The sequence below is a fragment of the Dryas octopetala genome, chromosome 3 (genome assembly GCF_963921425.1).
Source record: "Dryas octopetala chromosome 3, drDryOcto1.1, whole genome shotgun sequence".
Classification (NCBI taxonomy): domain Eukaryota; kingdom Viridiplantae; phylum Streptophyta; class Magnoliopsida; order Rosales; family Rosaceae; genus Dryas; species Dryas octopetala.
In genome coordinates this window covers 23,212,062-23,283,951 of record NC_141368.1, presented here as the reverse complement: position 1 = coordinate 23,283,951, position 71,890 = coordinate 23,212,062, and the positions used below count along the sequence as shown (strand labels likewise).

At 36.1% G+C, this 71,890-nt stretch overlaps 5 protein-coding genes and 1 long non-coding RNA gene across 11 annotated transcripts; 2 read left to right on the top strand and 4 right to left on the bottom strand.

Annotated features, from left to right (window-relative positions):
- Positions 1–14,696: 14,696 nt before the first annotated feature.
- On the top strand, positions 14,697–16,968 carry LOC147291876 (RING-box protein 1a). The gene is made up of 6 exons (XM_086236744.1): positions 14,697–14,836; positions 15,466–15,605; positions 15,718–15,768; positions 15,860–15,919; positions 16,441–16,512; positions 16,644–16,968. The coding sequence occupies exons 2-6, from the start codon at positions 15,473–15,475 to the stop codon at positions 16,679–16,681; spliced, it is 354 nt and encodes a 117-aa protein (XP_086092870.1). The 5' UTR covers positions 14,697–14,836; positions 15,466–15,472; the 3' UTR covers positions 16,682–16,968.
- A 3,338-nt stretch (positions 16,969–20,306) lies between these two features.
- LOC147291875 (uncharacterized) lies at positions 20,307–20,831 on the top strand. Its single transcript, XM_086236051.1, has one exon. It carries the CDS (start codon positions 20,307–20,309, stop codon positions 20,829–20,831), a length of 525 nt encoding a protein of 174 aa, XP_086092177.1.
- A 4,418-nt stretch (positions 20,832–25,249) lies between these two features.
- On the bottom strand, positions 25,250–26,495 carry LOC147291874 (uncharacterized). Its single transcript, XM_086236050.1, has 2 exons — positions 26,485–26,495; positions 25,250–26,096 (listed from the first exon to the last, which is right to left on the bottom strand). Exons 1-2 carry the CDS (start codon positions 26,493–26,495, stop codon positions 25,250–25,252), a joined length of 858 nt encoding a protein of 285 aa, XP_086092176.1.
- An 856-nt stretch (positions 26,496–27,351) lies between these two features.
- On the bottom strand, positions 27,352–33,106 carry LOC147291873 (uncharacterized). Of its 2 annotated transcripts, XR_015121354.1 has the most exons (6): positions 32,586–33,106; positions 31,173–31,240; positions 30,981–31,046; positions 30,838–30,890; positions 28,122–28,579; positions 27,352–28,042 (listed from the first exon to the last, which is right to left on the bottom strand). It is a non-coding gene; the product is annotated as an uncharacterized LOC147291873 (long non-coding RNA). The 2 variants fall into 2 exon arrangements; XR_015121355.1 differs by lacking the exons at positions 30,981–31,046; positions 31,173–31,240.
- Positions 33,107–37,569: 4,463 nt separating this feature from the next.
- On the bottom strand, positions 37,570–43,112 carry LOC147291872 (uncharacterized). 4 transcript variants are annotated; one of them, XM_086237574.1, is made up of 6 exons: positions 41,998–43,112; positions 40,600–40,867; positions 40,423–40,497; positions 40,234–40,282; positions 38,482–38,846; positions 37,570–38,248 (listed from the first exon to the last, which is right to left on the bottom strand). In XM_086237574.1, the coding sequence occupies exon 1, from the start codon at positions 43,099–43,101 to the stop codon at positions 41,998–42,000; it is 1,104 nt and encodes a 367-aa protein (XP_086093700.1). In that variant the 5' UTR covers positions 43,102–43,112; the 3' UTR covers positions 37,570–38,248; positions 38,482–38,846; positions 40,234–40,282; positions 40,423–40,497; positions 40,600–40,867. The 4 variants fall into 4 exon arrangements, with proteins under 4 accessions (XP_086093700.1, XP_086093702.1, XP_086093701.1 ...); XM_086237576.1 differs by having other exon boundaries at positions 38,482–38,864; positions 40,600–43,112; XM_086237575.1 differs by having other exon boundaries at positions 40,423–40,467; positions 40,600–43,112.
- An 8,774-nt stretch (positions 43,113–51,886) lies between these two features.
- Positions 51,887–54,764, bottom strand: LOC147291871 (RING-box protein 1a). 2 transcript variants are annotated; one of them, XM_086235672.1, is made up of 7 exons: positions 54,698–54,764; positions 54,570–54,591; positions 53,599–53,738; positions 53,436–53,486; positions 53,285–53,344; positions 52,352–52,423; positions 51,887–52,224 (listed from the first exon to the last, which is right to left on the bottom strand). In XM_086235672.1, exons 3-7 carry the CDS (start codon positions 53,729–53,731, stop codon positions 52,187–52,189), a joined length of 354 nt encoding a protein of 117 aa, XP_086091798.1. In that variant the 5' UTR covers positions 53,732–53,738; positions 54,570–54,591; positions 54,698–54,764; the 3' UTR covers positions 51,887–52,186. The 2 variants fall into 2 exon arrangements, with proteins under 2 accessions (XP_086091798.1, XP_086091797.1); XM_086235671.1 differs by having other exon boundaries at positions 54,570–54,714.
- Between the last annotated feature and the right edge of the window lie 17,126 nt (positions 54,765–71,890).

The window sequence follows — 71,890 nt, the reverse complement described above, 5'->3', positions numbered from 1 at the left end:
TAAACAAACCACTGAGTAAAAACAATTAAATAAATCTTTCTGGGTCCCACTGCCTCGTCTTCTCCCCACTGCTTCCTCAGCCTGCTTATCCTGCAAAACACAAATCCTACACCACATCCAAGCATCAAGAAAATCAAAATATCTTAATTGCACATCAAATCTCATCAATAATAATAATTATACTCTGACAAATCAATTGCATAATTTCGACCATTAACCTCAATCATTCACATCCTAATTGATATCCTCAATGCATAGACACCATCATTTCCGTCCTCACGATTCAAGCCTAGATTTTACTAAGTCCTAGCAAACAAATGCAATACAAGCAACCCAACAACCATCTATCTAATTTCACACACTTCGTTTCTTGGAAATCCTCCAGCTTTATAACTACTTTCAAAAATCTCCTTTCAAAAACCATTTTTAAATCCCCTCAGCCGTAAGTCAAACTCTGAACTGAATTTATCCTTGGAAGCTAATATCTCGAAACACTTATTTTTAAAACTCACATCCTTCTCGTACCTGTACTGTAGACAATGTCCTGGCCACAATCCCGCACTCGGGCAGGCTCAAATCCTAGCCACAATCTCGTACGGATGACCCTTCCGCACGAGCAGGCTCGTATCCTGGCCACAATCTCGTACGGAGGGGTCACTCCATACGAGCAGGCTCATATCCTAGCCACAATCTCATACGGAGGGGTCTCTCCGTACGAGCAGGCTCGTATCCTAGCCACAATCTCATACGGAGGGGTCTCTCCGTACGAGCAGGCTCGTATCCTAGCCACAATCTCATACGGAGGGGTCTCTCCGTACGAGCAGGCTCATATCCTAGCCACAATCTCATACGGAGGGGTCTCTCCGTACGAGCAGGCTCGTCCAATCCGTACTCGCATTTCCAACTCACAATTTTCCCAAAATTTCTCTGAACGCTGCCGAATCCTTCCGAATTTGATCCCCGCTTATAAACCATCACTTGTCTGTCACTCGAAACATACTGACTTTTTCTCAATAATTAGTTTGATCATTTGTATAATATAACTGCCTAATCATCAATCATTAACCTCGACTATAAATAATCCTTCTCTAATTTGGTGACTCTCCTCTAAGCAACGCTATAATTCCCAATTAATTCCTTCGCCTCAAATCCTCGTCAATTCATTCTCCTAATTCAAATCCTACACCTAATCTTCTCTAACGTAAAACAGAAAATCTTTAAAACAGACAATGAAACCACGGTATTCAACAATATAAGCAGATAAGTTTCACTTAAAATTTAACTACGTAAAAGTCCGGAATACCCTTCACGGTGCTATTGCTCGGATACCAAATCCGGCAGCATAACGGCATCGTGAATGAGATTTCCCGAGCCCATGTACCTGTTAAGACCAGACAACCAACTTATAAATATCCAGGGTTCACAATTTGGTTCACAATTTGGCCATTCAACGACCGAACTGGACGGTAACCACCACACACGGTGGCTGCCCAGCCTCAAATTACACACAATACTCACCAACACGTAGACAGACCCTAGGGTTGGCCTCTAAGAGTCCTGGGGAGGCTGATTAACAAGAAAAACCACCTAACTCGCCGCCACAAGTGGCGGAGCCGTCGGTGGCAGCGGCGGCACAACCTAGAAATACCCAAATTCAGCTTCAAATAATCCTAATTGCATAATAAAACCTTCAATTGCACAAAAACAATTCAAATTCAAGTCCAATTTCAAGAAATTCGAAATATAATAAACACCCTAAAATCAAATTTTCAATTTCTCAAAATTGGGAAAACACACCTTAGGGGAAAGATAGCCCGTACCTCGAAGATCATTTTTGACAACTGGACCGACGGCCAAATCTCGCCGAAAATGGCCGAAATCGGCGGCGGAAGCCGCCGGCCTTCTCAGCCTCGACCTGCCGTCGTGGAGCGTCGGGTGGACGATCGGAGCACACCACCGTGCTCGGCTCGACGAGAGGAAGTTTCCAGGGCCGGAGCTGGGCTGCGAAGACGCCGGAAACGGCGAGTCAACGCCGGAGCTCTAAACGGGCGAAAACTGGGTTCTCGGTTTCTGCGCGATTTCTGGGTGATCCGAGACTAGGAGAAGAGAGAGGGAGTGACGACGAGCAACCTGGGCCAAACACCCAGCCTAGCCGCCGCCGGACGCGCCGCCACGCGCCGGTGACAGGCGCAGCAAGGGTGAGAGGCGAGAGAGAACAGAGACGCGAGAGAGAACAGAGACGCGAGGGAGAGAGCCCCCAAAACCGGGGAGAGAGGAGAGAGAATAAAAAAGGGAGAGAGAGAAGATTCTAGAGAGAGAGAGAAAGTTCTAAAAAAAATCTGATTTTTAAACCCAATTTGTCCATTTTACGAAATTGCCCCTTGATTCAAACGCCCATATCTTTCCAACTGTAACTCCGATTGACGCGTGCCGCGTGTCTACGAACTCGTGAACTCGAGATCTATCTAACGGACCCAAAGTCAAAAATCAAAAGCCCATTTATTTTAAAAGTCAACTTTGGGTCGGGTCGTTACAATTATGTTGTGTGATTTCTAAGTCACTGGGGGGAAGATCTAACAGTATTGAGTGCAGTTGTGACATTTTCAGTATACAATTTTTCAGTGTATTAGTCTAGGGATAGTAGCACTTTAAGAAGGTTTAATGTATGGTTTTCGGTTAATGGACAATTTTTTGATTATGTGATAGTGTTCTAAAATTTTTGTTCACATAAGAAATTTAAACTTTTTTCCCGGTAACTCACTTAAGTAATTTTTTGCTGCATGGAGAAACATTCATGATCAGTTTCTTAGTTTTGCATATTTTAGGTGAATTCAAAATACTTTATCTACTATTTTGAGTATGCAATAAAGGACATTTAGTAGCATATTATGTTTCTTGTCCGAAAGTGTAACATAATCATGCATGTAGTCTCTTTGAACATAGAAATTGTGTTCATTAAATTTCTACTTTATAAGTGGCTTTTATGAGACCCCTTTTTGATTAGTGGGAGCTAAAATATTTGTAAACTTAAGGGTTAATGCTCACTTATATGTAGATGCTTCACTTTTAGATGCTTCAGTTCAGTGGGAGCTTTAGAAATAGTGGGAGCTTCAGTTTTGTCAGTACTATTGATTTTCTGCATTTCAGTTGTTAAGGCAGACAATAAGTGCCATACATTCAATTTCGGTTATTTGAATTTTTTCAGTTATATTAAAATTGAACTAGACTTATCATGATTTCAGTTTGTCAGCTCAATTCTAATATATATGGTTTTTCAGTTTAAATTTTAAAGTATATATATACATACATTGTGGTATTCACATGTGTACCTATATAGATTGTGACATTGTCATTAAGATAATGCAAACAGTAATTAAGGCATAATGTCTGTGCATGTGTATAGAGATCTTGCTAATAAGATTTTGTGATCTTGCATTTGGAGAAGGCAAAATCATTAAGAAGGACCGAGTTTACAAGTTTAATACTGTATAAGACACAGCTACTTTGTAAACCAATTTTCATTTTCATGCCTTGTAAATGACTTATGTGGGATATGGTATTGGCATCAATGACTATGAGTGGATTAATCAGTTTAATGACTTAATTGCTTCTCATAATCTGGTGTTCAATATAATATCTTGACAAAGTTGAGCTAAGTCTTGTTAAATAATAAAAGCAGCGCAAATTCAGATTACTTGCAGTATTGTGTAAATGTGATAATTAAGAACAATGATTGTCCAAGTGGAGAATGTAAGAATTAAATGGACTAATACATTGTTATACTCGGAGTCAATATTACACTAATACTTAAGATACAAGTGATAGGTTTATTAATAAGACATAAATCAGCAAGTCCATCTTAAATAGATTACTTATCTGAGTTGGACTAGGAAGACTTAGTTACCTAAAAGCCTTATGCATGTTATAAACAAGGCAATGATCCAGTAAAGTCTATATAGAGTCCTATTAGGATTGGATTCTGGAGTCCTTGATGGGAGGAATTAAGAATCTATGAGTACTCTATATAAGCACAGGTCCCTGGTCACACAGCTAATATTTTTTTTAGAATCAATAAGCTCTGCCCCATTGTGAGAGAGGTTAATTCATTGCTGTGATGGCTAGAAGACTTGAGCATCTTGACTTGAGGTATTTAATTTAGTAGCAGTATGTCTTCATCAGGTTAGTAGTTAAATTATATATTACGGTTATATGCTTATGAGTAGAATCATATTGATGTCGAGTTATACTTGTATCTGTTGATCTGTGTATGCTACATAATTTATGTTTCAGTTCTTACAATACGGGGCCAGAAAAAAGAGAGGTGGAAGTCAAACTGAAGGAGGTAGATGACTTGGAGGAAAGGAAAGGCTTAAATTTTGAACAAAGAAGAGAAATGGCTGCCCTTAGAAATAAGTATGGTGAATTGATTTTCAGATGGGAGACTCGGTGGAGACAAAGGGCAAAATTGCAGTAGGCAAAGGAGGGAGACAACAATAGTAAGTTTTTTCACGCATTGGCTAATGGGAGAAGAAATTGAAAAATTAGAAGTGGGTGAGAGAGTGGTAGTGGAAGATATTAAGCTCATTGAGGAGGAAATCATTAGTTTTTTTGAAAAATTGTACACTAGGTCGAAAGATAGTATCTGGAGAATTAATGCTTTTGTTTCAAAGACGTTGGGATGTTGTGAAGGTAGAGTTGTTAAAGGTGTTTGAAGACTTCTACATAAATGGAGTAGTCAATGCAGTGACAAAATAAGACTTATATTTGTCTTATTCCAAAAAGGGCAGAGTCATTGAGAATTGGAGACTACAGACCTATTAACTTAGTATCCAGCCTTTATAAGTTAATAGCAAAGGTTTTGGCTACTAGGCTACGAGAAATTCTAGGAGACACAATTTCAAATGCTTAAAGCGCTTTTGTGAAAGATAGACAGATTCTTGATGTTGTCCTAGTCGTAAATGAGGTAGTGGAGGAGGTGAGAAAGAGGAAAATTGAAGGTTTGGTTTTTAAAATTGACTTTGAAAAGGTATATGATCATGTGGATTGGGATTTTCTGGATTTTGTTAGGGAAAAAAAGGGTTTAGGTTCAAGATGGAGAAGGTGGATTGGGTGTTGTTTAAGTTCCGCAAATTTCTCAATAATCATAAACGGAAGACCGAGGAGAAAATTTAAAACTTCTAAAGGCCTAAGAAAAGGCAATCCTATGTTTCCATTTCTGTTCACAATGGTGGTAGATGTGCTTAGCCAGTTGATTGAAAAAGCAAGGGATAGACAGCTGATTGATGGGTTGAAAGTGGGCCAAGAAGGAGTAGAACTGTAGAAGTGTTGCATCTTTAATTTGCCGATGATACAATCTTTTCCTTACTGGAAGTGAACGAAAGTGGCAGAATTAATTAGGTATTTTGGTTTTTTTTTTTTTTTGTGCAGTTACAGGGTTAAAAATTAATAAATCAAAACGTGCTTTGGCCAACATAAATTCAGAAGTAGGTAAGGTGGAAGGGTTAGCGGATGCTTGGGGTTGTGAGGTGGGTGTTTGGCCTATGAAGTACTTGGGTCTTCCTTTGGGGGCTAATCCGAGAGCAGCTAGTTTCTGGAATCCGGTGGTCGAAGATTAAGAAAATATTGGAAAGTTGGAAGAAGGCGTTTTTATCAAGTGGAGGAAGACTAACTTTGATACAAGCAGTTTTGAGAAGCATTCCAACTTATTATTTATCATTGTTCAGAAATCCAATAGGGGTTGTTAGAAGGTTGGAATACCTTATGAGAGATTTCTTTTGGGGAGGTTTTCAGGAAGGGAGAACAATGTATTTGGAAAGTTGGGAGTTAGTTTCGCAACCAAAGGAAAAATGGGGGTTAGGCTTAGGTAATCTGGTGGCAAAAAATAGAGCTTTACTTGACAAGTGATTATGGCGTTTTCCTTTGGAAATAGAATCTTTGTGGCATGTCGTGATCAGGAGTAAATACGGTTTTCATGAAAACGGTAGAGATGTAAAAGAAGATGTGAGGGGATCAAGTCAAAGCCCATGGAGAGATATTAGTCAAGGGTTGAGCAGTTTTTTAGGATGTTGCAAGTTATCGGTAGGAAATGGGGTGACCATTAGGTTTTGGGAGGATTGCTGGGCGGGTGATGCAGAATGGATGGCGGAGAAGTTTATACAACAGCTTGATTGTTGTAAACCCAAAAAATTTGGCAAATGATTTCTATTAGTCGGAGGGTTTGGCTCTGAAAATGGCACTAATGCATATTGTTTCGAAGGGAATCGCGAGATGAGTCAAACTCATCATTATGCCATGATGTATGGGCTTTGTCAGCCTTCTGAGGTCGTTTAGGGCCTCAAAACTGCATTTTAAACTTTCAGATATTTTATTTATTTTCGTTTATATTTTATTTGGGTTTGTACTTACCCGTGGGGCTTAATTATAAAGTTGCTTGCGCCCTAGAGTTTCTTTAAACGTACTTAAGCACTTTTACAATTGCTGGCCGGATTATTCTATTATTATTTTATCAAATTAATTATTGAGGTTTTCTCACAATTTTCTGGTGGATTCCAGAGTTCCTGTTCTTTTAGGTTTACGCTTGTAAACCTTGGCTGATTATACAGCATCAGCGGGGCAGGAGACCTTTAAATTTCTTTATCCTAGGCTGTATAATTTGTCAAATAAGCATGGGGTTACAATAGCAAGGATGATGGAGGGTGTGAGTTCTTCATTAAATTGGAACTTGGGTGTTGATGCAAATTTCCGTAAGAGAGATGCAACAACTTAGAGATAGTGACCTGGCTGATCTGAAGTCTTGCTGGATGATGATGTGAGATCTTCCTGTATGAGAAACAAGGTTAAAGGAGATGGACCGGTGTGGTACCAGCCAAACACGCTCCGATGATGAAGTCAGTGATGGTTTATTTGATGGAAGATGAAGAAGAGCAAATGATGAACTTGGGAGAATAGGAAGAACAAGGCAAATGTTCTGGGCTTATTCCCAGCAAGTTGGGTATGCTCTTGGGTGAGTGAAGGCTTTTTGTAAGTGTTTGTCTGGTGAGGGGTTGATAGCTAGATCTCTCATTTTGCACATATAAATTGGTATATATAGGCAAAAGAGATTGTGATGAGTAAGTTACCTGCATGTGGTTGGCTGGTTGAGAAAGGTCCACGCGTTTGGTCGTGAACAGTGGCATGCACAGCTACCCACCCCCTTTGCATTTAATGCTGCATTGAATGCAAGTATGGAAGATCCAGGTGAACTGCCCCAGTAGTCATGAATGTAGGCTGGGTTGTCTCTTTTGTCAGAAGACCTTTGTCAGGTGCATTTAAGTGTGGCGGTTCATCCCAACGTGATCTTCCTTGGAATGGCGGCGGAGAGCCGAGCCGAGCCGAACACATGTTCTTATGTGTATACATGAAGCCCATGTGTAATCGGATCGGACACGGGACTCCTGACTGAACCGATCCAGTAGATAGGGGTCCTTCAGAGTCATAACTGGCTGACGCTAAAACTCGAAATGAGGTTCCTTCCGTGCCGAGCCGAGCCGAACCGGGATGACCGTGGAAAGATGAACACTCAATCCCATGGAAGATCATCGGTTCGGGTCGGACCGGGCATGGAGGACTCGGCATAAAGATCCGGTCTGAGCTGGCAGAGGAAGTGCCGAACTGTGATGACGCGGAGGTCAAAATCTGACCACTGAGAAGTCAAACACTGAAGTTGGGTCTGACCAGCCACGTGTCCAGCCATGATTGGCTGTTGGATCGGTGTGGGTTTATCCACAAACATTGGGTTTTAGAAGAAACTTAAATGATGGAGAAGCCAACGAGTTTATTTCATCACTCTCATTATTAGAAAGAGTTCATATTTCAATCACTAGATCTGATTCAAAGGTCTGGAGTTTGGATTCTAATAGCATGTTCTCCACAATGTCGTTTTTTGGTTATTTATGTGGAGTTGGAAATGGCATCCCTTTTCTTTTTGCTGGTTTTGGAAAGTAAAGGTTCCTACAAAAGTTAAAGTTTTGGCTTGGTTAGTGGCTCATGCAAAGGTAAATACTTGTGGATAATCTTCAGAGGATAAGCCCAAAGGTGTGCCTTTCGCCGAATTGGTGTGTATTCTGCAAGAAAAAGGGTGAGAGTGTCAACCACATATTCCTTCATTGTTCTGTGGTATCATCGTTATGGTCCAAATTGTTCAAGGAAGCAGGGTCTTGGTGGGTAATGCCAGAGGAGTGCTGTTCTTTGCTAATTAGTGATCGATCAAGGGGTTTTGGCGGGGGAAAGAGGACTAAAGTGCTTTGGAGCTGCAGAGTATTAGCTATTTTTTGGGTTATCTGGATGGAGAGAAATAAAAGATTTTTGAAGATTACAAAGGGATAGAAGTGGAAGAATTGTGGGAGTTAGTTTCTTATTGGTCATCTTTTTGGGCGTTTGTGTCTAGTGCTTTTAGGGGAGTGCCTTTGTTTGCCATACTTCATGATTGGAAGTCAATAATTAGATAGTTTCGGATTTGATTTCTTTAGTCAAGGTTGTGGTGCGAGAGCTATTTTGTTTATTTTGTGTTGTACTAAGTTAATGGACTCCTTGTCCATTGGTTGTACAGTTGTGAGCACTTTTTAATAAAGTTTCTTTCTTCTCAAAAAAAGAAAAAAAGAAAAGAGGAGATTGATGTATCTCATGCTTTTTTTTCCCAATCATTTCATTATTTTTTTTCATTTTGTAGATTGATGTATTTTTATTTGAATTTTTTCAAGTGAATATTTTGTGAGATTTTTACATTTTAAATCTCATAAATTTTGAGATTTAAATTCGTTAAACCCCTAAAATAGTGGGATTTGAATTTTAATTTATGAGATTGAAATCTAATTAATTTTAGGATAATGTTAAGGGTAATTTTGGAATTAAAAATGCTAACGTGGCAGCTAGAGAATATTTTTGGACCTTAATCAAATCTTAAAAACTAATATGGCATTAAGATGAGCATTTTGAGGCCCATTGGAGATGCTACATAACGGGTAAGCGAGCATTTAACCAATTAAATAGACCAAATTGACCAAACCAAACCATTGGTGCTAGTTTGGTTCAATTTTTGACGCAAAAGAAGCTTATTTAGGGGTGGGCATTCAAACCGAAAAACTAATCCGAACTGAACCGACGATTTGATTTGATTGAATTATTTAATTTTTTTAATCGATCGGTTTCAAAATCAAATCAAACTGAGTTGAATCGAACTGGTAAAATTGATCTAGTTACCAGTTTTTATATGCCAAATTGGCGGTTTAATTGAACCCTCATAACATTTTGAAAACCCTCATAACTACTATAACTATTCTTAAAAAGAAAATCATTTTACTACTCATTATTTACTTGCATCTATAACTCGCAACGAGTTGTAATTTTGCAGGTTTATGTTGTGTCACTGAAAACGGTTTATTCTAAGCATGACTCGTTAAGTTAAGGATGAAAAACACAAACACCCACAATCCCCATTTTTTAAATAAAATCAATAAATAAATTATCAATAAAGAGAGAGAGAGTCATAGACAACGACACCCGAAGGAAGGACAAGATAGTACAAATATTGAATTCCCTTATACATGGGCTAGGCCCATTGACCATTATGGAACAAAAATGTTAAACTCATTAATAGAAAAAATGAAAAGAAAAAAGAAGAAGGTAATTACTAAAAAGTTCATTTTAGAGCCCTTTGTACAAAAAAAAAAAACTCACTTAAAAAGTTGGAATGATAAATATGTTCACTTTGTACAAATAAAGTCCACACTTTTATACAGATAAGTCCACGTAATATTTTTTTCTATGGATTTTTTTTTAAATTAAGCAAATTGACATAGTAACAATGATTGTTACTGTCAAACAGTAGTAATTAATAGAGTATTTTTGCAATTTAAATAATTACTATACCCAATAACAATGATTGTTACTGTCAAACAGTAACAATTAATAAACTATTTTTGCAATTTAAATAGTTACTGTCTCACAGTAACAATGATTGCCATTATCAAATAATAGCAATTAATAATTGTTGTTTTATAGGAAAAGCCCAAAAATCAAAAGAAGAAAAACCAGGCGCAGGCCCAATCTTCCACTCAGCCTAGTGTCATGGACAGGATCCTCTACTCTTCGTCAATGAGGACATTGACAGATTTGGTGTGGGAGAATGTAACAGGCGGACTTCTCGTAGTGCGTCCATGGGAGAAATATGGAGGGAATATCCATTATGACTCCTCGCGCATATTGATGTTCCATCCTGCCAGATGGAAGATGGCTCAGAATGCTATATAGGGGAGTGACATGTGGTGTAAGACTCTCCACCACCCCGAGTGCCGTTACGATGTTGGTCATTAAGCGAGTTCCTCTCTTGGTAGCGTGTGGCAACGTACGATATCATGAGTGTGCCGGACACTAGATTGTCACAAGGGCAATTAGTGTCTCTGTAGGATAGGAGGTCCTGCAGACAGTACTGGTAGTAAGGGGCACCAGTATTGCGGCTCCCATATAGGGGCCGAAGTTGTGGCATGTATCCGCCATTGTGGCTCGATATATCATTTGGACGGATCATGCCATCGTCTTGGAGTGTCGTGGTGAACCCTGACCACGTTGGAGCTTGGCTTGGGTTCGGGCTTGCTCAAGGAAATGCATGGATGTTGACAAGTGCAGGTTGGGCGACCCTGCACTGCGATGAAGGTTTGACGTATGGACATTCGATGTTATATGTGTTGCTCTTGGGTGGCATGCACGTCTGGCAGCGTGCATGACTAGCCGAAGAATAGGATTGTGGGTAAACCTTACCCTCAGTCTCTTGTGGGTTATATGCGCTATTAAGAGATTGTCCCGACAGAGTACGGATGCTGGTTGTATATGGATGTGGTAGACCATGTCCCTTCACCAACACATGACACGGGTCTGTGGCTGGACTTGTTAAAGATGCGTGTTGGATGTCTTCCGTATCTTCTGTCACTGGACATAATCATATGTTATACATGGGCGAAACAGGCTGACCAGGATTGAGTGGATCCTGGTGCCGCACGGGATGACAAAAACGATGTAATATACAATGCTTCCGCTGGGCTCGAGTGTTGTCCCGTGACACTAGGCCCGTCTTTCTCAACCCATAAATTCTCTCTACGTGAAAGAAATAGAGCATCGTTGAAGTCGAAGTCAGAGTCGACGTCTGGGCCTCCTCAGGGTTGATTATTAGCAAAAGCGTCATTGCCTTCGAACTTAGAAACGTTAAATAGTCATCAACGACATACTTGAGCTCGTCATTCTGGAAGTGCGCGTCCTCTTCAGCTAGTCCGGCAACACTGAGGAGCTCCTCTGCCTCGTCCCTTGCGCTAGGCCAAGGAGGACCGGCTTGGTACTGGTTTTTTGCAACCAGTGCCGTTCTTGACTTTTTAGAGGCCTCAGGGCAAAAATATAAAAAGGGCCCTTTTATACATAAAGAAAAAAATTATGAAATTATGTAGGCATGTTTTCCATTTACTTTTGCTTGAAAATAAAAAATAAAATGATACTTTCATTAAACATGAGATAATATTATAGTTTGTACAAATTTTTAACAAAAAACTTGGGACAATAAAGAATTAAAGTTACAAGGCCTTTGGATATATAAGCTTTAAACAAAGTAATTTAAACTTTGAACAAAACCCTAATTCTTTTGAGGACATGGAGAGGATATGAGGACTAAAGAAGAGATCAAGAGAAACCGATAGTTAATCGAAGAAGAGCACCGAGCTGAAGCCTTGAGAATCAAAAATCTGATCAAATGGGTTATGGAGGAACTTCAACTGAGGAAGACAAATTAAGTGATTGAGAGTTCTCAGAGTCTGAGACAGTGAGGGTGGGAGGAAGAAAGAGAAAAAAATAAAAAATAAAACCTTACCGTTTAATAAAAAAAACCTTTTGACATTTAAGGGCCCGTTTGGTATCCTACTCAAATTTTTTTTTTTTCAAAATTAAGATTTTTTTTAAATGTAAGTATTAAAAATCAATTTTTAAAATTTGAAAACGTGTTTAGTATGAAATTTGAAAACAATTTTTAAATTTAAAAAATGATGACATCTAAGAAAAAAGGAAGTGTAAAAAAAAAAAGAGAAAAAAAATGTTTTATCATTTTTAAAAAGAGGCATGTTTTTGAATTTTTTTTTCTAAAAACTGTTTTTAAAAATAGTCTACCAAACACGTTTTCTTGACTAAAACTTTTTTTTTTGTTTTTTAAAACAAAAAATAGTTTTTTAATAGAATACCAAACAGGCCCTAAGCTTTTCAATAAAGAAATAAAAGTCTAAAAATTGAATTTAATTATTACTTTAGTTATTATAAATTTAATTTGGGCCTCTTATAAACTTGGGTCTCTTAGATATAAGCCTTGAACACCTTAATTACTACTTACTGGGCTTCTATATATCAATGCTTTAAATTTAATTTTTTTAATATTATAATATATATATATATATAATTGAGCCCCCCTTGAAAGTGGGCCCTGGGCGGTCACCCCTCCAGCCCTTGCTCATGGATGGCTCTGTTTGCAACAGGGGCGGGTGGATCTGTGAGTTCTAGATTTAGCCTTTTTGAAAAAAAACCCAAAAAAAAGTTCATATTGATTATTATGTAATTTAGATATATTTTATTAATTTCTATAGTATTTTCTATAAAATTTAAACCGAATGAAGTAAAGTGAAACTTTAAACTAAATAATCATTATTTCTAAAAAAAAAAACTAAATAATCATTAAAAAAAAACTCCATAAAAATTGTATAACTTGGCCATACCAAGGTGTTAAATTTCGATTTTCTGGGGTGTCGAAATCGAAACCCATATTTGTTAACATTTCGGGATAATTTTGACGAAATTATTGAATTTTCGCCGAAATTTTCGGCCAGTGACTGGGTGAGATCAAGGGAGCAAGAGATGGTTTTGGGTTTTGGAAGGCTTGGTTTTTGGAGAGGAGGCTGGGTTTTGAGAGAAAAAGATGGTTTTGGCAGCAGGGAGATCAAGGGAGAAAGAGATGGTTTTGGGAAGAGGAGGAGAGGGCGGTGGTAGGGGGCGGCAGGGGGGGCGACGGGGGGAGACAAGGGAGAAAGAGGTGAGGGTGGGTTAGTGATGAAGATGCAGAGAGAGAGAGAGGGATAGATGAATGAGAGAGAGAGAGAGAGAGAGAAAGAGAGAGGATGAAGAAGAAGAGAATAAAAAAGAACTGGAAGTGGAGAATAACGGGGGAAAAGAAAGGAAAACAAAGGAAAAAGGAAGGAAAGAAAAGAAAAAAAAGTCCATTGATTTTAACTACTAAATTTTAATAACTTTTTAGTTTAGGTACAAAAATTAAATAGCATTTTAGATTAGGTACTAGTTAAAAAGTCAAACAAAATAATAAAGTAAAAGGTATTAGAATTTATAAATATTACATCACATGCCACTACAATAAAAAAAAAATTACATTACAAATATTACATTAATTTATACTATATTGTATTAAAAAAAAAATCAATCTAGTCACAACTTAACTGTGACTATCTAAGTAAATTGAAAAAGACAACTCACACTACTAAACTATGTATTATTTTGAGTAAAAATATTGTTTTGACCTCTATTTATACTATATTGTAGTATAATTTATCTAAAAAAAATTGAATTAAGTCACAACTTAACAATGACTGTCTCACAACTTAGATGTGACTGTCGTTCAGTTACAATTAAATTTGAAGTTGTGAGTGTCGTACAGTCACAACTAAATATGAAGTTGAAACTACATTAGTAAATTTTCAAAATAATATAAAAGTCTCAATTCAATGACAATTTTGTCAAAACCTTATAAATTTTAACTAACACCCATCATATGTGGGCCAAAAGACAAAAAATGTCAAATGAAAAAGGCTCAAATCAAAGGGGCCAACATATTTGTGACCTAATCTAAAAAATTACATTTAAATTTGGTAGTTCAATTGAAATATTATATATTATATAGTGTTCATGCTATACCAAAAAATTATTGAGATTTGGTATTTAATCCTAATTTTCTAAAGAAAAAAAAAATTAAAAGGTTTAGAGTTGATTGAGGCCTTTGGGCAATTGTAAGGAAAAAAAATGATTTGGGGTTTCGTTTGGCCGTTTTTGAGTTTTGTTTAATTGTTTTTAAACCCTAACAGTAAACTTTAATATATTTATATATAAAAAATAATTAAAAATACTCTAAAGGGCCTAAACCCTAATATCATATATCATATCCTAAATAATATAGAGTATAAATTATAAAATATATATGATTGAGTGTATAGATTATAGAGTATAAATAATATACTAATTTCATTTATTTATTATACTAATTTTATTTAACAGTATTTATCTCCAGTGCGCATTATATTCATCTTATATCACATGAAACCTATTATATAATTTGGTTTTTTCAATATTTTTTATCGATTTAGTAGATAATATGTTAAATAAACATATGGTGAAGTTTCATTCAAAATTTCTATATTTTGATAGCAATTTTCGTCGTTTCCGTCTAATTTTTGTCGAAATTTACATTAAAATTTTCATCGCAATTTTTTTGAAATCCGAAATTTTATTCCTTGGGCCATACCGAAAGAAAAATGTGATTCTTTATTAAATAATTTTGGCCAAAAATGGAATATCAAAATTCATTGTAGGGTAAAAAGAATAAATAAAAAGTATTTGCAGCTAAAGGGGGTTCTCGATTGCAAGTAGCTCTGAAATTCAGCGGCAGTTCCTAATACAACCCCCCAAATTCCAATCACCAACGAAGGCCAAAAGTGAAGCCCTAACTCTCCATCTGTCCGATCTCCCCCTCTCTTTCTCTCTCATCCTTCAGGTGCGTTTCTTTGCTAATCATCCTACGACTTCGTTTCAGTCATTTATTCATTATCAGTTTAAGGTTTTATTTTCTTAGTTTTTAGTGATTTTTTTTTTGTCTAAATTTGTGGTTTTGATCGTTTGGGTTTGAGCTCATGTGACTAAAGCGATAGTCTAATTAATTAAGGTTTTTTATGGGTTTATATGTATGTTCGTTCATCAGGTTCCGTTTGGTTACCGAGAAAAAGAAGATAGCTATAGTTGTACAAGTTAATTTGCATTTCCTAAAATTTGAATTACTCAGGTATTGTTTTGAATTGGGTCCGTGTAGGAGTGTAAGACAGGATTTTTCCTTTCTCATAAATGGGTTGGACGTATATATTTGTTCTGTTTCCTGCTGCTGGTGTTGTGTTTACTGGTGCAAACTGCAAAGGTTAGTGGTGCAAATATGGTGGAATGTGTTTACTGTGTTTAAATAAATGGGTAGGTTGGCAAATGCTAGAGTATGGATATATTACTGGGTCTTGTAATTATATGGTTATAACTTAATCCCTTATTGGAATTCTTGGTGATATAAATTTATCCCATAATGGGAGATATTCGATGTGGTTTTATGGCTTTATGAAGTTGTTTTGGCTAATTTTGCAGCGAACCAATGGCGACATTGGACTCTGACGTGCCTATGGTTCCGGTAGGCGAGGCGTCCAGCAGTGCAGGTCCTTCTTCCACCAAGAAGCCCAAGCGTTTCGAGATCAAGAAGTGGAACGCTGTAGCTCTCTGGGCCTGGGGTAACCACTTTAAACCCTTACACTAATTCCTCCGATTTCTTTTGGGTTTATGGTTTCAATTAATTTGGTATTTGAATCATGTAGTGATGTTGTTTTGGTTTGTTGTGTGCAGATATTGTGGTTGATAACTGTGCCATCTGCAGGAACCATATCATGGATCTCTGTGAGTTTCCTTTTTTTATTTTTTTCGGTTTCATTTTTCTTGATTATATTATTTATTGATTTATTTTTCTTTCTGGTTTGGTTGTGAGTAGGCATCGAGTGCCAAGCGAACCAGGCAAGTGCCACAAGCGAGGAGTGTACAGTTGCTTGGGGTATGCTTCAGCTTTCAAACCCTCATTTCGTAAAGTTTATATATATGCAAATAATTTAAGACTTTGTTGTGTTTGCTATTCCCTTGATATTGATTCAGTTTCAGTATAGTTTGTATAGATCGCATTTATAATATTTCACCGTCAATCTTGCTCATGGGTATCTAAAACGTTTCTTGTATTTAATGTTAAATCCTTTGTGGTTTTTCTTGGATACCCTATTTGTTTTCTTTTATTGATATGAATTCTCTCTGCCCTCAAATCTGTATTTTACTGAGTGTATACCACTCATTGACCTTATGGCACTGGTCTCTATTTTTATTGTTTGAAACTGGTGACCTTATTCCAAAACTATCTTTGTGAGTTCATGCTTGAAATGTCGGTTGGAATTGATAGTCTTCCTTGTGTGTGTGGCACCCCAGTTATATTTTCTTCAGGACTAAATTATTCTGATTATAGTTGCATCTAGCATTAAACATGTGGTGTCTCCTTGTCTGAAGTGTTGGTTCTTATTATCTCTGTAGGGGTTTGTAACCATGCTTTCCACTTCCACTGCATCAGCCGATGGCTCAAGACTCGCCAAGTGTGTCCACTGGGTATGGTTTACGCCTTAAATCCTCTTCCCTTCCCATCCTTCTATTGTATATTATTTCCCTGATGCTCTTATAGCACCTTAATGTTTTGTTGTTTCTAATTTTAATTTGTTGTTGTTGTCTTGTTAATACAGATAACAGCGAGTGGGAGTTTCAGAAGTATGGTCATTAGAACCCTCATGTTGTCGAGTACTGGATCTTCTTTGCATTTTCTGCTATGGCGATGTCAAGGAGGGTCTCAACCCCTTATGTCTATCCTCTTTTTTATATTTGACTTTATTCTTGTCCTTTAACTTTTGTTAGTTCAACTGGAGCCATTATATTTTTGTTAAGAATTAGCCCAAGTGTGATTGTGAATTTACTTCAGTCAAATGTTCAAACTACTTTGCCATGTTATTAGTATTAAACAGTAATCTGCACAAAAAAAGATCCTAATATAGATCCCAAGTTCAAATAAAATCTAGATTTTGGTAGAGTAGGCTAATTGAATTTAATCTGAACAGAGAAAGATGTAAGTGGTTGAGGGTTTCTGCAATTCATGCATGTGTGATTAATTTATGAATTCTGATTACATGGAAATAGGTACACATTAATCAAACATGTATCTCTCGAATATGTTCCCTTTTGGATCCTAAACCATATGATGAGAGAGACACATGATTCCCTCAATTTGTTAGAGAATATCTCAATCATGGAGGAATTATTTTTTTGGGCCTAACTGTTACATTTATTTATTTTATTCAAAACATACTTTCATTAATGTTGATATCCATTTTGTGCCATGTTGAGCTCTATAAAATATTGAGCCTTAGACTGTATAGGGCCTTAATTGTTTGTATCAAATTTGTACTTTAGATATGTTATAGCCCATTAGGGTATTTGTAAAGGTGAGTTTTATCATCTATTATAAATAAGGCCCTCCACCTCTTTAGTAGGGGGCAGCCTCATAATGTCTTCTCTAGGGTTTTGATATTTCTCTGTGCACTTCAATTATTCATAGTGAAACTCTAATTACAACTAAGTGGATGTGACCTAGATCAAATTGGGATCAGGTGAACCACTATACATTCTTGTGTTCGATTGTGTGATTGTCGTTTTATGTTTTGATTATTGCTGTTGATGGCTTGACGAAATTTGTGCATTAACATTTGGCGTCGTCTGTGGGAAAGAGGTTTCATTCCCATTTGAACTTTACCTAGTTGGCTTCATAACGGATCTGCGAAGAGTCCTGGACTTGGATTCGACAACACGAATCATGTCTTTGGAGGAGATTTGTAGGAGGTGGCGAGCATGAAGGTGGATGGGTGGGCTCAACCTATGTGTAAGGTCGAGCACGACCTCCATATTCATGGATGTGCTTAGTGCTACTGCAATCAAGAAAAAAGAGGTTTAGAGGCTTTAGACGCCCTTGCTTATTGCTACCGCAATAAGAACAAACAAAGAAGAGCAAGAGACTTCAGCCTTGGCCTCGCCGAGGCAAAGGCTTGATGCTTCAACCTCCCTGCTGTCGGAATCAAAGAAAATAAAATAGGAGAGCCATGAGAAGCTTCAGCCTTGGACTCACCAAAGCTGAAGGCTACAACCTCGCCGCCGCCCAAGGCAGGAGTGTGCGAGCGATGACGGCAGAGAAAATTGAAGGAGAAGGATGGTTAGGCACCGCCGAAGTCGAGGCATTGTGGGGAGCAGTTGCATTCTCTCTGAATTGGAAGACGACAGAACGACGAAGTGGGGGACTGGGGCTGAAGTCGCAACTGAAGAAAAAACCTGAAACAACACAAGCCTAGTCCTAAGCTCACAACAAAGGCACAAAAATGGGGATAAATAAGAAAAAGTACAACCATATGCACTTCAGCCTTTACCTTGCCAAGGCAAAGGTGCGGGGACGGTTTTAGAATCGTAGAATTTGGTCTCTGGGGAAGCACGAGGTGTGCTTGAAGTGTGGCCTCGCCGAGGCAGAGGCTAGAAACTCAACTCCTTCCTACAGAGATCAACACACAACAAAGGGAAGCAGCCGGATTCCACAGAAAAAAAGGGCGAAGGAGGGTGAACTACCATCTCCGGCCTCTGCCTTGCCGAGGCTGAGGCGAGGGCTCAATTCATAGCACTGCACGTGGGGGTGAGAACACTGCCGAGGCTTTTAATCTCAACTTGTGTGCAACAATCAAAGAACAAGGAGAGTTTTTAGCCTTCCTTTCCGTTGCTGCTTGCTCCCCGAAGAAGACCAGCCTAGGCCTTTGCCTTGTCGAGGCTAAAGCCGGGGGTCGATGGGCCGAGATTAGGGCAGTGAGGGCTATTTGTTGTGAGTTTTTCTCTACAATTCTTTTTAGGCTGTTGCCGCTTCTTTCCTTCTGATGCCGAGATCAACAAAGAGGGAGGGGAAAAACAGGAAGAGAGCTTCAACCTTCGGCCTCGTCGAAGCCAAGATCAATGAGGGCGTCAGTGGAGGAGCACACAACAACGGTGTCGGAGCAGACTCAACAACAGAAGGCGGCTGGGCTTGCTGTGGTGTTACCGATGCCGAGACTTGGTGGGGTGGCAACTACTTCTTTGAGGAAGAAGAAATATAAAAAGAAGGAGAAGATGTGAGTTTTCAGATCCTTCTGTTTGAGGAAGAAACAACCCAGCATGTAGTTGGGTGGGTTTTTGCTCTTACAAAAAAAAAAAAAAAAAGCTTATGTTCTTTCTTTTTATTTATTTCTCGTCACATGTTATTTATAACTCTCGTCATATTGCATATGCAGTACAAATGCATAAGTCTTCTAATTTTACTCTTACTTTCCTCTCTTATCTCACATGCTAAATGTTCTCTATTCTACTTATCTCTCGTCACATGATTATTTTTTACTCTCATCATATGACACACACGAGCCAAAGTCTTAGTTAATTGGACCAACTCGAGCACAACACTACTATGAAATGGACCAACACGATCACAATACGAAGCACAAAATAAGCCAACTTAAATAGTTAGCCTAGTTCGTTTGACACTTCTGCTTGGAATGTTGCAATTCACAGGGTCACACCCAACAATTCACTCACCACACATGGCGTTCCTACGTATACTTCCTAACTTCTCAATGTTTCCCATCAAATTTTCAAGTTAAGCGTCTAGTGACATTAATGATCATATGGTCTAGTAAGCTCTTCTACAACAACAACAAATGCATCAAGAGGTAATCACGAAACCTTCTATTAAAGATTTGCTAACTAGTTTCATTATGAAGAGTAAGGGGAATCAAGCCAAGTAAGATGAGAAGATCAACATTCTAAGCAATGGTTTAAATAAGCTTGAGATGCAAATGGGGCAATTCGCCAATGAGGTTAGGGAAAGGAAGCAAGGTGTATTTTCAAGCATGCCGGAGTGCAACCCCAAGCATGAGCAAGTTAAGTTTATCACTACCTTGAGAAGTGGCAAGGAGTACAACAATCAAGTAATCTTGCCAAACTTTGAGGAAGTGGTAGAGGAACACTCTAGAGGGGACACCAAGGCACAACATGGGAATCCACTTTCTCCACCCGGATTTGAGAAGCAAGAGAAGATTTCGGCTTTGGGTGATAGTGATGTGATTTTGGGATACAACGAGGGCTACCCTAAGGATGCTAAGGCCGAATCTAGCAAGATTCAAGAGTAAGTTCCAACCGAAAGATCATTCAATAGAGGTATCATCGTCAACCCTCCTTTGAAGATTGTGCAAGATTTTGAGCCACCACTTCCATATCCTCAAGTTCTAAAAAAGCAAGAGGATAAGGCTAAAAAAGAAAACGTGAAGAATGAGCTTCTTGAGTTGTTCAAGAAAATGACTATCAACATTCCACTTATCAATGTCATCAAGACCATTCCTTCCTATTCCAAGTTCTTGAACGACCTATGCACAAACAAGAGGTACAAGACAAGCTTTTTGAAGAATGATAATGTGGTGCTAAGTGAGCAAGTGAGTGCTATTTTGCAAAGGAAGCGTCCACCTAAGTTGAAGGACCCAGGTTCCTTTACCATCCCTTGCACTATTGGGAATCAACCATTTGAGAAAGCTTTGATGGATTTATGGGCAAGCATCAATCTTATGCCATATCATGTGTATAGGACACTAGGTCTTGGAGACATCTCTCCCATCTCCATTTTTCTTCAATTGGCGGATAGGAACATAGTGTATCCAAGACGATTGGTGGAGGATGTTCTTGTGAAGGTTGATGAACTTATCATTCCGGTGGATTTTATTATTCTTGACATGGAGGAGGTGGAAACAAATGACTTGCCTATCATCTCTGGTCGTGCATTTATGGCAACCGCGGGTGCCAAGATTGATGTCAAAAAGGGCTTATGACCATGACGGTTCATGACACTACAATTGCCTTTAGAGTCTTTGATGCATTGGAGAAGCCATCACAAGCTTATGATTGTTATCAGATTGAAGTGAGGGATGACATGGTGTTCAAGAAGAGGCAACCACGGAGGTCATGAGACCCTATACAACACCCTTGGTTCCCAAAGTTGGGGTATGTCCCTCCAATGAGAATGTCAATCTCTACAAGAAGAGAGTCAAAGTGTATTATGATAAGAAGCTTGTGAAAAAAAGATTGAGGTCAAAGCAACTTGTGTTTCTTTCTGAACCAAGATGGAAGTTGTTTAAAGGTAAACTAAGATCAAGGTGGAGTGGTCCATTTGAGGTTGTTCAAGTATTTCCCCAAAGAGTAGTTGAGATCAAGGTTTTGAAGAGTGGAGCCATCTCCAAGGTGAATTGCAATCGTCTTGCACTTGAATGAGAGTTCAAGCCGCCATAAGATTCTCAAGGGTGCATAGTCCGGCGGAAGACGTTAAACTTAGCGCTTCTTGGGAGGTAACCCAAGTGTTCGAAGTCTACAAGGGAGAGTCTTTCTTGATCATTACCTTGTTTTAAGTTTCTTTATTTATGTTTTGTTGTTTTTGTTGCTGTTGTTTGTGTTATGGTGTTTTGTTTTCATGCTTTAGTAGTTTGAATAAGTTGTAGTTTATCTTTCCTCTTATGCTTGGATGTTTCATTGAGAGTTTTTAAAGCCACTTTTTAACATTAAAGACAATGTTAGATTCAAGTTCGGGAGGAAGGTAACTTTTGTTGAAAATTTTCAATTTTTGTTGTTTAATAAGGGCTAAGAAGAGAATGAGCATGTTTAGGTCTTAGAAGTTCCTATCTTGTTAATAATGAGTTATGAAACCTTGTTTGAATCCATTTACACAAACTTTGTCAATTTGGTGCATTGTAATGAGAGAAGCATAGTAAGACTTGTGTGAACCAATTATGTCCTATACGTGAGTTTTAAGCCTAATGAAAGTGCATATATTTTTTCTAGCACTTTGTTCTTCATGTGTGATCAATCTTGTGTGTATTGCATCTTTAGAACTTACTTGATATCTCTCAAAGCTTTGTGTCATGTATGAATGTATCTTGAAAATGATCTAGGCATTAGGAATCCACCATGGCCAAATGAGCATGATCCCTAAATATGTTTTATCCATTAGATTGTCATTTTGTACTTTTATGTTAGCCTTTCATTTCTTTTCACCACAAAATGTCTTACCATTTTGTTTAAACGCTAGCCTTTCCCTTTCTTAGCTAACTAGTGAGCAATGTGAGATTGAGTTATGTTAAGGTGCTTCCAAAGAAATAAGTTTGGGGGTTTTGGGAAAGACAAGTGTGGAGGTGTTCTATGTGAGCAAAGAAAAACAAAAGAAAAACAAAAACAACAGAAGGAAAAGAAAAATAAAATACCAAAAAGAAAGTTTCATTCAAGAAATAAAAAGTGTTTTTAGTTTAAGTTTTGGGGAATGATTTGAGGGTTGAGTTTTGGCAAGCATCTTAGAGATCTTAAAGTTCTTAAATCTCAACAAGAGAATTACTCACTATATTTGCTTGAATTTGTGATAACCTTTCCTTTCATTTATTTAACCTCTCACCCTAAGCCCCATTACAACTTAATAAAAGTCATTTTGATTCAAGATATTTTGTGCATGAGTAGTGGAAATGAGATTTAGTAGCAAGCATATGGAGGCATATGCACAACATTACTTTAAGTGCATATACTAACCCTTAAACACTTATGTGAAAATATAGAGCATTCCAATGAGTGTTTGGTTATTCAAGTTTGAATTGCATATCTTGTGAATGCATTGAATTGACATATGGTTTATAGTGCACACACTCACTCAAGCATATGTTTCATGTCTTGTTATTAGCACTAGAGGAAAATCTAGGAAATATTTTGTGCTTATGAAATTCATAGCCCTATCTTGTGTTTTTCTTTTTATGTTTCTTTATTATGTATTTTGTTTGCTCGAGAACGAGCAAAACCTAAGTTTGGGGGTATTTGATATGTTCATGAATTCACATCCTTTTATATTCCTCTTACTTAGTTTTTGTGAGTTCATTTGAATAAAAACTTTAAATTTCATTTAGTTTTGTGTTTTTGGCTTTTAAGTAATGAAATGAGAAATTGCACCATTTATTCTCCTTAATAAATTTTAACATGAATCCAAATAGAGATGGAAGCTAACACCTTGAAGTTATTGCAAGTTAAATTTCGTGACATTTGAAGACTTGTAAGGTGTTCATTTTGAATTTCAAAGTCATTCCAAAACTGCACATGAGGAGAACTGAGTCAGTTACATTGTGAGGGGCATAACGTTTTGGTCCGAGCTTGAATTGAGGCATATGATATATGTTAGAAAGAAGATATCCAGAGCTTTCCATTGATGTATAAAACGCAATTTTCTGGGTTGGTTAAGGCATTCAAATCACGCTCCAAAGATAGCTCAGAAATCCTGTCAGTAAAAGGACAAATGGTCAAAAATGCATCTTTCCATTTTGGGAAAATGCTTCACATGTGTTTCTACCCTCCTCTTTGCTCACCCATTTCTAGCAAAGGCTGAATTCAATATGGTCAAGGCTCTAAATAAGGTAATTTGGGCATCCATTTATCTCCACAACCCTCAAGGATCATCCAAAGAGAGATAACACTATGAGATTTCATACATTTATTAATTTAACAACATCCCAAAAACTTCAAAAAAAAAAAAAAAAACCCCAATTGAACACTATGAGATTTCAATTTGCAAAACCCTTAGTAGTAATCCAGTTTAATAGCAGAACATATATACAACTCTATTGTCCACCTATTTTGGACCCTTTTCAAAATATATCCACCCTCATACAGGAGTCTCATGCAAACTATCTCACTTCGTGCAAATATAATTGGATGCTGATATGACATCAAGTTTCGATCATGCAAATTATCTCACTTCATTGCATAGCCCACATAATCGAGGGGGCTAATGTTAATACCGAAAAAATTATTTAACATGCCCAATTAATTTCAAGTCCAATAAGAAATAATCAATGAATAGAAGGGTTGAGATGACAATTTCGTGCCAAAAAACCATGCCAATACGTGGGCCTAAGCCACGTCCATGCTACCGGGGCTTGTCAGATGGTTATGGTGTGGAAGGTTACAACTATATATGAGGCCCATTGGTTCACCAAACAATGATAGTTTTGGGCTACTTGGGGGCTTAAAACCCAAGCCTATTGATTGTTGAAACTGATGGGTAAGCAAGAAATTGAAACAGAATACCACTGGTTTGTTTCATGCCATTGGCTGATTAGGCTATCTACAGTGGTGAGAGTAGGAGTGACAGAAATACATGGCCTGAAAAAGTGATTTTGTATCCTGAAAAGTGATTTTATGATCTGAGAGTGATAGTAATATGTGATGAAGCTGCAGTAGTGCTGAAAGTAATAGTTGAGAGTAATACAATTGTACCTAATTAAATTAAGACTAATTTAGATTAAGTGATGGTTAAGTTATAATTTATAACTTAAATATTTATAAAAATTATACAATTCGTTTTATTTTAAAGAGATTTTTAATATAAGGTCAATATAGAATATATTTGGATTTATAATTTTATTATCCAAATTATAAATTCTATATTTCAAGTTGTTTGATATTTTTTAATGTTTGAAATGCAAAAAAATGGTAAACACAACACAACACAATTCATTGTATTGCATAATACGAATGACGACAAACATATAAAGGAAACCACAATAACAACTAAAGACTATAACAAGTACATAAAATTAACAACAACAACAACACCCAAGACGTTAAAGAAATGATGATGAAACGACAAACACAATCTTCAGTGGTTCCCACGAGTGGCCTTGGGCGAATCACGAGCGCTCATGTAAACATTCTTATATCCTCCCCAAAATGAGATATCTGGTTTGGCCTCACAATCGGCACATGGTTGAATGCCCTTCCCGCAAGTACATGGGATGGGACCTAGGTCTTTGGGTATTGGTAGTTTAGGTCCCGCTTGATACAATAGTGGCACATTTGTCTTTTTCCATCAGCATCGCACATACAGTATTGCATTATTGGTTGGTTTTAAAACCATGTTGTACAAACCTCACAATCTGGATTATAATCATCGGAACCGTTGCACTTACACCTTGGGTCACTCATCGGGTCATCAGCGGGTCGCCTGGAGCTCTCATCGGGGCTTGCTTGGAGGAGGAAGCCATTTTTAACGATAGTGATGTGGATGTGCTGGCCTACCAGTTAAACCTTAGTATTTATAGGGGAAAGTAGCATGGCTTGCCCATTCAGCAGAGCCACGATTTGAGGAATTGTCACCATTCGGTCCCTTATATAAATGGTGGCCAGGCGGATAACCATGAAGCTTGTAACATGTCTCCACAGTATGTCAATCCCTGTCACAGTAGCTACAGTGAAGTGGTGGCCGGCCGTTGTGCTGTGAGAAACCTTGGCGAGTTTGAGTGGCGGCAGCAATGGAGACATCAGCAACAGAGGAAGTGAGTTCACGTTGTTTCTCTTCTTGAACAATAAGAGAATATGCCTTTTGTACCACCGGAAGGGGATTCATGAGTAGAATTTGACCTCTAACTGCACTATAGGAATCATTTAATCCCATGAGAAACTGCATAAGTTTGTCTTGCTCGAAATTTTCGTTGTGGGTCTTCAATCCACCACAGGAGCAGGTAGGTGGAGCACGATAAAGAAAAAGCTCATCCCACAGGTTTTTGAGCTTGGTATAATAGGCAGAAACTGAAAGTGAACCTTGGGTATGAGAAGCAATGGCCTTCTGTATCTGAAAGATGCGAGGTGTGTTCCCTTGTGAGAAGCGATCATTCAAGTCTTCCCAAATTTCGCGTGCGAAGTCTGCATAGACAACGCCATTGGCCAAATCTTGATCCACTGTATTCACCAACCAAGAGAGAACCATCTTATCACACCTTACCCAAAGAGCATGTTCAATTGGGAATTTTTTCGGATGTGGCCGTTCTAGAGTTCCATCAACACATCCGATTTTGTTCTTGGTCGTGAGAGCATTGACCATTGATCGCCGCCATGTCGCATAGTTGTCTCCATTGAGACGGTTTAAGACCAGTAATAGACCTGGATGGTCTGAAGAATGAATAAAGTATGGACTAGATGCTTCAGTAGCAGAGTCTTTGGTGAGGGAAGAAGAATCATCGTTCCTTCCTATGTTGAATGGGCAGATGAAGGCAAGGGAATGAAGCCCTTGAACGCTTCACGCACAGAGAAAAGAACAAATCAAGAGCAATTAGGATGGTGCTCTGATACCATCATAAATTTGTAATAGAAGAGTGATTTCTCTTTATTAAATTGGTACGTAGCAATGGTACATCGATATATACACGGCTACAGCTAGAGTTATGGTAAGCAATCCACAATCATAGAGATTGGGAGGTCCTAGTTTAGTAAGTAAATAACAAATTGATGATAATAAAATATTTACAAATATTTTCCTTAACAGATTCCTTGATGGATTCACATATACTAGAATCTCACATGTGAACCAACATGAAAAATGAATTGGACAAAGTGTGGAGTCAGTGTATGGTCTTGTCATTGTCATGGTTGTGTCATGTCAAGTCGGATATTCGAATCCAATACCTTGACTTCATTTCACCAACATAAAATAAGAAAATTAAACACAAAACGACATTGATGGGAGCCGATACAACAATCTTGAGAAAGCTGCATCCAAGCTTCAACTAAAGCTACTTCTTCATCATTGAACCAATTCGGATCCTTTACCATGATTGAAATTGAAAAGAAAACTTTTCTATAATATGAATGAGTGAAAATGATAGATTGATGTGTGAAAAAATGAGATGTAAATGCTCAATTTATAGGAAAAGTGATGAAATAGCCCGTTGGAAATTTTATTTAATTTTTTCTAAATTTTTTTCGTAGTTTTTGGTATTTGTTTGTATTTTTTAATCCTAATTATAACGATCATTTATTTACAGTCGTTAATCTCTGACGGTTATTAAATTGGATTGTGGGATCAGCGCCACGTGTCTGTTCCTTTTGCAAATAAAAAAAAAATTAAACGGTTTGAAGATTTGGACCGTCCGTCACGCACACACGTGTGCTTTGGGAGTGAGACAGGGTCTGTCACGTGGGCCCCCCCTGTCGGCACCTTTTCACATCCTCATATTTTTCCAAATCTACCCCCTACTTTTAATTAATACCAACACAATTATACAAACCCAAGTTTGTTAGAGAAGGGCTGCAGTGATATTTCACCACCCCCACTTTCTCTCAATTAAACCATCTGCATGTGATGTTACAAAGTGGGCCCCACTCTCTCTCAAATTTTACCCTCATTCACTCTCATTCTCACATTCCAGTGCACTAATTATGGTTTGAGGGCTTTTATAAACTTTTACTCTCAGCACTAAAGACAGCCTTAGGAACTAAACCTTACAATTCATCCTTTAAAAAGGGGTATTTATACAAGCATACAAACTCTCATATTTACATAAAGAGTAATTACACATTTTATCCCATATTTACTGATATTACACAAAAGCCCCAAAATTCTCTATAAATAGAGACCTTAAGCAAAGGATAATTCATTCAGAAAAAGAGGGAAGGGAGAGCAAGCGTACAACTCTCTCCATTCTTTCTTAACCAAACCCAACACTACAACCCTTTCCATGCTTCCTTTCTTAGCCATGCCATCACTACAACCCTCTCTATGCTTCATTTCTTAGCCATGTCATCACCATGCCTTCTCTGCAAAATCCCTCTCCAAATAGCAACAAAACTCAAGCACAGCCACAAAAATCTCAGCCATCATAACCCATTAGATCCATTAGATCAAAAGCCATAAACAGAGGTCACTGAGCATTCCTCTTACTAAACTCATATATGTTCAGCTCCCACACCACAAGCATAATGCCAAGCTCCATGAATCACCAAATCACAAGCATTTTCCTAAGCTATGCCGAACACCTTCACTCTGCCATCCAAGGGGCCTGGGAGCACAACAAAGGATTCCATAGGACGATCGATCGTTCTTTGGGGTTATTTGGGCCTAGTTTCGCTTACTCAGAAAAAGGGGCTGCTGTACAATCTCCATCCACAAAAATTGCCCCAACATAAATGGCAACTCTGCTACGGACTAGGTTGTGTTCCATTACTTCTTCACGATCTACATGCTCTGTCAAGATCAAGAAAAATTTTTCAAAGAAGCAAAAAAAAAAAAAAAAAAAAAAGAGCACTAAAACTCATTTCACTACCTTGAGACTATCACATCTCTCTCTGCCCAAAGAAAGAGACCTCCACTTTCCCTCACAAAAAGCCATGGCAAAGGGAAAGCAGCAAGGCTCAAAGAGAACTATGCTCATCTCTCCTCCCAGATCAAAGAAAATCAAAACTCTCGATGTAAGCCGCCGCCATCGCATCACCGTCTCGATGAACTCCCCTTACGACACTCACACATGGGGGCTTCTTTTATTTAGTTCTGGTGCAAAGAAAATAGTTGGTAATAGAATGCAGTTAGGAGTAACCATTGCAAACCACTACATCAAGCATTTCAAATAACTTGAGCACAAAAAAAAAATAATAATAATCACTGAGATCAAGGAGTGAAATAGACAATGCCAAATTAACTACTTAAGGAGGTTACAAAAGGATCCATTTCTCCTCGACTCCTAACTGCATGGTTCTTGAGTATGATAGTCACTTATTAATTCACCTGTTCCAAAATAAAAAAGCAGAACTTGATAAAATCTCCAAGTAAAGCAATAATAATATCTGAACAAGAAACCATAAATCACAACCTGGCATGCAAGAAATCATAGATCATAAATCATAAGAACAACAGGCAAGGCTTTATGCTACATAAACCTAACAAATGGAAGGGCCACATGTAGAATAAGTTTGAAACCAAGCTGGTTATATTCAGGTTGGTTATCCATTTAAAAGTCCATGACCCATCTCAGCCTGCCAAGCAGCATTAGATACAAAGACTTGGATCTCGAGGTTTGAGAACCTTCTAATCCTTAGTACCAATAATCTTATAACAGTGTCATTTCTTTTAAGGTACCCCAACTACGAAACTGTGTCAATTAGGTACCTCCGTTAGTCTGGCCGTCAAAAAAGCCGTTATCTGGTGACGTGGCACATGCCGACCCCACCACTAAAAGACTTAATTTTAATTTAGTACCTCAACTTTACCATATTTTTCTACAACCATATAAAAATTGAAAAATATTTATTTATTTGCAAGTTTTTAAACTTGAGGTATAAAGTTGAAAAACATAGTAAAGTTGAGGTACTAAATTGAAATGAAGCCTTTTAGTGATGGGTCCGCGTGTGCCACATCATCAGATAACGACCTTCTTGACGGCTAAACTAACGGAGGTACCTAGTTGATACAGTTTCATAGTTGGAGTACCTTAAAAGAAATGACACTGTTATAAGATTATTAGTACTAAGGATTAGAAGATTCTCAAACCTCGAGATCCAAGTCTTTGTATCTAATGCTGCTTGGCAGGCTGAGCTGGGTCATGGACTTTTAAATGGACTTTCAGGGTACAGAGTATCTAAATGCTTCCATGCCAGAGAATATGATGGATGCCTCATAAACCCATCCTTGGGACATTCAGTTGCATGACACCTCATATGTTCAGCAATATGCTTCGACATATAAAACATCTTCAATCTCGATTTTAGAGGGAAGTACCAAATAACCTTAGCTGAGACTTTGTTTCTAGAAGTATCATCTTCCTTGTTATCTTTATATCTTGATTTGCCACACACCGAACATGCAGTCAATTTTGAGGTTTCTTTCCAATACATCATGCAATCATTAGGACATGCATCAATCTTCTCATACGTGAGACCTAACCCATTTATAAGTTTTTTTGCCTTATAACAAGATTCAGGCAAACAATCTCCATCAGGCAACATTCTTTTTACCAATTCTAGTAACGTAGTGAATAATCTATCCGGCAAACTCCCTAAACACTTAATCTGGTACAATCTTACAACGGCCTCCAATTTCTTAAACTCTTTACAACCAGGATACAACTCTTGATTTGCCTCTTCAAGCAACTTGAAAAAACTTTCAGCCTCTGCTAGACGCCCATCCACAATAAGGGGTTGTGTCGACGACCAGACCTCTTCTTCCGTTACTGGTTGAACAAATATGTCATTAAGAAAATCGTGCATACCATCCATCTCCCCTCCTACATCATCTTCTATCATCCTTAAATTTGGCTCTCCAATGTTAGGCTCCCTATGATGACGCCACCAAGCTTTTTTATAATCTTTATCCATATCATGCCAAACAAGATGATCCATAATAGTTTGTCTTCCAAAGGTATATCGATTGCAACATGTTTTACAAGAACATTTGAACTTATCTAGCCCAACACCATTCGCAACCGCTTGATCCAAAAACAAATTGATTCCATCTACGTATGCCTCTAACTATCGCGGTATCGTCAACTAACTCCTATCCATGCTTTACCTCCTAATAATCACAAGATATTACGTGACTCTTAGATGAAAACTCTAGACTCTAACGCCTACAATCTTTCAATCCCTATCATGTAGGCGTATCTATCCATACCTATTAGATTAAATTCAAAAAACATTCAATATATTAGGAGGAACAAATTAATAAATTAAATTCACAAATTAATAAATTAGGAGGATCAAATTAATAAATTAATTCTCTTATAATTTTTATTTTTAAGGTTGATACATGAATTTTTAAAGTTAAATAGTATGTTAGCTAAATAACTAATATTTTTCATACTACCCTAATAATATATTAACACTAACATGCAATATATGACAAAATAAACACAAATCTAACACATACATATATATATCAATTAAATTAAGCATAAATAATTTTTAACATATTTTTAGCTCTAACAAATTTTTAACTACAACACATCAACATACAACCACAAAAAACAAATATCCGAGACATAGAAAAACCTTGTTGCCAAATCAAAATCTCCACCCAAACCTTGTTGCACCAAAGGGTAGGCCTGCAAAATAGAACACAAAAAAACATAGATTAGATCCAAATCAAACACAAAAAATCAGACCCAAATCAAAGGCAAAACTGAAAAATCAACCTAAAAATCCAAGGATGCACAAAATGAAACACCAATCGATCTTTGTTACTCCTTTGCCGATCGAACCTAAAAAAAAAAAAGAGAGAAATGAAACCCAAAATCAGATCTGTTTGAAACTCAAAATCTAATAAATCAGAAACTCAAATCAAAGAAGGAAGACCCAAAATCAACACAAAAATACCAAAAATCAACCTGAAATTGTGTTCAAACAAAGGAAGACCCAAATCAAACCCCAGTCGATCGAGTTCTAAAGACCGCACCTGAAAAGAAGATAATCCAACAAAATAAAGAAAATAAGAATATATTACGAAGAAGAAGAAGAAGGGAAGAAGAAGAAAAGAAGAAAAAGAAAAAGAAAAGAAGAAAAGAAGAAGAAGATCTTCACTGTAAACGTGAAGGAGAAGGAGGCGTGCGGCGAACTGGCGAAGGAGAAGGAGAAATGAAAGGGGGGGAGGCTGCACAGCGTAAGTAGGTTAGAGCAATCCTGGCGGTTTGGAACGCCAGGATTAAATATGATGGCGGTCCAATCCGCCAGGATTGAGTTTGACCGTCAACGGGCCTTCTGAACACGGGAATTTTCCCGCTTGTTTAATCCTGGCGGATATAACCGCCACGTATGAGTAATCCTGGTGTTTTAATCCACCACAATTGAGTAATCTTGGCGGTCCCGTCTGCCAGGATTGAGTTTGACTCTCAATAGGCGTTCGGAACGCGGGAATTTTCCCGCTTGTTTAATCCTGGCGGATATAACCGCCACGTATGTTTAATCCGGGCGGTTTAATCCGCCACAATTGAGTAATTCTGGCGGTTTTATGTGTCCACCAGAAATAGAGTAGCATTCGCGTTGGTTAGGACTAATCCGCCAGCACTGTTCGCCACAATAGACAGTTTTTGTAGTAGTGATGAGAAGGTCCTCAAACCTCAGGACCTAAGTAATTCTCGTGTAGATGTATGTGTGTGTATGTGTATGTACAATATAGTAAATTATCGAGGTGAATTTAAACAATGTGCGGTAGTAACTCAAAAGAAAAAGCAATTTGCCGAAATGAATTTAAGTTCAAAGATATCTCTTTACTATTTTTTTTTGTTGGCTAATAAAGAGGACACAGAAAGAAAAAAGACTAACAAACAAGATTTGCAACTGAGTTCAACTTGTGTTTAAAAAGTTCATAGTACTAGTAATTCCTACATCCAATTGATTTGGACCAACCAAATTCAAAGCCATAGATTGCATTAACATAACTTTAGGACTTGCCATATATCCAATTAGCACTAGAGTTAAGTAGAAAAAGGATTAGCAAAAGACAAATAATTAAAATTTAACTTTACATGTCAAGGTATCATAAGTGGGTCAATGGGGATTCTACATATGCATGATCTCCCTCTAGAATAAGTGATGGAAACTCATTGAAAGAAGCGTTAAATTGACACAAATAGACCACATTTTTCCTCAATCTTATCCTCTACTGAGAAGCACACCCAACCAAGCATAAGTTAACCCTTTATAAATACCCAAAAAAAAAAAAAAAAGCTCAAAATTAATATTAATGACATCAAAGATATATGGAATATGAAGGGAGGAAAAGAAGTTACTGATGGACTTACTGGGCACAAAGCAACCAAGCAGTTGGGCTGTAATGTTTATGGAAGATTCTTGAGACAAATCGTATTCAAAAGTAGGACAAGCCAGGAATTGGGCGGAGAAAGCATGAGCTGTAGTTTCTTTAGCCATTTTTGAAAAGGAAAACTCAAATGCATGTTGTGACCAGAAAACGCATCTTCTCCATCCCGCAATCCCTCTCACATATGGGAACATTTTTATCGATCTTGTGCCAGGTGAAGTCGGCAATAACAAGGCAGACTTTCGACCTCCGAGATGGGCAAAACTATGCTGCATAAGTGGTTCCATAAATTCTGGAGTAGGCAAAACTATGGTGCTTAACTCTGGTGGGTGCAGAACTTGGATGCGTTGACTAGATTCATTGAAGATGCGGTCGGCTACTATAGCCCAACCTATATCTTCACTGAGAAATTGATAGCTAAACCATATATACTCATCATCGTCCTCCAAGTCGAGGACTAAAGCCCTGCCTTGAAAGGGAAAAGGACCACCAAAGCACATGGAATTGAGCATTCTCTAGTCTTCTTTTAGCAATTCGGACAAGTTGAGATTGGCCATGGCCACGTCAAAGCAGTACACCGGATGTTTTGGGCTGGAGACCATGATCTTGGTGCCCCCAACTGCATAATTGAAGTAAGTATTAGAGTAATTTGGGTCTGGTTGAAACGAAAGGCTCAATGGAAGGTCTTGCAGGGTGAACCATCTCTCGCTATTCCGGTGGAATACCTCAAAAGAATGGTCAGTGTCCAAGCAATCAGCCGAGAGTGCATAGAGATTCCCGTCCACCTCAAACAGAAAGGGCATAGCTTTTCCATTTTGGAAATTCTCAAAGCAATCCGGGAAGATACTTGTCCCCCGTGGAGGAGTACTTTTGCAACTTGGTTGTTGCACTACTTGAATCATCATCATCATCATATATCATCGTCATCATCCATGGATAAATCTCTCAATTTGATGGCGTGGATAACGTATCTATGGAGACCATCATCCAACAACACCGTACGTGCTACAGATATACAGAGACTTCTCAATCTCCGCCGCCGTCTCCATCTCCCTTCCTTTCCCCTCGATTAGCTTCACTCTAGGTTTTCCTATTTCACTTCGGCTGGATTGCATTCCCTTTGTAATATCTCTTTTCTTTTCTTTTATTTATTTTTTGGGAATTCTTATCAAAATAACAAACCACATTTTTAGATTACTCATTCTAGGAATCGGCAATGGGCCGGGCCGGGCCAACCTGGCCCAAATTTTTTAAGTTCGGGCTGGGCTCGGGCTTGAATTATAGGAGCCCAATAGAGCCTGTTTAGATCGACACATATATATCTTCAATAAAAAAATATAAGATTTTGGCTATGTTGTGATTTGAACATGAGACCTCACATAACAAGCTTCAACTCTCAACTAACTGAATTGACTAATTTATTTGTTAAGTTTGTGAATCATAACATATTTAATAGCTCTTTCGTTTATTTACTTCAATAAATTATTAATATGCTTATTAAGTTATTATATAATATTATTATGTTAGTAATAGTGTAATACCATAAATAATAAATTTTTAAAATTATATACAACATTACAACTATAATAAAACATAAATGTACATATGTTTTATTATATATTTTATTACATATTTTCATAAACAAATGATGCAATTGTGTTTTCAACGATCCGAACCGTTCAAATTTTAGTTCCTCACTCAAAGATAATTCGTGAAAAAAATTAGTTCAATTGGAGATGTAAAAGTGACATAAGGGTGGTCGAATTAATGAACGATCGTGGTTTTTCTAATAATGATCGAATAGGTAGATGAATTTCGATTTGGCTGATTTTTTGTAAAAATAATTTTTAACTATGAACATAGAAAATGAATGGGTTAGATTATTGAAATCACGTTGTGGTCTTCATAATTATGGAAACGACAAGGTTTCAACGGGAGAGTTATTAGAATTATACTCTTCAAGTGTATTTATATGCAGAAGCTCACATATCGATCATGTTTTCAACGATCCGAACCGTTCAAACTTTAGTTCTCCACTCAAAGAGAATCCTTGCAAAAAATTAGCTCAATCGGAGATGTAAAAGTGACGTAACGGTGATCGAATTAATGAATGATCGTGGTTTTTCTAATGATAATCGAACATTCGAACGGGTAGATGAATTTCTATTTGGCCGATTTTTTGTAAGGATGATCTTTGACTATCAACATATAAAATGAACAATCAGATCGTTGAATTAATGAACAATCGTGGTTTAATAACTTTAATTATAGCTGTATTATAAAAGTTTATTATAATAACTTTATATAGTTGTAAATTTGTAATGTTGTATATAATTTTAAAAGTTTATTATTTATAGTATTACACATTTTACAATATTACTATTTACTAACATTATATGATTATAGTATTATATAATCACTTAATAAGCATATTAATAATTTATTAGAGTATACAAACGAAAAACCTATTAAATATGTTCTGATTCACCAATTAGACAAATAAATTAGTCAACTCAGTTGGTTGAGAGTTGAAGTTTGTTCCATGAGGTCCCATTTTCGATTCACAACATAGTCAAAAATCCTATATTTTTTGATTAAAGATATATTGTGTGTAAATTGGCTTTGGGTCGGGCCTAAGCAGGCCGGGCTTCAGGCGGCCCGTGAGCTTCAAGGGGATGGCCCAAGCCCAGCCCAATGACTATTCGGGCTGGGCCGGATCGGCCCAAATTTCGGGCCAGATCGGAGCTTCGGGTGGGCTTCTAGCCTTGGGCTTTTTGGTGATCCCTAACTCATTCTACCTCATTTCTCTATTAGACTACGGAGCCTACTCTAAGCTCCATGAATAATGCTAATTGTCCCACCATTGTTTCCGAACATTTGTATCCCACAGGTCATTATTTTACTGGATAATGTATTTTTTTTTTTAAGTTTTTTTTTTTTTTTTTGTATCCAATGCATGAATACCATGTAAGGTGGTATACAATTGTGGTATAAAAATATGATAAGTGTAACATTACTGAAGCTCCATATTCCCCCATTTAATACTTTGTAAACTTACCTTAAACACTAGATGGCATAACCAGTCATTCACCTCCTATAATTCGAGAACAATTCTATAAGTTTTTCAAAAGCTTATATTTAATAGATTGCAATGATATTAGTTTTGAATTCGAATTTATTTATCAAAGACCACACTAACACAATTTAGACCATATTGAATGTAATAAGTTGAGTGCATACTTTGTCGTTCATGCTTTTCATCTCCATATGCACTAAACACATCTTGTGGCTTCATATATAATAGGAGAAACCTTGAGCCATACTTAGCGATTTCATTTCGCTTTATAATAGACACCCATTTGTAAACTTTTGAGATTTAAAGTCTTTATTTTTGTTATGGTGTTGAAGTTGTAGCTAGGCTCCATTTCTCAATTTCTCCACGTTTTCAATAAAATTCAACTCTAATGGAATTGTCTCTTTCCACGTTTGGCCAATTATTTATTTTGTCAACATCAATAATAAAAAGTGATATAATATTATTATAGTCCTTGATGAGTTTAGTAACTACTATAAATATATATATATATATTCTTTGTTGTAAAATTGATGAAAATAAAGAGAGAAAATATATTAAGAGAACACAAGAGAGAAAAATAAAGAGAATGGAAGAGATAGGTCAGATTCAAGTGTATTTCATTACTTCATAACCGTGCATGCCTATTTATAGGCAAATAGAAACTTACATTTAGTAGTGTAGTACATTCATCCACTAAACTAGTGGACATTCATCCACACATTTTGGTGGACATTCATTCACTAGTTACTATATTTACAACACTCCACCTTGAATGTCCACCAATTAGTGATAGACTAACAGTTGTCTCATTAAAATCTTATTATGAAAACTCAGTAAGTGAGACAAAACGTAAACAAAGAAAAAAGAGTACAACCTTCTTCAATATCATTGATATGATGTTGGACGGCCATAATGCTGCCTCGTTAAAACCTTATTATAAAAAATAATGTGAGACAAAAACCTAGTAGAAAGAAAAGATAATACAGTGCACATATGTCTAATAGTGTTATGCTCCCCCTATACCACAAACCTTAGGGTAAAAACGCTTTTTAAGATAGATTTTGTTTTTCATAATTTTACTTAAGTATAAAATGGGAACTTTGGAATTTTTTTATTTTTTTTGTTGAACAGAAAACTAAACGGCCGACCCTATATTCTAGGTAGTATTAGTACAACAAAACCTTGTTATTAACATCCCCTGCCAAAAAAAAAAAAAACCTTGTTATTAACATCGAAAATTAGAATACATGATCAAAACCAATCTGTAAGCTCTTAATGCTGTTATTCTTGGAACTCGGATTCATTTTCTCGCCTTTGATTTGTAAATATTGGTGCCATGATATTTCCTTGAAATTTTTTCTGTGCCAATTATATATAACTGTACGAAGCATAACTTGATAAAATCCGACATGAGTGCAAAAAGGGTTCAATGGAAGCTCCGACATGAGAGCAAATCAAATAAGAATATATTTTTTTCAAATTAAAATTAAAAAGCATAATTTGATAAATTCCTCTTGTTTTAAGATCAAAACAAGATCGAAATCATAAACCACAACCTGGCATGTAAGTAGACTATGGCCACGTTTGGTGCGCGTGACTGGATTGGAAAGGATAGTCAATGCCATGTTTGGTTGTGCACAAAACTAAAAGGCAGGATTAGCTAAATAATGCTATTTTAGTCTTGTTTTTCAAAAAAGTAAACATTTTTTTTTTTTTTTCACATTTTGAATAATAAAATTTAACAAAATAATAATATATGAAATAAATAACAAATTTTTTTTTTTTCAACTTCAAAGGAAATGATTTTTTTCAATACAAACAAAATAATAATGTTACCAAAATTAATATCTACCAAATAAAGTAAATCAAAAACTACTCAAATATTCAACTCATTGGTCATGCAATGAGTTTAGCCACCATACCAAAATAATAGTACCAAAATTAGTATCCACCAATCTAGTCATTCAAATACTACTTAAATATGCAAACCAAAATAATAGTACCAAAATTAGTATCCACCAATCTAGTCATTCAAATACTACTTAAATATGCAACTCATTCTTTATGAGATAAGTTGCAATACGTACTCCATTTTATCTTCTGCAGTATCTAAAGCAAGAAAAAGATCAACTGTAGATGCATCATAATCAGCCACAAACACTTTTAAAGCTTTAATTCGATTTGTAGTGGAAAGCCCCAACCTTAGTAGCTCAGCTTGCTCCTCATCTTTTTTAGCCCGAGTCTCCTATTTATCCTTTTTGTCATCTTTGGATTGCATTGATTGGATTAGGAGGCGTGTTTGCTCATTGGATGTCTGCATAACTTCCTTGAATGATTCAGCAAACTTGTCTAACCCAGCAGATAAAACCTCATCTTGTCTTTTCTTTTTCTTTTGTGTGGAATGAGATTTAGTAGCCGATACTTCACCAGCCTCTATATTAGTTTGATTCTGGTTGACCTCCTCAAGAATGTCAGCTGATGCAAGAGAGCTTCTTCCAGTTGCACAGTCTGTTCCAAATATATGTATGAGTTTCTCATAATATGGACAAGGTTTCTGCTTCCTTGTTATGCTACAAGTCAAACAAACAGAATCATCAACAAATGAAATATGGGGAACAACCAATCAAATAAGCAAGACATAAATGGCAAGATAATAGATCAACACCAACTGCATCATTAAATTTAAGCCAAGAAACCAATCTGCATGCTACAATTACAAAAAAATAAAAAATATGCATGACCATAATAAATACAACCAGCCCCTCAGTTCTAGTTGCTAGTTGCTTCTAAATAAGTACCATACCTGAACATAGGTATTCCATGCCTCATCACTGTCAACTTCCACACATTTCTTTACATCATTCGATGCAAACCCACTCTTCTGGAGCATATCATATACTAGACTGTACTGCTTTTTTAAAGCTTTGATTCTTGAGTCAACATGTGGATTAGCTTTCAGTCATGATCTTGGAAACTTTAGAAGTAAAGCATCTTCTATTAAAGAATTGGTACCAAGTTTGAATTGACCATTATCACGAGACTGGCCTTTTGCAACTAGATCTTCAATAATGTCTACAAGTGCATCCTCCTCATTTCTTGACCATACACGTCGACTCCCTTTTTTACTAGTAGCCCCACCAACTTGACTAGTATTACTAGTATCCATTCCTAAAATAAGATAAGACACTGAACTGAATTAATGATTCTATTCATTAATGCTTAAAAAACATATGCAACAACTGTACAGCATATAATATGAGCTAAGAAGAAATTTAGAAATTGGTTGTTGTTGACTCAACATATGGCAACAGTTTGAGCAATTACTTGTGCATGTTGAAACATTAGTAAAGGAAATAAGAGTTGTCATATTAGTTTTTATATATATATATAATTGCTATATTAGTAAAAATGCTGATATTTGTACACTAAAATTAAGCTCCTAGAGTTTAACTAAAACCCAATAAACATTACATCAAACCAAACTACCAACTTATATAATACATACCAGTTGATGCCTTCCAAGTACGATATATTATATGAGGACAGCAAATTGAACACTATGCATTCAGTCAAACACATAAAAAAAAAAGATATTATTACATCTTCTACAAAGAGGTATAGCATGAACAACATCAAGTGCAGCTTCCAACTTCAGGCCCACATATACTGGAAATTTCCCAAATGCATATCAAAGACAAGCATTATTGATGTTCCAGGCAGATATTACACATTCACAAATGTAAAAACAGAGTAGACGCACACCATATAGTATTACATTTACCAAAGAACTTCTAAAGGTACATTTTTACAACGTAGATCTTAAACTTCAGTTGTAACCGAAAAGTTTGAAACACTTGACATCCAACATATCAATAAATGTATGTTTGTTTGTGAGAAAATATATATGGGTCAGATTATATTCAATGAGAATAAATAAAATAATGATATGCATTTTTTTATATTATAAAAAAAAAAAGTGCTAATAAGAGCCAAAGCAACCACAAAAGCTCAACAAGGATTAAGAAGAAAAACAACACCAAAGTGAGAGATGGAAGGTTCCAAGTGTTACAAAGTTTACCAAACTGCTCTAATTACTAATCTGATCTTCATCTTTATCACAGGAACTGAAAAGACACCAAGCTATAAATATATATATATCTATATATATATGTATGTAGCACTTTCATTGATGTACCAAACTATTGTGTTGCTATCCCTATCACTAGTCATCATTACCAAACTAATTCATGGTTAACATATGTTGCCAGAACCACACTGGCCATCAAAATCTCATCCCAATTAAACTATAGCTAGCTAGACACGTATAACCCAAGACCAACCTTTCAGCATGAACAAAGTCATACTCTAGTCTCTAGCTTATTGCCCATACACATTCAAATATGCATTCAAAGCTGCTAGCCCATACACATTCAAAAATTAATCAAAACACAAATGATGAAAACCAAGATAATTTTGTCCAAATCAATCAAAAATCAGACTAATCTCAAATAAACCAGCCTATATAAATGAAAAATTGCATAAAAAAAATACAAACCTCAAGCAAATCAGGTTTATCTCAAGAGAAAATGCAGAATCCTAGTAACCTGCAACAAAAAAAATTCAAACAAACCCATAACCAAATTAAGTAACAGATTGAGAGAGAGTGAGCGAGCGAGAGACAGAGACATAGATAGGTAGTGAGAGAGAGAGGGGAAAAACCCTCAGAAAAAGGAAAAACCTCAACCTTTTCGTAGCTCACAACCAAAGCCCCCAATCTGAGAGTGAGAAACTGGATCACATAGCAGCAATGGAAGAATAGCTGGTATCAGAGAGAATTAAACAAGATTGAGAGAGAGTGAGCGAGAGACAGAGACAGAGATAGAGATAGAGAGAGTGAGAGTGAGAGAGAGAGGAGTGAGACCTGAAGATGACTTGCCGGAGATGACTTTTGCCGGCGATGAGTGGCCGGAGATGACCACCATCGTTGGAAATCGAATCGACGAGAGCAAGAGAGGCGAGAGGTTCAGGCACGATTGGAATATTAATCCTTTCACATTTTAATTGGATAAGTTATCCTACAGCATATAACTTAGGCTGGACTAGGTAGGATTAGGCCTTTTCCAATCCAAAGTCATACTTGCAACCCAAACATGGTAAACAGATAACTTATCCTATTCCAAGCCCATATCCTGCCCAACAAACGGGCTGTATAAGTGCACTCACTAAGTACAACAGACAAGGCTTAATCCTATGTAAATCTGATAAATGGGAGTGCCACTTCTAGTACAAGTTTGAAACCAAACTGGATATAATCAGGTTAGTTATCCATTTAGCTTAACCTGTCAAGCAGCATTAGATACAAAGACATACGTGCGTATATGTGTGTGTGTGTGTGTGCACATAATAGATTTTTTTTTTTTTTTTTTTTTTGAGAAGAGACACATAATAGATTATCAAGGTGAATTGAAACTAAGTGTGCTAGTAACTTGAAATTAAGAAAAAGCAATCTTGCCAAATTGAATTTAAGTTCAAAGATATGTCTTTACTATTTTTTTTTTTGTTGGCCAATAAAAAGGACACAGAAAAAAAAAACAAAGATCGACTAACAAATAAGATTTGCAATTGAGTTCGACTTGTGTTTAAAAAAGTTTAAACTACTAGCAATTCCTATATATCCAATTGATTTGATCCATCCAAATTGGACCAACCATATTCTAAGCCAAAGATTGCATTAACATAACTGTAGGACTTGTCATATATCCAATCAGCATTAGAGTTAATTAGAAAATAGGATTAGCGAACGACAAATTATTAAACTTTAACTTTACATATCATCATGGTATCATAAGTGGGTCAATGGGGATTCTACATGTGCATGATCTCCCTCTAGAAGAAGTGATGGCCGGAAACTCATTTAAAGAAGTATTGGCATGGATTGACAACATACCACATTTTTCTTCAATCTTATCCAAGAAGCACATCCAACCAAGCATCATTTAACCCTTTATAATTACAAAACAAAATCAAAAAACAAAAAACAAAAAAACTTACTAATCTTGAATGACTGGTCAATCACAAAGTTTTTTTTTATTAGAGAACAACTTAAGCATTAACCTTCATAACTTGACAAACTCTAATTGATTTTAGTTGATAGTCTAACAATGCACAAAATGCCCATAGGAACCAATTAACCGTTTTTAATAATTGTAATGGAAAGAATCACATGATGCAAAGTTAAAAAGTACGTACAAATTAAGAGTTAAAACTTAAAAGAGTGAAAGGTTAATTCCAAGGGATGAAAGGAAAATAAGTTACTTACTTACAGCAAAAAAGAACCAAGCAGATCGGTGAGGTTTAAACCGGACTCATGAGATTGTCCGCGAGGCCAATGGCATTCAAAAGTACGACAACCCAGGATTTTGGCGGAGAAAGATGCTGTATCCCTTTTTGAGAAGGAAAACTCAAAAGTTGGGAGCAGAATACGCGTCTTGCATTCCTCTTTGGAGGTGAAATTGGCAATAACAAGACAAAATTTTGGACCTCCTAGATGGGCAAACCTATGCTTAAGTCTTCCTTGAAATCTAGTAGGCAAGCATGATGGCTGTAGAGCTTGGATTTTCTGAACAGAATCATTGAACATGTGGTAGGCTACTATAGCCCAACCTTTAGCGGCGATGAGATGATAGCTAAACATTATATGCTCATTATCAGCATCCTCCAAGTCCAGGACTAAAGCCCTGTCTCGGAAGGGAAAAAAGCCACCACAGAACATGGAAGAGAGTGGTGTCCACTCTTGATTCTTCAAGTCGTTGGCCGCCGCGACGTCAAAGCAAACCACCGGATTTAGTGGGCCCGAGACCATGATCTTGGTGCCTGCGACTGCATGAGATAAGTAACTAGAAAACTCATCTTTGGCTAGGAAGGAGAAAGGTTTCAGTTTTAGGTCCGGCAGGGCGAGCCACGTGGCGGTCGTCCGGTCGAATTTCTCAAAAGACAAAGGCCAGTAGTCTGGAGAGTGACTGTCCCAGCGTAGTGGGTCGGGCCATCCAGAGAGTGCATAGAGATTCCCGTACACCTCAAAGAGAATGGCTTGAGGTTTCGAATCTTGGAACTCCCCAAAGCAGCTTTGGTACTTGATGACATCCACATGAGTTGTACCAGCTGTCTCAAACACATAAGTTCCAAAATTATCAAGTCCGCCGGCAAAAAGGATTTCTGAGCCCAAGCAACCGCAACCCATAAAGTAGGGAACATCCGCGTCCAACTCACTCGCAGCCACTTTTCGTAAGTCGTTGCTGTTACCTGAGAATGATAATAAATCTCTCCATTTGATGGCGTGGATAACGTAACGGTAATCTGGATCCTGATTGCTACATATATATAGAGACTTATCATCATCATCGTCTACCTCCTCCATAGCCATATCAATCTCTAGGGTTTTTCTGATTTCTGATTTTATGCTTCACGCTGTGTTTTATATCCCAAAACTGAACTATCAATTTAATTAGCCAGCCACCGCATCACATCTGGGCTGGATTGCATTCCCTTAATTTGTAATAGGCCGCTGCTCATAACCCAAGCCCAACCCCCATTCTATTTGTATTCATTTTGTTTCTTTTTTCAATTTTTCCGAAATTTTTCTAAGCTTTCGGCAAGGAGTAAAATTTCGTTTTTTAGGGGTATGTAAATTTTAACACCATACCAAATAATTTCGAAAAATTTCGCCGAAATTTTCGAGTCGCGGGGTGGGAGACGCGGGTTCTGGGCGAGTGAGGAGGTGAGAGGTGCGAGGCTGGCTGGGGAAGGAGGGACGAGGCGAGCGATGGGCGTGGACGGTGGTTCTGTGCGAGGTGGGGGAGGAGGCGAGCGAGCAGCGCGAGGCTGGCTGAGGAAGGAGGGATGAGGCGAGCAGCGCTAGGCTGGCTGGGGAAGGAGGGAGGAGGCAAGCCGCAGGCGCGGGCGGCGCAAGCAGTGGGTTTTGGTCGTGGGAGGTGGGCACAGATCTAGTGGCTAGGGAAGGAGGGAGAAGGAAGGGAAGACCACTGGGGGAGGAAGAGGAAAAGGAAAGAAAAAAAGAGGAAGGTCACGGGGGAAGAAGAGGAAAAGGAAAAAAAAAAAAAAAAAAAAGAAGGGAAAAGAAAGGAAAAGGAAAAAAAAAAGAAAAAAAAAGAAAAGAAAAGGAAAGAAAAAAAAAAAGAAGAGAAAAGAAAAAAAAGAAAGAAAAAAGGAAAAAAAAAAAAAAGAAGAGAAAAAAGGAAAGAAATTTTTTTTTTTTTTAAGGTAGATTGAGATTTGGAGTCTTTAGGCAATTGGAAAGAAAAAAAAAAGTTTGAGATTTTATTTGGGGTTTGATATGGTCATTTTGGTGTTTCTTTTAGTTGTAACTTGTAAACATAAATTATGAAAAGAAATTTATTCCCTTATCGTGAAGTTTCATTTCCTTAATGTTTTGGTTTTCTAATTTTGATAATTTGTAAAATTGAAATTTTAGGTAAACAGTTGTCGCCGCTGCTGCCATCGGATTGGTTCTATTTTAACCCAATTTGGCTTAATTTAACTATTGAAGACCATTTCCAAGTCCCTTTGAGTAAACTTGCTACTTTCCGTTGCCACATTGGTGATTTATTTGTGTAATTTTATTATGTAATTATTAATTAGTGAAGTATTTTTTTAACAGTATTGTCTCCAGCGCACATTATATTCATCACATATCACATGAAATCTACTATATTATTTGATTTCTTCAATGTTTTTAATCAATGTAGTAGATAATATGTTAAATAAACATATGGTCAAGTTTCATTCAAAATTTTCATATTTTGATAGCAATTTTCGTCGTTTTTGTCTAATTTTATCGAAATCGAAATTTCTACGAAAATTTCCTCGAAACCGAAATTTTACTCCTTGGCTTTCGGTAAATTATTTGAGGTTATTAAAATTAAGTTGAATTTCTCAGAATTAATTGAGAAGGTGGTGTAAGTGTAAAATTTGTAATTGGCAATTTCCAAAGACAAATATCAATTATCATTTGAGTTGTAAGCTTTAGCTTAAGAATGTTTAAGTGAGTCAAGTTTAGACATAATCGTTGGTTTAAAACAAAGGTTGATTCTCAAGTCACATATTCGAAGCGGTTCATAAAGGTGAGTTTCGATGTTCAATTTCTATTAGGATTAAGGTAATATGGCTTAGAGACCATGCATGCATTCTATGTGATTAGAAATATGTTCATATGCATTTAATTATTTTCAGGTTTGAAAAAGGATCTTTGAAAATATTTAAAAAGAGTTTTTAGTCTCAGAGAATCGATCCTCCTACCCCTGGGAGGATCGATCCTATGCGTGTTTTTTTTTCCATCCTTGAAGTGTCGCACCAGAGGATCGATCCTCCAATAAGCTTGTTTCTTGTGGATCGATCCTACTGAAGGGTAGGATCAATCCTATCCCAACGCAACTTTTCTGATCACGCAACTTTTCAAGTCCAGCTTTTTTTCTAAAATTTCAATTGCGTCCCTCTTTTTTCTATTGTCCGTAATTTTTCATACGTAACTCGGATTCGGAATCCTTTTTTGCCTACGTGTTCGTGAGCTCGAAATCTATTTAACTGTCTAAATTTTTTGGGACAAAGGTCTGTCTTTTAATTTCCTCAATTTAAACTCCAAAATCACCTTAATTGACTTAAATAAATTCCAATAAATCCTTGTATCCTCAAATAAATTTCCGGAATTCCCCAAATTAAAAAATAATATTCCTCCTTACATCTCGACAATCAATTTTTTTAGACAACATTGGACCTCAAATTTTGAATTGTTAGGGAATAGGTCAACAATGCTTATTAGGCTAACACACTCCCCCACATCACATGAAGCCTCATTTTGGATGTGGAGAGAAACAAATGAAGAAAAAGGAGAAACATATAGGTGCAACACCCCTGTGCACATTGCAAATCAACATATAAATGGGGAATGAGAATTGGAGTTTTCGTACCCAAAACCTGTTAACCATATATGTTCTATAGTTCACAAACATCAAGAAACACAAATAATATGATTAATTGAACAACTAAATAAATACCAAAAACACTTACACGATGCCATAGTGAACAAGTCTTCTCCTCTTTACAATTCTTTATGCAACTCAATATAGGGCTGAGAATATTTGCAGGGTCTTATTGTGAGAGCAGAGGCTTGTCCTTATATAGTGGCGTTGAGATTAGAGTCCTCCCATAAATGTGTTACTTGTACCTCAAGTACCTCTAACCAAACACTTACTAGAATAAGAACTCCTTATCCATATTCAATTATGATTATTATACTACTTATTAGGCCCTTATTACTTGTCAAAATAGAATCACAATATGACAAGTAATATCCGGATTAATCCAATACAATTTTTTCTTAGACTAAAAGATATGATGAGTTGTTCTATCCTAATACAAGGTGATTAGTCCATAAAGAATTCTTACATATATTCTCCCACTTGGACTAATTCACAATACTCAAGAACACCATAAAGAACAGACCAAAAATCCTTTGTGATCACATCAGTTATATAAGATAAGCCTAGAATGAGACTTAATCAATTACTGGTTTAACATGGAACCTTAGAAAAATCATGCAGTACTGAAAAAGCAAGCATCCTATGACCACCAATGTAAACAAGTAATCGACCAAATCACCAGTATACAACATGAAAACAATGTGCTTCCTTAAGTGATTCAAATCCTGATGCACATCAGACCACCTTAAGATTTTAAAAGAATCTGCCTTAATTGCTTCAAAGAAGCCTGTAAGTTTCAAAATGAAATTGCATTCCAGAATTTGTCATTCAACAAAACCAAACAACACCATCCAAATAGCTATTTCAAAATCAAATGATATTTCTGAAAACTATAACTGAAATGAAATAATGTTCTCAAAATAAGAATCAAACTTAAACAGTAAACTGACAATTGATGCTTAATCCGAAAATGCACTTAAACATCATCTCTGGAAAAGTCAGTAAACTACCAAGATTACAAACCAAACTTAAAAATAATCAAAACAGAGTTTGATAAGAATAAACACAAAACTCCCACTAGTCTACAACATCCAAAGACTCTAAAACTCTCATTCTAGTAACATGTTATTTGAAAACTTCTATAGGCATAGCCTTGGTGAAAGAGTCAGCCAGCATGTTGTGTGTGTCAATGTTGACTACATGGATTTCACCATCTCTAACTTTCTCTCCAAGCCAAAAAATTATTAGATAAGTAAGGTATCAATCACATAAAAGGATTCATTATTATCACTCCACACTTAGCCAGTGAAAAGCACATTGTACTCGCTCATGCTTTATTTCAATTTGCTATTTTTCCTCATGCACTATTTTACATATGAGAGTATATATAGCTCTTTACAATTTAACAAATAATTAAGTTCTTACCAATCCAGGTGTCCTATACCAATCAAGTAAGTCATTATTTCTAAATTCAAAGCATGGATAAAACCAAGTCACAAGATATAGCAAATTTGAGCAAAACCTTAATCTGGAAGGTCTAATTTCTCAACAAGTTAGTTACTCTTTTGTGACATTATATAAAACAGTAACAACAAGAATTTAAATCAATTTATTTCCTTACCCGAGCTTTAAGTAAGTACACTGTAATGAGTAGGTTCGTGCTTCTCTTTCTAGTTTGGTTCACTCTCCCTTTAACTAAACTAATAATCTTGTACAATTTATTAATTTCCTTTTAGTTCCCACTGATCAAAGGTCTCACAAAACCACTTATAAAGTATAAATTTATTGAACATATCTACCCCCAATTTCTACTATAAGAGCAAAAGCAAGAACAAACAGTCCATATATGATAATCACATAATGATTGGAGGGATCTTCATCATGTTGCAATAAGATTGTTAATGTGCTAACACTGAACAAACTACCAAATTATATTAATTTCACATAAATGTTTGCTATTCCTTGATGCTAAAGTAATTAGCACAAAAACAGTTATTGTGGTTTATAAGGATTGATCAAAACAGCACAACATCAATTTCCCTAAATTAAAAACGTTGAGTATTTAACAATCAATAACATGCTCATAAAAATATAATATATGGTAGCCATGTACTTAATGTACACCTATAGTTATGAAATCTAGTAAATTAAGACTTACAATATGTCTCCACAAAATGACTCCATGTCTAAATAGCAGCAAAACAAAAACGTATTGAACGTGACCTATATGTATTTCCAAAATATTTCTTTTAAGGAAATCAGTAACTTGTGCATAAATTATTGTAAACTTCATATGGGTAAAGATTACAATACATTGATAATTTGTCAAGGAATTAACTTTGCAATGAGACTAATAAATTCAAAAGAATTTCATGATAATTCTATATCTGTTGGCATTTAGAATTATTATAAAAGAATTTAATTTATTATCTCATTCCAATTAGTCTAATATCTAAGAACCTCCCTGTGGGGAAAAGTTACCAATCAAATGACTAATTGCAAATTTTAATCTCTTTATAATCCTAGATACTGTGGCCATTCTAGAATTAAACATAGATATATGTCATTGGTTTATTTATATACCATTTAATCAACATAATAGTATCTGGTATTGCTAGTTCAGAAAAAATATACCAAAATAAAATCATAAGCATGCAATTCACTAGTTTACTACTTTATATGTACCATACATATGACTAGCGACTTAAAATAACATTAAATAGGCTTAAAAGAGGCACAAAGTAAGAACCAAACCAATAGCCATGAAAGTCATATACTGTAAGATTTGGCTGTAATCACATATGCATAACCACTGGACATATACAGTGGTATATGACAACAAAAAAATATATAACAAATCTCATACATATTATACACCACAATGATCCATCAAACTATATATATAGGCAAACTAATCTGCTAGATGGCATTAGATAAATAAAAATTATATAAATAAATCTGACGAAACCAAAATAGCCATACACTGCAAAAAAAAAAAATGTTGGGCGACGAATTTTTAGGCGATGAATTTGCACCTACGTCGCTTAAAACCATACACGTATAAGTGACGAAAAATTTTGTTGCCTAAAGTTCTCTTAGGCGACGAAGTAGGCTTCGTCACCTAAGTTTACGCGACAAAATGAATTATATACCATACTTTAGGCGACAAATATGTATATTCGTCACCCAAACCCCCTTTGAGCGATGAATTTAACAATTCGTCGCCTAATTATACATTAAGTGACGAATATATTTCGTCGCCTAAATAGCTTTAGGCGACGAACTCTCAAGTTTCGTTGCCTAAAGCGAGTTTGGGTAACGAACACATATTTGTCGCCTAATTTGCTATACTTTAGGAAACGATTTTATTTTTCGTCACCCCAAACGCACTTTAGGCGACGAACTACCAAGTTTTGTCGCCTAAGGTGACTTTGGGTGACGAATACTAAGGTTCGTCGCCCAAAGTCCCATTACCATTTGTGTACAAATTTATGTGTATAATAGCATACGATGCGATCGTGTTTCCAACGATCCGAACAGTTCATTTTTAAGTTCCCTACTCAAAGATCAATTATGCAAAAATTAGCTCAATCGGAGATGTAGAAGTTAGGTGACGGTGATCGAATTTATGAACGATCGTGAATTTTTTAATACTAATCAAACGAGTAGATAAATTCTGATTGGGCCGATTTTTTGCAGGGATGATCTTTAAGTATGAACTTAGAAAATGAACGGCTCTGATCGTTGAAATTACGTTGTGGTATTCATGATTGTTGAAACAACAAAGTTTCAACGAAATAGTACTTAATAGCTAGAACTATACTCTTCAAGTTTATTTATATGTAGAAGCTCATATCTCTATCATTTTTTCAATGATCCGAACTGTTCATTTTTTAGTCCCCCACTGAAAGATCATCCATACCAAAAATTATCTCAATCGGAGATATAGAAGTTAGGTTTAAGGTTTAGGGTATATAAATGATCGTGGCTTTCATAATGATAATCCAACGGCTAGATGAATTCCGATTAAGCCGATTTTTGGCAAGGATGATGTTTGAGTATGAACATAGAACATAGAACATGAACGGCTCCGATCGTTGGAATCATGTTGTGGTCTTCACAATTATTGAAACGATAAGGTTTCAATGAAAAAGTTCATACAATTATACTCTTAAGTGTTGAAACTATTCATTTATATGTAGAAGGTCACATATCGATCGTATTTTCAAAGATCTGAACCGTTCATTTGTTAGTTCATCCCTCAAAAATCATCTCTGTAAAAAAATTAGGTCAATCGGAGATGTATAAGTTAGGTATTGGAGCTCGAATGTATGAACGATTGTGGTTTTTCTAATTAAAAAGTATTTAGGCGAGGAAAATATTATTTTGGACGACGAATTGGTCCGTCACCTAAAGGGTGAAATATTGGCGAGAGGAAACGAAGCCCTAGAATATCGACACCTTAGGCGATGGACCAATTCATCATCCTAAGCAACTTTAGGCGACAAATTGGCCATTTCGTCGCCTAAAGTTGCTTAGGGCGACGAATTGGTCCGTCGCCTAAGATGAAAATACTGGCGGGATGGAATGACGCCCTAAAATTTCAACACTTTAGGCGACGAAGCCTATTTCGTCGCCCTAACTTGTGTATCCGGTTTTGAAGGCTGAGATCAATGTTGGCCAAGAGGGTGAGGTATTTGAATGAAGCGGCCAACCAGCTCCTTCCTGATACTCCGTTGGAGTCGATCCAACCTGATCCCGATGCCGACCTGCGTGTTATGATAGACACTCTCAATGTTAGGCCTGGTAGGGAGATACGCGACATGAGATATAAGAGGATTCGTGACGTCAGTACCTCCTCCTCGTCTTCTCAGCGATCTCTAGGCGTCGCCGATCTGACCGCTCGATTGGAGCAAATGCAGCAACAACTAAATTCCTAGAGAGAGACTCGCGAGGCACAGGTGCAGGCACATGTGAGTCAGATGCAGACACAGATGTAGACGCATGTGCAGGTACAGGTGCAGGCACAAATGCAGGCACAGATGCAGACGCAGATGCAGGCACAGATGCAGGCGATGTTCACCCAGTACTTACCTAGTGATGTTCAAATCAATGAGGGTATTATGGGTAAAATAAAATATTCATTGTTGATGTGATTCATTGCAGCTTTCAAAAGCATCTAGAAACCTGCTTTCTGTTTTTGCTGTGGGGAGTTGAGAATTGTGAGGAAAAGCAGTTTTTAATTTTTTTTAACTAAACACCAAAACTGTTGTAAGTGATTGAAAATTGTCATCCACAACAGCTTTTGGTCCTCCACATTAATTCCAAACAGAGCCTAAATCAAATTAAAAAAATGAGTTTAACATATTAAAAGTAAACTTCACCAATCCTTAGCCCATAACGAAAGCCCATTGTAGGCCCAGCCTTAACTAGTCTGAGCCCTCCAAGTTAAGCCCACTAAAACATTCAACACAACCTGAAATATAAGCAATTAAGCATCTCCAGGGAGACTTCCTAAAAGAGCGACTTAGCTTTTATAGAGAGTGCAGAATGAAAATAAAGCTCAAGAGACTCCCCATCCCCACCTCTCCATTTTGGAGAATCGCTTTTTGCATGGTTCTCCCTATCCCTATAATTATTTTATCCTTTTTCAAGCATACTTTGAGTTTGAACTAGAATTAAATTATTTTATTTTAAATTAAAAAATATTAAATAGAGTATATTGTCAGAGTAACCACTTAAAATGATTAGCTCAAATGATTTTCTAGCTATTTTAACATAGATTTAGCTGAGAAATGGAGTTCTTACTAGAGATGCTAAATCCTGGTTCAGTCCCCGCTATTACTTACCATAAAGATCATTTAAGTATAATGAATAATAAACTCTAAACACATAATAATAAGTTAGGACCTCTATAGTCACAAAGGTAATTGTATTACAATGAATTAATAAGGTCATGCTTAAAAAGTGTATTAAGAAGAGTAAAACTTTAATGTAACATGTGTATACTTCCATGTGTCAATTGTTAGTGTGTGTGGGACTCATTGTGAGATCCACATATCTCAACGACTAACAACTACCAATCATTCATGTGTAATTTGATTATCCAAATCTAAGTTCTTGTAAGGTTTGAGGCACCTTCTTATAGAAAGTTTGGATATACAAACATCCAAACATCCATTCCATAGCTTAATTGTCATGTAGGAGAAAACATTTGATAACTTGTATCCAAGTCTAATTAGTATTGGGTGTGCATAGAATTACCCAACATAGCAAAGTAGTTTGAACATTGACTGGAGCAAATTCACAATCACACTTAGGCTAATTCTTAACAAAAATATAATGGCTCCAGTTGAACTAACAAAAGTTAAAGGACACGAATAAAGTCAAATATAAAAAGAGGATAGACATAAGGGGTTGAGACCCTCCTAGACATCACCATAGCAGAAAATGCAAAGATCCAAAACTTTGAGTAAGTGCATGGAAAATCCAGTACTCAACAACATGAGGGTTCTAATGACCATACTTCTGAAACTCCCACTCGCTGTTATCTGTATTAACACGACAACAACAACAAAAATTAGAAACAACAAAACATTAAAGTGCTATAAGAGCATCAGGGAAATAATATATAATAGAAGGCTGGGAAGGGAAGAGGATTTAAGGTGTAAACCATACCCAGTGGACACACTTGACGAGTCTTGAGCCATCGGCTGATGCAGTGGAAGTGGAAAGCATGGTTACAGACCCCTACAGAGATAATAAGAACCAAAACTTCAGACAAGGAGACACCACATGTTTAATGCTAGATGCAACTATAATCAGAATAATTTAGTCCTGAAGAAAATATAACTGGGGTGCCACACACACAAGGAAGACTATCAATTCCGACCTACATTTCAAGCATGAACTCACAAAGATCATTATATGATGAGTGCCACCAGTTTCAAACAATAAAAATAGAGACCAGTGCCATAAGGTCAATGAGTGGTATGGTATACACGCAGTAAAATACAGATTTGAGGGCAGAGAGAATTCATATCAATAAAAGATATTCAAGCAAGATAATGTCAACGAATGTGATGATATAGTTTTGGAATACATTTCTTTTGATCAAACAAGAATCTCCCTTTTTGAAACGAGTTTTCCTTTTATTTTCTTCTTTACATAAAAAAAGCCTAACACAGCATCTAAAAAACTCAGGGAGAAATAGATGTATAATTTATCAAGCATCATGTAAAAATTTGCAAGATCTAAAGTGCGGAATAAAAAGATAGTAATACACTGAATTCTTTTCTTTCACTATATTATATCAGACCCAAAAGAACTTCAATGATAAAATATTAAAGATAATATGCTGCCCAAGTAAAACATGGGAAAAAAGAAAACAAATAGGGTATCCAAGAAAAACCACAAAGGATTTAACATTAAATACAAGAAACGTTTTAGATACCCATGAGCAAGATTGATGGTGAAATATTATAAATGCGATCTATACAAAACTATACTGAAACTGAATCAATATCAAAGGAATAGCAAACATAACAAAGTCTTAAATTATTTGCATATATATAAACTCTACGAAATGAGGGTTTGAAAGCTGAAGCATACCCCAAGCAACTGTACACTCCTCGCTTGTGGCACTTGCCTGGTTCGCTTGGCACTCGATGCCTACTCACAACCAAACCAGAAAGAAAAATAAATAAATAAATAATATAATCAAGAAAAATGAAACCGAAAAAAATAAAAAAAGGAAACTCACAGAGATCCATGATATGGTTCCTGCAGATGGCACAGTTATCAACCACAATATCTGCACACAACAAACCAAAACAACATCACTACATGATTCAAATACCAAATTAATTGAAACCATAAACCCAAAAGAAATCGGAGGAATTAGGGTTAGGGTTTAAAGTGGTTACCCCAGGCCCAGAGAGCTACAGCGTTCCACTTCTTGATCTCGAAACGCTTGGGCTTCTTGGTGGAAGAAGGACCTGCACTGCTGGACGCCTCCCCTACCGGAACCATAGGCACGTCAGAGTCCAATGTCGCCATTGGTTTGCTGCAAAAGTAGCCAAAACAACTTCAGAACTTCATAAAGCCATAAAACCACATCAAATATCTCCCATTATGGGATTAATTTATATCACCAAGTATTCCAATAAGGGATTAAGTTATAACCATATAATTACAAGAAGCCAGTAATATATCCATACTAGCATTTGCCAACCTAACCATTTATTTAAACACAGCACCAGTAAACACATTCCACCATATTTGAACCACTAATCTTTGCAGTTTGTACCAGTAAACACAGCACCAGCACCAGCACCAGCAGCAAACAGAACCAATATATATGTCCAACCCATTTATGAGAAAGGAAAAACCATGTCTTACACTCCTACTCGGACCCAATTCACTAACCATTGACTCGTACATCACACAATTTATCTGTCTATATAAATGCAACAAAATTGATAAAACTAAATCCTTGTTTCTAAGAAGCTATTGAGGAGAGGGTTGGAAGCCTAACTTGAAAACAATACCTGAGTAATTCAAATTTTAGGAGAATGCAATTTAACTTGTACAATTACAACTATCTTCTTTTTCTCGGTAACCAAACAGAACCTCATGAACGAACATACATATAAACCCATAAAAACCTTAATTAATTAATTAGAAGATCACTTTAGTCACATGAGCTCAAACCCAAAGACCCACCCAAACGATCACCACAAATTTAGACAAAAAAAATCTTACTTCAAACCAATCACTAAAAACTAAGAAAATAAAACCCTAAACTGATAATGAATAAATGACTGAGAGAGATCGACGACGAGAGAGAGTGAGGCAGAGATGCAAGAGAGAGAGAGAGAGAGAGAGAGAGAAGAACCTGAGTAGTCTGAGTCTTCAGTCTTGTGAGTTGTAGCGGCACAAAATTGAGAAAGAATTAGACATATCCCGACCAACAAAAAAAAAAAAAAAAAAAGAGAAAGAAGAAGATATATGTTTGGGAATTACTTGGGTCCTGCCTTGCATTCCTGCAAGGCAGTGGATCCAATTCCGGTGCTGTTGTTTGAGGATCTGCTTGTACTGAACTGCTCATGTGAACCACTAATTTTTTGACACCTATTTTTAAAATAAGAGTAAATTATAATTTAGTATCTCAATTTTATATGTTATTTCAATTTAGTATTTTAACTTTAAAAATTTACAAAAAAGTACCTCAATTTTTATTTTGCATCAAAATAATATCTCCGTTAATTTTTCTGTCAAATAAATCGTTATATGCTGATGTGGCAGAGGTATTTTTTGTTTTTTTCCTACATTTAAAAAATAATAATATTTTTTAAAATTTTTAAATAAAAAAATTTCTTAAAAGAATGAAAACTTTTAAAATAAACATTAAAAATATTAAAAGAGCAAATTACATTTTAGTACTTCAATTTGGTACCTCAACTTTTAAAAGTTGTATTATGATACCTCAACTTTCATTTCGTGTCAATTTCACACCTTCGTTATCTTTTCCGTTAAAATGACTGTTAACTGTTGAGGTAGCGCTGATGTGGTGTCATCATTGGCATTGACATGGCATAAAATTTGGGCCATGTGGATAAAAATAATTAAAAAAACAAAAAAAATCATACTTCAAACCAATCACTAAAAACTAAGAAAATAAAACCCTAAACTGATAATGAATAAATGACAGAGAGAGATCGGCGACGAGAGAGAGTGAGTGAGGCAAAGATGCAAGAGAGAGAGAGAGAGAGAGAGAGAGAGAGAGAAAAGAACCTGAGTAGTCTGAGTCTTCAGTCTTGTGAGTTGTAGCGGCACAAAATTGAGAAAGAATTAGACATATCCCGACCAACCAAAAAAAAAAAAAGAGAAAGAAGAAGATATATGTTTGGGAATTACTTGGTTCCTACCTTGCAGGAATGCCTCCTGCAAGGCAGTGAATCTAGTTCTGGTCCTGTTGTTTGAGGATCTGCTTGTACTGAAGTGCTCATGTGAACCACTAATTTTTTGACACCTATTTTTAAAATAAGAGTAAAGTATAATTTAGTATCTCAATTTTATACGTTGTTTCAATTTAGTATTTCAACTTTAAAAATTTGCAAAAAAGTACCTCAATTTCTATTTTGCATCAAAATAATATCTCCGTTAATTTTTCTGTCAAATAAATCGTTATCTGCTGATGTGGCAGATGCATTTTTTGTTTTTTTTCCTACATTTAAAAAATAATAATATTTTTTAAAATTTTTGAATAAAAAAATTTCTTAAAAGAATGAAAACTTTTAAAATAAACATTAAAAAAATATTAAAATAGCAAATTATATTTTAGTACTTCAATTTGGTACCTCAACTTTTAAAAGTTGCATTATGATACCTCAACTTTCATTTCGTGTCAATTTCACACCTCTGTTATTTTTTCCGTTGAAATGACTGTTAACTGTTGAGGTAGTGCTGATGTGGCGTCATCATTGGCATTGACATGGCATAAAATTTGGGCCATGTGGATAAAAATAATTAAAAAAACAAAAATTTTAAAAAATAAATATTAAAACCTTTATAAATAAAATAAAATAATTGAAAAAAATAAAAAATAAAAAACACAGCACCTTCCCAACCCACGAAAGTTTGATGTTCAGTATTTTTATGGGCCCGAGGTTCAAAGCGTTACAAAATGGTATCAGAGCTAGACCCAGTCGGATGTGTGTGGATTGCAAGACCCAGGGACCAAGACTCTGAGTGGGTGGCTACGCGAAGCAGTGGCAAGCTACCAGGTAAGGAGAAGTGAGTGATTCCACACTGCCCGGGTGAGGAATGGTGATGTTACAGAAGGTTTGAGAAACCAGTTTGAGAAAATCGGTTGAGAAATTGTTTGAGAAAGCCAGTTTGAGAAAGAAAATGATTTTCAAGTGATTTCAGAAAAGTATTTTATTTGAGTCATAAAAATGTTTGAGAAAGTTTTGAGAAATGTCCCCTGCACTGCCATCGCCTCTCTGCTCCTCAGCAAGTTCAGGAAAAGTTGAAGTTGGAGACTTAGTGAGAGGTTTGAAGTTAGAAAAGTTGGAAAGTTTGAGTAAGTTTATTAGTTAGAGAACAAAGGTTCAAGGGAAACAATGGAGTAGTAGTTTTAGTTGGTTGAATAGTTAGTTCATCGAGTAAGTAGAGTTACCGAGGTAGTAGCTAAGTAGGACCTAGGCTGTTGTTTGTTTGCTAGAACTCAGCGATTACAGTTTTGCAATCTCAAGTGGCAACGCTTCAGAAGTGGTTGAGTGACTCGCACAAGAAGATGGAAATTCTGAAGAAGGACAATCCAGAGTCATCGAGAATGGAGGCAAGCTACTCGAAGGAATGAAGACCTAGCAGGATGCACTAGAAAGATCTTGGAAAATGGATGCGGATGGAACATGACAAGTTTGTTACCTGCAGCTCTCAAGTGAAGGATTCGGTCGTCTTTTTATTTTTCGTCTAGTTTGCGTTATTCTCAGGTTCTTTTAAAATAAAAGAGTTTTTTTTTTTTAAGTATGATTTGTTGTTGCTTGTGCTTGTTGTGTTTATGTAAAGTTGTTCTGATTTTACTTTTCCTTGGGAATTTCAAGGACGAAATTCTTTTAAGGGGGGTAGATTGTGAGACCCCGTATTTTTTAAGAAATTTATTTTAAATATTTTGAAAATTTATTTTAAGGATTTTGGGAATTTATTTGGAATTTAAAAAGGTTTTAATTTAATTTTTTAATTTTTTGTTTTAAATTGGGCTTGACCCAAAGTTGACTTTTAAAATTAGAGGGCTTTCGTCTTTGACTTTGGGCACGTTGGATAGGTCTTGAGTCCACGAGTTCGTAGACACGAAGCACGCGTAAATCGGAGTTATGGTTTGGATTTTACGGACGTTCAATGTGAGGGGCAATTTTATAAAATTTCACGAATGGGTTTTAAATACCCAAAAGTCAGTTTTTATATCACTCTCTCTCCTCTCTCACGCAATTTTTTTTTTCTCTCTCTCTCTCTCTCTCTCTTTCTCGCCCTTCACCCTCGCCGCCCCTGCCACCGGCACGTGGCGGCGCATCCGGCGGCGGTTGGACTGGATGTTTGGCCCACGATGCTCACCTCCCTCCCTTTTCTCTCCCAGTGGTCTTCGTTTTTCCGGCCGATCACCCACGACAAAGAAACGACACCAAACAGCCGAGCCTCTCCTCGCCGGCGATCTCGATTTTCTGGCAATGTCACGACCTCTCTCCACTAGGGTTGTCTTCCTCTCGTCACGGCGAGTCCACCTTTGGCCTTTCCTGGCTCCGGCGACCTCCCACGGCGGCGAATCGAAGCTCCAAGGCCGGTGGCTTCTCCGACGATTTTCGGGATTTTCTATCGATAATTGGCCGTCGACCCAGGTATAAAAGTTGATCATCTCGACGTCTTCTTTGTACCTGTGTAATTCGTTTACGTTGATTTTGAGTTCGAAATTCTGTGCAGGTTGACTACCACGGACCACCGCGGGTCTCGCCGCGTTTGGGCATGCTAATGACTTGAATTGCTGGTTTTTGGCCTCTGGCCAGTCTCACCCATGGGCTCGAAAAATCTCATTCCCGATGCCGTTATGCTGTCGGATTGGAGATCCGAGCAATGGCGCCATGAAGGGAATTTTAGTCATTTCACGTGGTTGCACTGTGAGTGAAGCTTATCTGGTTATATTGTTGAGTACCGTTAGTGAATTGTCTATTTTGTGTGTTTGTTGTTATATGTTAGAGAAGACTAAGTGTAGGATTTGAATCATAAGAATGAATTGACGAGGATTTGAGGCTAATGAATTAATTGGGAGTTATAGAGTTGCTCTGAGGATAATTGCTGAATTAGAGAAGGAATGTTTATTGTCGAGGTAAATAAATGATGATTAGGCAGTTATTATACAAAACGATTAAATTAATTATTGAGGAATTGTTGGTATGATTTGAGTGACAAACAAGTGAGGGGTATTGAGTATGTACCAACTTCGGAAAGGATTCGGTATAGTTCGAAGTAAAGAGTGAGTGGACCTTGTTTTATAAATGTTTTAAGAATAATTTTTCTCACAACAAGTGTTGATAATGATGCATTGTAGAGGTGAATTTGAAAAGAAATACAAGGGGCATTAATATATTATTAAACAATGAAAGTTATGAGTTAGTTTCAAGAATGTTGTGATTGAGGTTGTGCGAGAATTCCTGCCTGCTCGTGTATAGATTCGCGCTGCATGGGAAGTGGCGAGCCTAGTTACCTGCCTGCTCGTGTATAGATTCGCTCTGCATGAGAAGTGGCGAGCATCCCGGCCTAACCGTGCATTAATTCGCTTTGCATGGGAAGTGGCGAGCATACATGCCTGCCCATGCATTGATTCGCTCTGCACGGGAAGTGGCAAGCTTATCTGCTTGCTCGTGCCTATGCACGGGATGTGACGAACTTAATTACCTCAGTGTATGATCAGCAGTTCCCCGGGTACTAGTGTGGCGTGAGGTTTCATTTGTGGAGTATTTTGAGAAATCATTTTTCATCAATAAACATTTTAAATGACAATTTTAGTAAGGCAATGCGTTTTATTTCAGACATTTTAATAGTTTTATAGCTCGAGAGTATTATTTGTTCTTCAGAGTTCGACTTACAGTTTTGAGATGATTTAAAAATTGATTTGAGAAATGGTTTTAAATAAGGGGATTTCAAAGAGCGATGTAAGTGAAATTAGATAGTTGATTGTTTGTTTAGTTGCTTGTATGCATTTGTTTGCTAGGATTTGGTTAGCCGCACACCTCCTAAGCCTTGCCTCACAAGGATTTCTCTCTCACCTCTATAAATATATCCTATTCTCTCATTGTTTAGGGTTCCCATATTTTCATATTTTCAAAATTGAGAGAGAGAGTGAGAGGCCGAAAGTCAGAGAGAGAGAGAGAGTGACTGAGTGGCGTGACAAGCAAAAGAGAGAAGGAGTCCAGCCTTGCCGCAAGCCCTAGCTCACCTTGCCGTGGGTTCCTCCAGCTTGCTAGGTGCCTCCTTCTTCTTATCTTCTTGCCGCAGCCACCATAGTGATGTGTCTCTTGGTTTTTAATTTTCTTTTTGTCTAGAATTCTAATTTTCTTTTAGTTTGTATTTCTGATTTTATTATAATTATGGATTGGGATTTTGTTTATATATTTCAGATTTATTTTTATGCTTTAATTATGTAGTTTATTATTCTATCTTGCATGTTAGTTGTAGGTTGATTTTCAGAGATGTCATGCTTTAACAAATCGTTTATCCGTCTCTTGATTAATTAATTTGATGTTTGCATGTATTAAATTCTCATTATCTGATTGAATCTGTCACTAGTTGTTTGTGTCCTTTGACTGGCCACCTTAGGATAATTGCATCTAGTTTATTTGTTAGGTTTAGGCCTCACCAAAAAGCCCAAGGCCCGAAGCCCACCCGAAGCCCGCCCGGCCCATTAGGCCCGAAGCCCGATTTGGCCCGAAAATTGGGCCGGCCCGGCCCGGCCCGAAAGTCTCTTGGGTTGGGCTTGGGCCATCCCCTTGAAGCCCATGGGCCGCCCGAAGCCCGGCCCGTTTAGGCCCGCCCAAAGCCCGGCCCAAAGCCCGACCCAAAACTCAATTTGAAAATCATAACATATTTAATAGGTTTTTTGTTTGTTTACTATAATAAATTATTAATATGCTTATTAAGTTATTATATAATACTATAATGTTAGTAAATAGTAATAGTGTAAACTATGTAATACCATAAATAATAAAGTAATAAACTTTTAAAATTATATACAACATTACAAGTATAATAAAATATAAATGTATATGTGTATATACAACTTTTATAATACAAGTATAATTAAAGTTATTAAACCACAATCGTCATTTCATTAATTCAACGATCTGAACCGTTCATTTTCTATTTTCATAGTCAAAGATCATCCTTACAAAAAATCGGCTAAATCGGAATTCATCTACCCATTCGATTATCATTAGAAAAACCACAATAGTTCATTAATTCGACCACCGTTACATTTAGAAAAATCACTTTTACATCTTCGATTAAGCTAATTTTTTTGCAAGAATTCTCTTTGAGTGGAGAACTAAAACTTGAACGGTTCGGATCCTTGAAAACAAGATCGATATGTGAGCTTCTACATATAAATACACTTGAAGAGTATAATTCTAATAACTTTCCCGTTGAAACCTTATTGTTTCCATAATTATGAAGACCACAACGTGATTTCATCAATCTGACCTGTTCATTTTCTATGTTCATAGTCAAAGATCATCCGTACAAAAAATCGGCTAAATCGAAATTCATCTACCCATTCGATGAACATTAGAAAAACCACGATCGTTCATTAATTTGACCACCATTATGTCACTTTTACATCTCCGATTGAGCTAATTTTTTGCACAAATTATCTTTGAGTGAGGAACTAAAATTTGAACGGTTTGGATCGTTGACAACACGATTGCATCGTTTGTTTATAAAAATATGTAATAAAATATATAATAATACATATGTACATTTATGTTTTATTATAGTTGTAATGTTGTATATAATTTTAAAAGTTTATTATTTATGGTATTACACTATTACTAACATAATAGTATTATATAATAACTTAATAAGCATATTAATAATTTATTGAAGTAAATAAACGAAAGAGCTATTAAATATGTTATGATTCACAAACTTGACAAATAAACTAGTCAGCTCAGTTGGTTGAGAGTTGAAGCTTGTTATGTGAGGTCTCATGTTCAAATCACAATATAGCTAAAATTCTTTTTTTTTTTTTTTGAAGATATATATGTGTCTAAATAGGCTTTGGGCCCATTTTGGGCCGCCCGTTCGGGCCTAGCCCAGCCCGGCCCTCCAAGCCCGCAAGCCAAAGCCCGATGGGCGGGCCTTGGGCTTGTGTATTAAAGCTCAAGCTCGGCCCGGCCCGGCTCGAAAGCCCTATTGGGCTTTTATAATTCAAGCCCGAGTCCGGCCCGAACCCAAAAAATTTGGGCCGGGCATTGCCGACCCCTAGTTAGGTTTAGATGTGGACTAATCAAAGACACTAAATCATAAGTAACAAGAGAATAAGGGATTATTCTTGGTAATGGTTTTGGGCGACCTTTATAAGGAAATAATCAAATCTTGTATGTTGTGCATGTTTGACGTTCTCATAGATCTTAATGACTCTTACATGGATAACAGTTGCCCTAGGCTATACCTAACAAAGCTCTTAGGGAACATGTAAGTTAACTGATTATGGGAGGCCTAAGAAGCTCGTAATATATGTCTTAGGAGAACAATTGTGAGAAAGTAACTAATCAAACCTTTCTAGCAGTCAAACTTTAATACATTGTGTTTGAATTGATTGTCATTAGCCTTGGATGGTTAGAGTATGCATATCTGATTTGACACTGGAAAATTAGGCTGCGTTTGGTACCCTATTCAAAAAGCGTTTTTTGTATTTAAAACCCGGATATCATTTTTAAGTTTTAAAAACGCGTTTGGTAGCCAATATTGAAAAACAAGTATTTAAAAATAATTCAAAAATAGGGGGTTTTCTAAAAATGATTAAACATCGTTTTCGTCATTTTTTTTTTAGCCTCGACCTGTTCTCTCCTTCGACCTAACCTCTCTCGCATCAGCCTTATCTCTCCCTCGATCTAACATCTCTCTCTCTCTTTCTCCCATCGACCTAAACATTGTTTGTTTACTGAGAAAATCAAAATGTAAGAATTCACTTTGATTCGGTGCTCATTCACCTCATCCTCATCTCTCTTTTCCCTCGATCTGTTGGTTATCGCACTAGAATTGGGTCGTTTGGTTACTGAGAAAATAACCAAACAATCTGCCATTGTTTGGTTAGCTCTTTCTCTATGCTTGCAATCTCTTCCAATTCAAAGATCAAGGTAAATAGATTTTCACCTTGAGATTGGGTTTTGGTTTTTGGGTTTTCTTATGTCTATTAATTTTGGTTGTTATTTTCTGATTTAGGTTTTTTGAAACAATGAATTAATGAGATTTTCCTTTTCTTTTTCATTTGGTTATGTTTTGGTTTCTAGGTATAGAAAATTGTCCATTGCCTTATGCCAATTTGGTTGTTGGGTACATGTAATTGTCCATTGCCTTATGTAAATTTGTTCGTCTATGTGTTCTACATGATCTGCCAGCATGATCTGAAATTATTATTGGTCTAGGACATATAAATGTAGTGGATCCTATATGAGTAATAGAAGTGTTGGTGATCAGGACAACATTCTCTCTGTTGGGTAATAGAATTGTTGGTGATCCTATATGGGAAAAAGCATTGGTTAGAAATATAATCTAAGAGCTGATCGATATCTTGTGAACAATATATAGATAAGAGAACAAACAAAAATTAAAGTTAGGATCATAATTCCTTGATTTGTTTTATTTCCTGCAAGTACATTATACATTACATTACAAGATAGATAGAAAACAACATACATATTATATTATAGAAATCATATTTGTGTTAATTATAAGTTGACTAATTACTAAATTCATATAATATGCATTAGGCTATTGAGTGTACGAGATGGCTTCAAAAAACGACCTTGACATTGATGATACGGCTCTATGACTTATTGCATGAATCGGCAAAAAAGGGCTTACAAACCTCAACTTTGGATAAGAATGAATGGGATGGCATAGGAAATGCCATTTTTACTAAATTTGGTAAGAGATACTCTCGTGAGAAGATGAAGTCCAAATATAATAGATTGTGTAAATTACACCGTGAATTTGCAAAGATTGTGGCTCATACGGGAATGGGGTGAGACTCGAATGCCAACACAGTTCACCCTCTGAAGAGGTTTGGGCATCCTACATTAAGGTATGCATAAATTACCTTTCATGACTGCTAGCTAGCTGATGATACTACAAAGGCATTGTCTGCAAAAAAAGGGCTTACATTGCAAGATAGGATAATGGGTGTGTGCGTGTGGTGATATGTGCGTGTGTTTTCATCTTTCTAAAACCCCCCATTTAGTTATTCTTTTGATTAATTGAATTGATTTGTTGTATATTAACCATTCTCTGTGGGATCGACCTCGTGCTTGTACGCTTTGCTACTGATGCGATTCGTGCACTTGCGAGTATACTTAGAATGAGATGCATGTTTATTTTGTTCTAAGAAAACAATCAACAACGAGCTCTAGTGAGCTTACCGGGTTTGTTGTATAACCCGTTACACCATGGATGTGGTGTAGGGTTTGTGTTTTGCAGGTTAAGCAGATTGAGGAAGCAGTGGGGAGAAGACGAGGCAATGAGAGTCAGAGAGATTTAATTAATCGTTTTTACACAATGGTTCTGTTTAAATGTTTTTGGTAAATTTGTATTTACTTATGTTGTTGTGCATGACTCAAAAGAAAGATAAAACATGTTTAAAAGTTTGATGTTCAGTATTTTTATGAACCCGAGATTTGAGGTGTTACATAACTGTTTTAATTGTTAAGTATAGATCTATTATATCTAATTTTGCTATTATTTTATTTTTGTTCCAATGTTTCTGAGGATCTTCTCCTATGATCCTTGTTTGTTCGGCTAGTTGTAACAATTCTTCTAGTGTTCTAGGTCGTTCTAAATGGAAAATCTCTAGTGGTATTATAGATTCTATTGATGGATATGAGTGTTCAAATATTTCTTCATTGAATATTTCTAAATTATCAATATCTAGGGATGTTAGTATGAAATAGTTACAAAACTTTTCAACCTTACAAACAAATTTTTTTGGCAAAATAATAACCACAAAATAATTTTAAGACATTTTCATGTGTTGAATTTGCAGAATCAAGAACTTATTAGCATGAACAATAGCTCTTTTGAGTGAACTAAACAAAAGACTATTGAACCACTGGTATCCATAGATGAAATAATTAAAAGCAGTATAATGCCTTCACAAGAAATTAATTGTAACACCCTGAAATTTTGGCTTTTGTTAATTTTGTTACGTAAGCCTCTAACCTTGTTCTTAAGGTTTGTTTAAAGGAATTGAAGTTTTCTTTAACGTTGTTTTAACTAACTTAGACCTTTGGTCGTGGTTTTGGAGTTTAGTTGTGTGAAAGTGAATTCTTGAAAAAGAAAATTCCAGAGTTTGGCGATTATTTTAATTTATTTTCATTTTTCAGAATTAAATTATGAGATTAGTCCTCACCAGTATGAGTCTGTAGGATTTTTGGGAAATTATTTGGAGTCCTGAGTTATTTTTGATGAATTAAAGAAGTTTAGAGAATAGGAAAAAAAAAAAGGAAAAACAATTGAATTAGAAAATGGCTGATACCGCGCCACGTGGTGCGATGCCATTCGTCTGGGCACGCTAACGCGGCGTCAGCAGGCAGCAGGAGGCGAGCTCACGCCAGCTTCTGTGGACGCGTCTCATCGAATCTCTCTCTCTCTCTCTCTCTCTCTCTCTCTCTCTCACGTTTTAATCTCCACCATCCAGCGTCATTTAAGTGATTCAATCGCAACCATCCATTGCGCATGAAAATCGGTCAGTCAAATCGAGTTGCTCATGACTCACGCCTCTCCCAGTTGGATCCAGCTCACCCGTTTCTTCTCACAAACCGGGTGATCCGCCGGTTTGTGTTGACCCATTTCGAGTTTTTTGTGTTTTTTCCCTTATTTTTGACACTTTAGAGCATTCTATCCCACATTGGAAACTCACAACTTCTTCCTACCTCCTTGTGCCTATAAATAAAAATCCTTGTACCTCATTTTCACTTGTACCACCAAATAGAGGTTGAGAGATTTTCACTCTAGTTTCTCTTTCTCTCTCTAAAAAGATTATTATTCTTTCTATTATGGAGTAAGATCATATTTTTGAGAAGGTCCCTCCTAATAAAATATTTTGAGGTTTTCTCTTGGAGGAGAAGACCCAAGTTTGGAGGAGTCCCTTAGGAATGAAATCTAGCTATGGAGGTCTACAACCGGGTAAGTCTTTTATTTATTTTTCTTAGGTTTTAATATTAGGTTGCATGCTTAGATTAATTAAGTAGGATTTATTTATTAATTAAGCACGCCTAGGCTTATTTTGGAGACTTTAATTGCTTAATTTTTTTTGGTTAATTAAGCATGATTAGGTCTAACCTTAATTTGGAGATTAATTGAAGGTTACTAACTTTTAGAAATTAAATTCAATTTAAACTTTTATTCAAACTTGATTAATTAGTGGAATGTTTTGGAGAAATATTAATTAATTAAAATACTTGGATAATGTTTAGATTTAATTTATTCTAACCAAAATTAATTTGTGGAATTGCTTTAAACCAAGGCAATTAGTCAAGTGGTTTGACTTTGAAATTAACTTGACACTTAGAAACCCTAAATGGTAGAGTTTAGTCCACTTAGGACTAGAGTCTTTAGGGACGTGTGACCTAAAGGGATGAGTCATAACGGGATTGTGTTGAACTTAACTTTTGACAAATTGTCGTATTGTCGGACACTAGGAACATCAGTTACCGAATGATTTCTTTGTTACGTGACAAGAAAGCATTTGATTCGAGACAGATGAAAATGCATATGCTATGTAAGAGAATACGTGAAAAACATTGGATTCCAAGTAGGGGGATTTATCCTATATTTCTGATTATGGACTTTATGTGTGTTTGTGTTTTTAAATTATTATAACATGCTATATTTTTTATGTTTGGTTTGAGAGTTCGGGTAGCGTAGTACGTGACCTTGGGTTCAAATCTCTAAACCTTCTAGAAGAGTTGATATGTATATTATGGGGAGCTTAGCCAAGCCAATACGTGGCTACGTGTGCTTGTGTGAAGCAGGGAGCCATGATTGATCAGGTGGTAGTTAATATAATTTCTCAATTACGAGTTCCTATTTTTTTTTTTTTTTACCATGACACTATCGATCACTATGGATGTTATACCTTTTAATAACTGGTCATAGTCGTACCTAATGTATATCGACCATGTGGATTATCATTATATATGGATTTACATGTTTATAATTGTAATTATTGTACAGCCGAGTTATGAATGTTTTGAAAGGATTTCAAAATAAATGTTTAAAGAACTTGTTTTGGATGATTTAATAATCCAACGGAAAAAGATTTACACTGTGTTTTTCATTGGGAAAGGTTTTGTGGTTTTCAAACCTGGCAGGGTCCCCTGAGAGAAGCTATGATTATATGAGATGCTTACCCCTACATTGTTTTTGTGTTCCTTATTTATTAGATGTTTTTATAGATACGAGCATGGTAAAGAGATTAATTTGGACGAGGGTCGAGCAGAGTAGCATCTTGAGACTTATCAACTTCCTAGATTCAATTGGTGCTGTTGTTTATTTGATATTTCGTATCGAAGATGTTTTGTTGATTTCTCCTCTATTAATTTGAGATGATTTTGAGTTATTCACTTTGATTTTACGTTTGCGTAGTTTTGAAACCTTTATTTTATGCTTGCTATGTATTTCGAATTTATGAAATTATTCAAAGTTACAACGAACTATCGTAACCTTGGGGGTTAGTTTTATAAAGAAGTTTTATTTTTACTTCATATATTTTCTGCTATTTATTATCTCTGATCCAACCCGGTCCCATTAATTAAAAATGCTCAACCTATCTTGGGTATCTTGGGGGATTAATGCTTGATTGGTGGCATTAATCTCTTGGGACATTCAAGATAGGTGCATCTGTTCCATACCCGGGGTTGGGGGTGTGACATTAATAAGCCCACAGTATTAGTTAACCTCTCTTAACCTCCCTCTATTTTTCATTACTATTGTATCAGTACTCATATATGCAATAAAAATTTTCAGTTCTTATTCAAACACTCTCTCCTTTTCCAATTTCTTTTAAAGCTTTTATTTTCTAGTTTAACTAGAAATTTCTAGTCCAAAACAGTGAAACACTACAGGATGTATACCTAATTTTCTAATGAGAATTAATGAATTTAGTCAACATATAAAAGTAAGTATAAGAACAAAAAATTATAACATAAAAGATGAATATAAGAACTTATGTGTAAGTTTATTGTATATAGGAAAAGTAACAGATAAAATATAAATTTAATTTAGAATTTCAAAATTTAATGAAAATGTTTGGAAATAAACATGTTACTATCATACAAGCATGACTAGTAGATAATAGCTTTTTAGAAGGAACTGAATGAACTTTACCTAATTAAAAACTTACAGCTTCATTCATTTCTTTTCAAGAAAAACTTAGTTTAGCAGTTCTTTATATCTCTTCTAAATATATATTTATTCTTGGATCATTATTCTTGTAATAATTGTCTTATCAAGTTCTTCGAAACTAAGTAGATCATCAAGTTCTGTGGGTTTATTAATCTCTTGTGAAGACATTATATTGCCTTTAATTATATCATCTATAGATCCCAGTGGTTCAATAGCCTTTTGTTTAGTTTGCTCAAAAGAGCTTTTGCTCATGCTAATAAGTTCTTGATTATGCAAATTCAATACAAATTGTCTTAAAAGTTCTTTGTGGCTATTATTTAGCTAAAAAAAGTTTGTTTGTAAGATTGAAAACTGGTTTTGTAACTGTTAGCTAAAAAAAATTTTTTGCAAAAAATATTGTTCTAATGCTCTTACTAATTTTTCATGAGCAGCTTTTACTGGATTACTTTGAAAGTTACTCAAGCTCCAAAAATTGTCCAATAAAACCTTTTCTTTTTCATCTACTAAAGAATTTGTTTGATACTGAAACTTTGGATTTCTAACTGCTTGAATACGAATAGTATTAAACATAAAATGTATGTTTTCTGGAAATTCAGCTGTTGTTCTTACAATATTATTGTTTTGTGGATAACCACCAAATACTCTTTGACTAGAGGATGGTTTAAAGAAATCCATACTTGTTATTGGATAATGCGTGAAAGAATATCAGATAATGTGTTGTTTGAACCTTTAATATGTTCAAATACTGGTTTAAATAAACCTCTTCATGTAATAATATCAACAAATAAAACTCATTTTCGAGCTGCTTGTTTGTTAGTCTTAATTTTATTATAATGACAAACAATATGCTGGCAATCAGTTTTAATTATAAATATTTCATTATGTAAAAATAAAGAAAATGATTCAATTGAATTAATTATTTCTAATATATCTAAGTCAATTGCTGGTAATCTAGTTTGTTGTTCTCCAAATTTACCTGAAGCATATTTACAAATTTGTTCTTCAGATTTTAGGGATTCCTTATTATTCTTTTGATATAATATTCATGTTCATCCTATTGGTGAGGCATCTGTTTCAACTATTTTATAACTATTTTCCAAAGGCAATGCTAAGGGCTGTAATTTTTTTATTTCATTTTTAATTTCTTGTAATATTTTAATATCTTCACTAATAAAATACATTTGTTCAGTTTTACTTGTTTTACTATGAAGTACAACTATTTTTCTACCTGAGTTAGAAATATAATTTCTAGCATAATTTAATAATCATAAAAAATGCTTGTAACTGTTTTCATATCCTCTAATTTAGTATTATCTAATAACCTATAAGTGAAGCATGAATTTGTTTTATGATGTCTTTGGTTGTTGTTGTCTTCTTTTTAGTTTCTTATTGTTGTTGATGTGGTCTTCACGTGACGGTGCATGTGTAGGAGTAAACAACCAAAAGGGTAGAAGTGATATTAAAACTGCAAATGTCCCCATGAGTGGGTTTATTTTGTAATACCCTTGGTGCAGTGGACTACATGAGTATTTACCTAAAACACCCTGAATTTTCGGCTTATGATAATTTTGTTAATTAAGCTTCTCAATCTTGTTCTTAAGGTTTGTTTAAAGGAATTATAATTTTCCTTAACTTTGTTTTAACTAACCAAGACCTTTGATTGTGGTTCTTGAGTTTAGTTACTTGGAAGTGGATTTTTGGAAAAGGAAATTCAAGAGTTTGGTGATTATTTTATTTATATTTATTTTTCAGAATTAAATTATGAGAGGAGGATTTTTCATAATTTTTCTAGAAGTAATTTAACTATTTTAAGGCTATATAAAATTAGTACTCATCACTACGAGTTCGTAAGATTTTTTGAGGAATTATTTGGCGTCTCGAGCTATTTTTAGTGAATTTCCGAAGTTGAAGAAATTTGAAAAATAGGAAAAGAAAATAAATTAAAAAACATCGCTGACTGGGACTGACAACCGTGACGTGTCACGCTACGGTTAGAGGAGGCGCGTTGACGAAGCGCCCAATGGCGTTGATGCAGCATGCACATGAGAGGACCGGTGCGCTGCTTCACACCGAAGCTTTCTCTCTCTTTTAATTGCAACCGTTGGAGATCATTAAAAGGGATTTAATCCCAGCCATCCATTCAGTGTGAAGGATCGGTCAGCCTTGACCCGCGTGTTTCCCATCCAGGTTGGCCGGCCCATTTTGTCTCACAATGCGGGTGACCCGCCGGGTTGTGTTGACCCCATTTGAGTTTCCCCTTACATTTTTGCACTTTTGAGCATCATATCCCACATTGAAAACTTACAACTTCTTTACACCCCTTTGTGCTTATAAATAAAGACACTTGGATCTCATTTTCACTTGCATCACCAAGTGAAGTTAGAGATACTCACTCCTTGGTTCTTTGGGAGTCTATCTAAGAATAGACATACCAAAATGGAAGAAAATTCTCATAGTTTAAAAGTTTTTTTTGGAGAGCTTGCCAATGGGGAGGAGTCCTTAGGAGTAGAGTCTAGCTTTGAAGGTCTACAATCGGTTAAGTATTTTATTATTTCTGCTTTATTTATTTTTATTAGGCTTTAATATTAGGTTGCATACTTAGATTAACTAAGTATGATTTATTTATTAATTAAGCATGTCTAGGTTTATTTTAGAGATTTAATTGCTTAATTTATTTGGTTAATTAAGCATGATTAGTTGTAACCTTAATTTGAAGATTTAATTTAAGGCTAATAACTTGTTAGGTTTAGCAAGTTTCTATTGTAAAAATTAAGTTGAATTTAAGCTATTATTCAAGCTTAATTAATTAGTGGAATATTTTGGAGAAATACTAATTAATTAAATATTTGGGTAATATTTAGGTTTAATTTATTCTAACATAAATTAATTTGTGGAATTGCTTTGAACTAAATCATTTAGTCAAGTGGTTTGACTTTAAGATAAAACTTGAAACATAGAAACCCTAAAGAGTAGAGTTTAGTTCACTTAGAACTAGAGTCTTTAGGGACGTATGACCTAAAAAGATAAGTCATAACGAGATTGTGTTGAATTTAACTTTCGACTAAGTTGTCATATTTTCGGACATTAGAAATACCAATTACCAAAGGATTTCTTTGTGACGTGACAAAATGACGATGAATTCGAGATGGATGAGGATGCATGTAAAAGAATATGTAAAGAGCATTGGATTCCAGGTAGGGGGATTTATCTTACATTCCTGACTATGAACCTTGTGTATGTTTGTGTTTTTAAATTATTATAACATGCTATTATAAATATGTTTATTGGTTTGAGAGTAAGGGTAGCGTTGTCGCACGTGACCTTGGGTTCAAATCCCTTAACCTTCTAGAAGAATTGATCAGTACATTATGGAGAGCTTAGCTAAGCTAACACGTGGCTACGTGTGCTTGTGCGAAGCGGGGACCCATGATTGACCAGGTGGCAGTGATACGGTATTTCTATTGCGAGTTCCTATTTCTGTTTAGCGTGACACTCTCGTTGTGTATGCTATTTCTTTTAATAGCTGACCATAGTTGTACCACTGTGTATCGACCATCAGGTATGAATGATTTGTTATGAAATCGCATGATTATATTTATGTACATGTACAATCGAGTCATAAATGTTTTGAAAGAATTTCAAAGGAAAGGTTTGAAGAACTTATTTGATGATTTAAGGATCCAACGTACATAAAATGATTTCCACTATGATTTACATTGAAAAAGTTTTGTGGTTTTCAAACTAGCCAGGGTCTCCTGAGGGGAAGTTATGATCGTATGAGATACTTATCCCTACATTGTTTTTGTGTTCCTTGTTTATTGGATGTTTTTATAGGTATGAAGCACGGTAAAAGAAACAAACTTGGAAAAGGGTCGAGCAGAGCAGCATATTGAGACTTGTCAACTTCCTGGATTCAATTGGTAATGTCATTTAATTGACATTCTCGCCTTGAGTATCTTGGGAGATTAATACTTGATTTAGTAATATTAATCTCTTAAGGCATTCAAAGTAGGTGCTTCTATTGTATACCCTGAGTTCGGGGTG

Bases quoted from the DNA above. Each gene is read 5' to 3' on its own strand.
- LOC147291876 (XM_086236744.1), top strand. From the start codon at position 15,473: ATGGCGACATTGGACTCTGACGTGCCTATGGTTCCGGTAGGCGAGGCG. The intron at 15,606-15,717 runs GTAACCACTTTA...TGTTGTGTGCAG, and splicing joins TGTAGCTCTCTGGGCCTGGG to ATATTGTGGTTGATAACTGT. The intron at 15,769-15,859 runs GTGAGTTTCCTT...GGTTGTGAGTAG, and splicing joins GAACCATATCATGGATCTCT to GCATCGAGTGCCAAGCGAAC.
- LOC147291875 (XM_086236051.1), top strand. From the start codon at position 20,307: ATGACTATCAACATTCCACTTATCAATGTCATCAAGACCATTCCTTCC.
- LOC147291872 (XM_086237573.1), bottom strand. From the start codon at position 43,101: ATGGCTATGGAGGAGGTAGACGATGATGATGATAAGTCTCTATATATA.
- LOC147291871 (XM_086235672.1), bottom strand. From the start codon at position 53,731: ATGGCGACATTGGACTCTGACGTGCCTATGGTTCCGGTAGGGGAGGCG. The intron at 53,487-53,598 runs GTAACCACTTTA...TGTTGTGTGCAG, and splicing joins TGTAGCTCTCTGGGCCTGGG to ATATTGTGGTTGATAACTGT. The intron at 52,225-52,351 runs GTATGGTTTACA...GTGTTAATACAG, and splicing joins TCGTCAAGTGTGTCCACTGG to ATAACAGCGAGTGGGAGTTT.